Below are 72,089 nucleotides of genomic sequence, written 5' to 3'. Positions count from 1 at the left end.
GTGTGTGTGTGTGTGTGTGTGTGTGTGTGTGTGTGTGTTTGCGTGTGTGTAGGTCGACAAACACTCCTGGCCCACTCTGGCCCTCAGGAAAATGAGTTTACTTCTATGTCAACATGAAGCCATGCAGCTGGTCTTACTGAAAATTTCATTGGTTAATGATGTTTAGATATCAGGGAGAAACAAGCTAAAAGAGATTGATGGGTAGTTCCTCACCCCTGCGTTATCTCAAGGCTATTCAAGGTCCTCGGTGGAGACCAGTGGGAAGCTCCATGCACTCTGTGTAGCCAGAAGGCAGAGTGACTCACTGGCTCTATGTAAATAAAATCAATATGCTTTAGGGTATCTGGACCGGATTGCTCATAGGGTGAGGAAATCTGCTTTCAATGCCTTTTGAAAAAAATCTCTGATTTCAGTTTGGCACTAAATGACTAATACCATTTGATCATCACTGAGGTGTAGCTATAGTGAAATATGGAGGCAGCATCTTTGTGAATGGTTGAGTTTCTCTTAGTAATTTCCACAAAATGAATTAATCAGAGGTACTGGAATGGTCCTCTGGCTGGCAACTGTACTCAATATACTGACTGACCCTTCTGTAGGAATGCTTGTGAGACGTGCTGGTGAAATATTCAGCTCTGGCTCTCCAAGCCCCCCCCTTTTTATTTCCTGTTTGATACCTGTAGTAGTCTTTTTTCCATTACTATAATGAAATACCTGAAGTTGGGAACTTCATAAGGAAAAGAAATAATTTTATTTAGCTCACAGTTTTTTAAATTTAGCATTGTGAGCTAATGCCAACATTGGATTGGGTCTGGCGAGGACATCATGGTGGATGGAATGGCAATAATGGGAGTACATGTGGGAGGCAGAGATGACATCTTGAGACAAGAAGCCACAGCATGGGCAGTAGTTTTTTTTTTTTTAATAATAACTCATTCTTGGGAGAATTAACTCAGGGTCTCCTAAGAACAACCTTTCTCATTTCTGAGGCAGTGACCCAACCAACCTCCACTAGGTTCCACCTCTTGAAGCTCCTGCTATCTTTCATATTGTCACAATGGACACCAAGGCTCCAACACGTGAATCCTTGAGGGACACATTCACATCCAAATTCTATCAATGCCATTAATGGATAGGAGAGAAAAGTCATGATTGAATCTTTCTGGACAACCCTTCATGTCCCACTGAAGATGCTGAGATGCAGAACATAATCCATGTCCTCTTTTAATGTACTCCTTTGTTGGTATCCATCTGTATGCAAAAGCACTTTTGCCATTGATGTTCAAGAGCCTCTCTGTTCTTATTTCGAAGAGGTGGGCATCTAAAACATTTGTTTCTATTAATTTCTAATGGCAAAAACACTACACATGAATAGTGGAAAGAATGGAGATATGTAGGGACACTCAAAGGAAAAAAATAAAACCACTGATTGTTGTGTTCCAGAATTAACATCTGCCAATCTTTTATTATATTTATTTCAAGTTCATTTCAATGCATGGATTTATACTATTTGGGATTTTTCCCTACAGATGATTTCTAAAACTTACTTTTCATTTTATTTAGCATTAGATTTTAATCTTATCCTTGGATATTCTTCTGCATATCTATATTTTTTAAAGTACTCATTCTATAGGTTATAGAAATAATCTAAAATATTTACATAAAATTTTGGATAATACAGAGACCTGAAGTCTATCAGTCCTTATAGAAAAGAGTTTTTACATGACTTAAGCATTTAAGCACTTACAGAAAATAATGGAAAAATTTCCATTGCATTCTATGAAGTTAGCAGAGCATAGCTCAGAAAGACTGGCAAATGTAGACCATAAGAACAGAAAACAATACACAAGTATAATTTAAAAATAAATATTAAAGGAACATCCTGGGAACAATAGTGGCAACAGAATCAATATGATAAAAAGAGTACTACATCTTTAAGAGGTAGGGTTTTTGTTTGTTGCTTAGAAACCCAGGGATGGCTCAGTTTTAGGAAACAGGTTAGTAATAATGACTGCATTAATAATTTGGAGCAAAGGACCATAAGAAATTCTTCATATATGTTAAAATAGTTTTGAAACTCTCATGCAAAATTTAAAAAACTATTAATCAGCAATCACAGGATACTTATTGACCAAGGAAAAGGAGATCTTCAGAAACAAACCACAAATGCCATTGTTCTGGGAAAGACACCAATGACATCTTGCACTAATGTTAACTACCAAACCAAGATGTCAGGTGCCCTCTGGACAGCCAGTCCCACAGAAATATATTAAATTCAACCTCCTTACTGCAAATGTGCAACCACCAATTGAAAATTAAAGTAAAACCAGATATAATTAGCAAAATCAAGAAAATATACAAAATATCTATGAGTACATGAAGGAAACTATAAAGCTTACCTGAGATGCCTAAGCAGGGCCTCAAATAGTTGGATCAATTCCCACCTATTTTCTTATAGCAAAAAACTCAATATTATTAATATGTCAAATGTCCCCTAAACTGACATATTAATTCCATATGGATTTTTTATTAATATGAAAAGAGTATTTTTTTAAAAAAAAGTTATAAATGATTGTTTTGAGCTGCAAATAATATGGGAAAACTATAAATGAACTATTTTTACCAAATTTAAATGGAAATATATATTTTCTCTAGCTTTTGAACATTGCTACAGATTGCACAAGATTATCTATTCCTTAATAAATCAACTTTGTCAGTTTAAATGTTGAAACATGTGGTCAAACCTCACATCTGTACCCATTTCTAAACCTGCTAACAGAAAGAGCATTCCTTTGACCCCATTGTTTGTATTTTTTCCTGATCTAATGGCAAAGAAAATACACAGCCTGGGTTTTCTTTGCATTTCTTTGATTTCCAATAAACTAAATTCAAGGTCTTGTCTGAACTGAAACTTTTTTCCAAATAGTTAACCAAGTTTTTCAATAGCATATCTGAAAGATCTCTGCTAAGGTGAACCGAAGATTTCACATGTATTATTACGCAATGTGCGTGTCTGTGTCACCATGGATATTATATTCTTTGCTCATTTCTATACTGATATCACATTGGTTTTAATTAAGTACATTTGACTTTCTGATACAGTAAATCTTCTTTATTGTTGTTTTAATTTTTTTCTTATTTATTTCCCTCCCATATCTATTATTCTGAGGAACTTCATAATTCTGGTGACACTTCCCACTACTATTTGCCAAAGATTCCCAATAGTAACCACCACCACCACCACCACCACCACAGAAACTTCTTAGATTTTTATTGTCAGTGCATTAACTTTAAGAAGTTTTTTAAAGATGGAAGTATTCACAGAATTTCCTTCATACACAAAGTTATGGTATGCTTGTGTACATTTTGATCTTATGCTACTGAGCTAAATTTTGTAGCTATATGATTTTCTGACTTTGACTTCTTGGCATTTGGGTAGAGCACTTAGATTTTGTACTTTATTCTTTTTGCCAGATTTTTATATCTTCTGCTTCAAAATAATCTAGAAGCAGATATATGACTTGTTTTTCATTTTATTGAAATCTCACTACTATTACATCTAGTCCATGACATTTTGGGGGGATTGTATTAAACAATTAAGATACTTGCATATTTATTTGTTTATTCAGGTTTTCCCTCAGATGAAAGAGTGAATTTGTGTAGCTTATGCTTTTATAGAAATTGAACTTTCAGGGAGTACATATGAGTACATGCTACTGTGTATATGTGTACACATGTGTAAACAGACTATCCTCATGCATATGTTCTATTGATCAATCATCTAGCTTTCATCTGTCCTCCCTTTCCTTAGTGTAATATATTTACTTTTTCATCTTTCTTTTTTAATTTAGATTTTTCTATTTTACTTGTACTATGAAGAAAATATTCTTGGAAAATCATTTGGGCCACTAGATAGAGCCCTGAATCCTTTGTCACGACTGAATAATATTTCCCAACACAACTGAATCATGTTTGCTTTAAGCAATACGCCAACGAGTGACTTCAAGGCTGTTTCCAAGACATTTGTAGAAGATGATCCTGAAATGAATGGTATCTTATCTCTTAAGATTCGTGTTTTTATTTTTAAAGATTAGATCTCCTAATGTGAGATTGTAGAAACAAACATCTATGTAATCAAACTTTTAATGGATTTTAACTAGAATACTTTTCAGAGATATTTTAGTAATTTATACTCATACCGGTATCAATGTATGAGAGAGCCCATTCATGCAAATTTTCTCAGTATGAGATACCATGGCTTATATAATTTATGCCAGTTTTGTTGCTTTATTTATATTTTTTTGACTTATGATTTAAGTTGAGAATTTTTTTTAAAAAAATATACATACCAGTCATTTGTATGTTCCTTTTCTGTGTTTTATTTGTTATAGACTTGGCCTGGTTTTCTATTGACTTGTCTTTCCCTCTTTGATTTATAGGCACTTATCATCTTCCTTTTTGATTTATAAGCAAGTATGATCTTGGGGATTTGAGTTGTCATTTGAGATGCCAATGTTTGAGCAGTCCTGTTAGTTTGATTGAAGATGCATTGTCTAGTCCAATGTCTAAGAGCAGACGTTATTTTTCCTGTGAGTAACCCAAGTGAAGAAACTAGATTCCAAGCATCAATACAAAACCAACAAGCTTCCATTTCATCTTTTGTCTTGCTAGTACCAAGGCAGTATTAATCTAGTTTCTGTCACAAAACACCTGAGGCTGGGTAAGTAACTTCATAAAAAGAAGGTCATGTAGCTCAGAGTCCTGGAGGTCCAGTGAATGGCAAGAGCATCAGTTTGGCTCTGGTGAGGGCCACATGGTGGATAACATCACAATGTCAGGAACAGATCACATGACAAGACGGGAAGCCAAAGAGCCATTCAGGGGTTAGGCTCAGGATAACAATTTGACTGCAAACAGGTCCTGCGAGAACTACCTTAATCCCTTCTGAGGTCTGTGCCCCTAGTGACCCAAAGTCCTCTCACTAAATCCCACCTTTTAAAGGTCCCACCACTCTGTAACATCACTACACTGTGGATCAGGCTTCCAACAAAACAACCCGTGGGGACCAAGCAAATTCCAAACCAAACAAATTCCTAACTCAAAAAGCAGTCAACACGTACAACGTCTTACTGTGCTGGCCGCAGAAAGGGCCTGGGATGTGTTACTGAGGATCTGTATAATCTGAGGAACAAATTTATTCTTAGTAGTCTCACCGGTGATTCTCAGCTGGTACAAACGTCACCAGCAAGAACTTGGTGTGTGTTATGTCGACTCTGCCTGCTCTTGGTACTAGCTTGATGGCCCTCGTTTTTGTGGAATTTTGTGATTTTAAATTGCCTGTGATTCTTTTGAGATTGTTAGACACTCAGAGGTTGGAGTTCCCAGGCCTGTGTACCTACGGATCCTTTGAAATGACTGGTGACATTCCTGTCTTTGATTTCGGGCACAGCATGGACATATAAATTTAAACTATTGCCAATCAAGATGCACCAGACTGTTGAACATGAAAGGCCTACAGACATGGCTACAGTTTGGATTTTAAGTGTCTCTCAAAGGCCCATGTTTTAGAGGGTTGGTCCCCAGCGGGGCACTATTGCTAGGTGGTAGTATCTTTAAGAAATGTGGCCTAGTGGGAAGTCTTTGTGTCATTGAGGGGTATGCCCTTCAAGGGAACAGTAGGATCCAGGTACTTCTTTTTCCCTTTTCAGCCATGAGGTGATCAACTTTGCTCCACCATACATTCCCCACCATGATATGCTACCTCACCGCAGACCCCAAAACAATGGGATCGACTCCCCATGGATTGATATCTCCAAAACTGTGAATTTAAATAAGAAGAATAAAACTTTTTGCTTTATAAGTTGATTTATCAACTTATATTTGTTATAATCATAGAAAGTCGACTAACAAAGTCTTCAACTAATTTGACAATTCAGTGATGGAAGAGAGAAAACCTCACTGTAATTATGGGATATGCCAGGAGGAGGGCCTACAACTCCACAAAGATTTTCCTAGGCACCTTTACTATTATATCCATCATCATTTGCCCTTTGACTTTGTATATAGTGATTTTTGGGTTCATATAGATGGTTAACATTATTGTGACCAAAAATGTCTTCATGGGGTTCTGAATTTCTGTAGCCTTGCTTGAGAAGATCTCTAGCACTGTATTCTCCGGACTTTTCTTCCAGTATTTTTATTTTTATATTTGCAAATTTACTTCCTCTGCAGTTAATTACTGCAGATGGAATGAGTCTGGCTTAATTTTTGTCTGAATAGAGAACAAATCATGCTAACATCATTTGTTAAATATTATAATATCTGAAGAACTCTTAAAAATGAAAAAGAGGTTTATTTTAAAAGTACAAAGGGAGATTTGAATGTATTCCCATCAAATTTGACAAATAAAATTGCAAAATAGAGGTTGATAGTTGCATTATATTTGACTAACAGTCTATAAAATAATATACAATCAAAATTCGTCTCTCCTGGTCACATTTACATACACATGGATACCGACAGAGAGCAGGGTTGTGAGGAGAAAAAATGGGATTCTATTTTACGTCTGTAAAAACATTCACAAAAATTTAATGATGTATTTAACCCAAAGAAAACTTTAATAATTCATCCAACATAGAAAGTTTACAGACCATATTCTTCCATCATAATCTAATAAAACTAGAAATCAACAATGGAAAGTGGACCCCAAATGATTTTTGTATAATTTGGGAAACTCACAAATAACACCTTAATCAAATCATAAGGGAAAGCAAAGTCTAAATGTAATGAAAGAGAAAATATGTCAATTGCTAAAATCTATGGGACAAAACTGAAATCTATAGAAAATCAGATAGTCACTGACTTCAATTTTGAAAAATACTAATCCCAAGTGAACAATGTAAATAACCTCACCCATTAGAAAAAAACAAAGGAAAATAAACTAAAGGGGGAAAAACCCAATAGGTTGGGATACATAGTGATATAAAGCTTAAATTGATTCACTGGAAAGAAAGAGTTGAAAAGATAAATGAAACCAAAAGTTGGTACTTGAAAAGGCAATAAAACAGACATCTCCCTGTTCGTGTTGATGAGATAAAAAGCAAGCAACATCATACCATGTTAGTAACAAAGAAAGAGATATAAATATGGAAGAGATTAAAGGAAATTTTAGAGATTATTATGTGCAACAATATGGCAATGCATTTTAACGTCTTGAAGACACAGAAGATCTCCTATTAAAATACTTACCTCTGAAATGGTCCCAAGAAGGCTTTAAAAAACTGCAACATACACAGAATAGACTGAAATGGTAATTACAGAGCTAGTAGTATTTAGAGAAGGAACTAGGCTCAAATGGTTTTGTAGCTGAGTATATAATAGAACAGAAAATTCTAATATTTATTTGAATGATTCCAGACCCTAGGCAAGATAGAAATTTCCTCATTTATGTATGTGTATTTTATATAGAGATATTATTTTATATTATATATATATATATATATATATATATATATATATATATATAAAATAAAGGGCAACAGAAAAGAGAAAATAATTGTTCAATTTTACAATTGCCTGTACTTTTTTTTTTTCAGTGAAGTAATATCTTATACATCTTTGAGAATATAAAGTTCTTCAAAAAAGGTATCTCCTGGTTTCTGCATTGAGTCTGTTTGGAATGAAATAATTCACTTTGATTACTTATATCTGTCTCCTTCTGGACCATTCATTCTTTTTTTATTTTATTAGTGCATTATACAACAGTGGGGCTCATTTTGACTCATTATGTTAAATGCATATAACATACTTTGCTCCATTTCAATTGCACTCATTCTTCAAGAGGTCGGTCAGCCTTAGTCTTCCCATTACTAAAGTTTACCTGTAGGCCTGGATGTATTTTCTTGAGATCTTTAGGAGCAGACCAATAAGAAAGGAAAATTTCATTTAAAATTATCATTGCTGTTTTAGATTCTGTGGTCCCCCATGGGCGAAAGACAGAGACACTCAGGTTGCAGGAGGCAGCCTGGGGAGGTGGGGTGAGGGAGTGTCATCTTCCTGTTGATCAGCCTTCCATGATACCTGCTTTGGCAGCCAAAGACTGGGGCGGGCAGTGTCTTCTCTCCAATAGCTCCTGTGCACTGAATGCTGTCCTGAGTCACTGACACTTCTTCTCATTGCACATGATGTCAATTTGTTTTTATTAATAAATGCAAAATCCCAACTTTGAATCATGATTCCTATTAAAGAATTTAGCTGTCTATCAAGAGGTCTTGTCAGTTGCAGTTCTCAACTGGAATAGCCTTTCTGGCTCTGCCTCTGCTATTTCCATTTCAGCCCCTATCATCCCTCTATTGGACACACCAAGGACCCCTGACTTTGTTGTGCTTCTCTTGCTCTTCCCCAATAAATCCCTTTACACCCAGCATCTAAGATCATCTTTGAAAAACATTTCTAAGTTTAAAATGCTTCAAAGACCTTCAGGCACATTAAACATAAAATCCAAACTTCTCAAGACCTGCAAACCCTTTCACTATCTTGTGTGAACTCAACTCCCAAACTTATCTCATCCCACTTTCAATCTTGCCGACCTTCTTTCCATTTCCAGAAGACCCTTAGGACTATCCTGTTTCAGGGCCTTTCTGAAAACTGTACCCTTGGTTTGCAACAGTCTTCTTGAAGTTTTCTGGTGTGTCTAGCTTGTTCTCATCTTCAGGTCTCCTTGTTGTAATACCTGTTTACTTCCTTTCTTAGACTTTGTGACCAAACATTGTGTTTTTGTCTTCATTATCCTTTGCCCACTGTGGAAGATTTCTAAGTATGACTCTCAAGGTGGATTTTTGCCTTTGTATGATCTTCTCTTCTTTCAATTTGGGTAGAAGCTGGGAATAGGATGAGCTATTCCTGTGAAAGGGGAAGATACCTCAATGGACTTAATCTAATGACATGCTCCTAACGCAGACGGTTTTCTCTGACTGATCTAGAGAAGGAAGTTAGAGAAAGTCAAAGCCTTAGAAGGACTGTAGGTCCCATTATTGGTTTGAAGATGGAGGGGACTGTGTGAAAAGGAATGTGTGCAGGGGCTGAGAGAGGCCCCCTGGCAGACAGCCATCAAGGGATTGGGGACCTCAGTTCTATAACTACAAGGGGGTACAAACAACCTAAATGGTTGTTTTCTTATTCTGTTTTCTGTGGCTACTACAAAACAACCGAGATGAAATAAGTTAGTCAGCATTGTGTCACTATAATAAATACCTTAGATAAATCAACTAATGGAGAAAAAAATTATTTTGGTTCACAGTTTTGGAGATTTCAGTCTGTGGTTGGTTGGTTCCATTGCTTTGGGTCTATGGCAGTGCATCATGGCTAGAACACATGATAGAACAAATCAATTAACTCATGACTAGGAAAGTGTAAAGAGGAAGAGGAGGGGCTTCAAGGGCATACCCTAGTGCCTAATGACTTCCCACTAGACACCACCTCTTAAAGGTTCTACCACCTCCTAATAGTACCATAAGCTGAGGACCAAACCTTTCACACATATGCCTTTGGAGAACATCCCAGATCCAACTGAAGCTCTGGGTAATTTGCAGAAAATAGAAGTTTACATGGTTTACTGTTCTGGAGGCTGGGAAGTCCCAGGGTAGAGTACTGACTTCTGCTGGGCATCTGGTGAGGTCTTTCTGCAGCATGATAACATGGAGGAAGACATTGCATGACAAAACAGAGCAAGCACATTTGTTGAGGTCTTTTCCTCTTCTTATAAAGCCACTAATGCCATCTTGGGGGCCTCACCCTCATGACCTTGTTAAGCTTAATTATTTCCCAGAGGCCCCCTCCCAATACCATTAAGGTAAATTTGGGGATTAAATTTCTAACGCATGAATTTTGCATGTGGGGGACATAATCAAACTGTAGCAAAGGTCTAAGTGGATTCTTCCCTCCAGATTCCCTAGGTAAGAGCAGAGCCTGACTGACATTTTAATTTCAGCCTTGAGCAGGGACTCCAATTTACCCTTCCAGGAAGACTACTGACCTAGAGAATTGTATGCTATAAATAGGTACTGTTTTCAGCTGCTTAATTAATGGCAATTTGATGCACAGTGACAGAAAACCAACACATCCAGTAGAATGTGTGTTTCACGAAGGCAAAATCTTTTGTGTTGGTTATTACTCATCCAGCTCCTGGGAGAACCTAGTAGATGTCAGACACTCAAAACATGTTGACAGATTGGCCCCGTAGTTGATTGGCAGATGGACAAGAAGCATTAGGTGGAAATCTCCAAAACTGTGAACCAAAATAATTTTTTTCTCCATTAGTTGATTTAACAAAGTGGAGGTTCTACCATGCCTAGATGGTGATTGCTTCCTGGAGTCAGTTACATGACTGGATTGACTTTTTGAAATTTCTATTAGTTCTTCAGCCTTAACCCTTATAATTTTTCAAAATCAATTGGGTAAACTTTCTGAATAGTGTATTCATTGTAATAGAAAAGCAGGACATTTGAAGTCTTTTCCGTTTCTACTGCTTAGTTTGGGTCACCTTGGACAGGTCATATAAGGTCATATAAGTCTTCTTTTTTTTTGGGTCTGAAAAATGGAGATTATGGGGATTCATAAAATAGATATATTTGCTCTTGTAAAATATGTCTTTGGCGTTACAGCATGAAGGCATTATAAGAGCCATTGTTTCTTTTCAAGTACTCATTACTCTTCAAACTCCCATCTCCTGCTCTATGATAGAAATCATATGGGAATCTAATATGCCATTTTACCACAAGAGGGTGTATTTGACCTTTGCAGACAACAAAGCCTAATATTTAAAGCCTTTCTTCATAGACATGGACTTTTCAGGTTTAATATGTATGAGATCAATTCCAAATGTCATCATCAAATTATTTAGAAAAGTTATTCGTGTGTGTGTGTGTGTGTGTGTGTGTGTGTATGCCCGCGTGCATATGTGTGTGTCCAGGAAGTCTATACATCCTTTCCATGTGTTTTCTGATGACTGTGGAATGAGAAACATATTTTGACAACATTTCCTCCATCAAACAGTAAATCTTTGGCATTAAAAGAAGAGATTGTCCCATGAAGAGGACAAGAGTTTTCATTTGGAATCCATTAAAAAAAAAAAAAAAAAAATCCCAGCTCAAAAGTACTGTTGCAAAACACGTTTTGCCTTTGGGAGCAAGTCGAATGGCTCACAGGTGGAAAGTCTAAGTAAGACCCAGAGTGCCAAGTCCAAGGGCACCTTACTGTATAAATTTCCCCATTTGACAGTTCAGGTTGTTTTTTATTTTCTGCTCTTCAAACTTCTTCCTATTGTTGTTTTCTTTATAGTAGAATTCCAGTTTAGATCCTCTTCTGCATGTGAGAAAACTTTTGTGTTCCATCTCCAGTGGCCTTGAGGGCTTAAGCCGATCAAGGGTGATATATGCTTATCTCATTATTTTCTTGCTCGTCTTCTTCTTTTTTTTTCAAAGCTAGAACATTAGAAAGTGCATAAGAGATGAGTCAGACTTTGAACTTCAGCCTTTTCCTGGCCACTTACTAGTTGGATTGTCTTGGATAAATTAAAGCTTCTAGGTTATAATTTATTCATCTGAAAACTAGAGATTGTAGTAATTGAGTCACAAGCTTTTCTGTGAGATTTAAGACATGATATGAGTGTGGCAATATACTTTTTGAGAAATGCAGTTATTTTGGGACTTCATCCAGTTTCCTCTCTTCCTCTCACATCTATTCCCCCAAATAACCTGCTCTTTTAGATTTTTTTTTTTTTTGGTTGGAGGAAAGGATTCCAGTTATAGCGGAAGTTGCCTGCAAGCCACTTCCCTTTCCTAGCTTCTGTTTTACTAGATCCTGAATTTATCAGTGAAAAATCCACTGAGGAGTCCCTTTCGAAAGCTATCAGGAGAGAAGGAGCATGGGTAGGAGAGGAAGACGGTCAGTTTGTTCCTACAGGGTAAAGAGAGGATAGAAGCCAAGCTGGGGTAAGAACACAAGCTGACAGACCTCAGAAGGTTAGAACACAGTAGGGAGTCAGGATGCTGGAACCCAGGTTGTGAGTTCGCCTGTCCCCAGGTGGCATGGCAGCAGAAAAACCTTAATCTCAACATGACTATGGCTTCAGACAGTGAACACTGCTGCAGATCACAATGCATGGGAGACAAGAAGCCCCTGTCTTCATTGCCAGCGATCACATGAGATTTCTTCAATTGGCTGCCTTTCTTGGAGGGCTGAGGGATCCTAAGATGACCAAATTGTCCACCAGCCTACTTAGGAGATCCGGAAGTTATTATTATTATTTTGGACTTAAAGACAAACAAAGAAATGAGTTTTCCTGTATGTCTGAGTTGTGTACTGAGAGTCACTCCTGCTACATTTGTAAGATTCTGAAACAGATATATGGAAACTATATAGAACTAGAAAGTTCATGGTGAAACTATCAGTTTTTAAGAATTTACTTGCAGGGCTGGGGTTGTGGCTCAGCGGTAGAGTGCTCGCCTAGCATGTGCGAGGCCCTGGGTTCAATCCTCAGCACCACATAAAAATAAAAAAAACAAAATAAAGGTATTGTGTACAACTAAAAAATAAATAAATAAATAAATAAATAAAGAAAGAAAGAAAGAAAGAAAGAAAGAAAGAAAGAAAGAAAGAAAGAATTTACTTGCTATTGCTGAGCATAGCATTCCAGCTCTCTCCCCCATGACCGAAGGTGATGGTGTGATCTGCGCCTGCCTGCGATACAACGTTGTTCAGTACCTACTCCACGAGGGAGACTGTAGCAACAGACGGAGCAAAGAGAGTGGAGAGAACTAACTGTGGTCTCTGCTGATGTGGTTATAGGGAAGGAAAGATGGGTGTGGGGGACCAGGCTATGCCATCTGAAGTATGATGGTTTGGTATGGTGATTATTTTAAGTTGAAGAAACTTGGGGATCAGTAGCTGTTGGCAGAGGCTTTTGTCTACCTTGAGACTGTATCCTCCAGAGAGAATTCAATTGTCTTGGATCTCCTTCCCTGGGAGATGGATTTAAATAACAGGACTGAAGAACAAAGGTTACCATCACTGATCAGACACACTTGGCCTAAGTCTTGTTCTTCTGCCCATTCTTACCCCCACATCATATACTCTTCCCTAAATTGTCTATGCCTCCCTCCCCTTTTCCTTAAGAAGAAAGTAGACAAGCTTCCAAATTTCACTGGGTGACTGAGTACTCACTTCTCTTTCTTGTGATGCCCCCTCCGCATGCATATGTCTATCATCAGTTTATTTAATAGACTCAATTTATCAATACTTTAGAGGGTGAAGATTCCTTTCACCCATATATTGCTAAAGTAATCCTACATGCAACATGACAATTGTAATGAGTGCTACGAAAGAGAGAAAACTGCAAATCTGAAGTAGGTTGTTGGGAAACAGTTGGGGCCAGATTATTCTCAGAAGTCCTATGAGGGCTTAAGATGGCTTGTATATGGAGGTCAAAGGAGAGGAAATCAATATAATTCTAGGTGTCTGGTTTGGATGGATGGTGGTCCCATTTCCCAAGTAGGGAATGCTGGAAAAGAACTCTTTGTGCTGGGAAGATCATCATGTTATTATTTGGACTTTTTTTAGTTTTATTTCCTTTCTATGTTGATCTAGGACCCGAGATGGTGAACTTTTATGTTCTACCTAAAAGGTTTCCATATTTTCTGGCTTCTGGTTGACATTTGCCAATGGCTAGAGGTCACAGGGGTCTGAGGTTATGGCCCAGAGGTAGAGCGCTCGCTTAGCATGCGTGAGGCACTGGGTTCGATCCTCAGCACCACATTAAAAATAAAATAAAGATTTTTTTTTTAAAAAAGAGGTAACAGAACAGGAGAAATGATATCATATTTATTTTCCCAACTTATTATTAAGTTTTTTTTTAATCCTGCACACACCTTGTGTTAATAGTCCCTTTATTGATGTTTATGGGGTTAAAGGTCCTTAATTATCTCTATGAGAAGTTGCCGTTTGTTTCTTGCCCAAGCAAGGAGTTTACTTTTACTTGAGTTGAATCTGAGGGGATTTTGAGAAAAACCAAAGGGCAGATCAAACATATATGAAAACATGGGACTAGAATTCAGACAAGAGGTCCAGGTTAGAGTCAGAAATGTGTGAGACTCATCTACTTACAGATGATGACTGCTGATACTGTCTTGGAAGACAGTGTATGGTGAGATGAGAAGACCTAGGACCCATCTTGAGAAGCTACAACATTTGCTGGTGGGCCAAAGGAGCATGGTGCTGCACAGGAGACAGAGAAGAACCAGGATATGTTTGAAAAGTGAGGACAGTGTTTCAAGAAGAAAGGAGTGATTTCCATTCTTTGGAAGGCTGATGAGAAATAAAATGAAAATAATTGAGAAATGTTTATTGTTATTGGGTCAAAGAAGTCCTCAATGACTGTAAGAAGAGCTGTTTCAGGGAGTGATGGGGGTGGAAGCCACTGAATGGGATGGGAAAGTGAGAAGGCAACACTTTTGAGAAGTTAGAATTCAAGAAGAGAGGGGTGTGTCTCAAGCGGTAGCGCGCTCACCTGGCATGCGTGCGGCCCGGGTTCGATCCTCAGCACCACATACAAAGAAAGATGTTGTGTCTGCTGAACACTAAAAAATAAATATTAAAATTCTCTCTTTTAAAAAAAAAAGAATTCAAGAAGAGAGGAGAAAAAGGGTGATACCTACAGAGGAGACAAGTTGAGTGACATATTTTTCCAAGGAGGCATTTGGATTCATAGTATATAAAGCCTACCAACTTGATGGAAAGATAAATCAACTTTAACAATTTCCCAAATAACCGTTCTGCTTTATGTTGGTAACACAGCTGGAGTAGAAAAGTTCCCTCTGCAAAATCTCATCAGTGTATGGAGACATTGTCTTGAAGAATGGACACATCTATGCAATTGGATTAGAAGAAAGGAGAAGTAAGATAAAGATAGGAGAATAGGTTGTCTTCAGAGAGAATGTTGCCTTTTTGGCAACAGGCTCTGTTTCCTCTGTACCTCAACTACAAACTCTTGGGAATGGTGATTTTGGCTTTAAACAATCCACTAGTCAACATGCATGCAATTTTTGAGGGCTTCTAGCAAGTCTCTGATTGTGTAGTCATGAATCCCTTACCCATGAATTTTTTATCTACTGGGTTTCATTTGTATCCTGCAGCGAAAATTACACAATATAAATTTTACCACTGGGATGTCCACTCAAAATCCAGGTCCTTGGTGTCATGAACAAAGAATTGAATGAGGCACACAGAAGTAACAGAGTAGAGAATTATCAAAGTTGAAGATAGCACTCATTAGGTAGAATGGAGTGGGCTGAATGAGACAGAGAGGCTCAAGGTCTCCATGTCTAGAAACGAGGGTCTTATATCCTGAACCGGGGAGGTGTTCTTTTTCCTGTATGAACCTGATTGAAAACCTTACCTTAATTTCTCCCATTGGAGAAATTACTAGATTAGAATATTTTCCAATTTTCTGCCCATTGGTTACTTTAGAAAACCTAATTAGAATACTGCCTTCTTTACTTCCATTAGTGGTCCTAAAATTTGAACCTGTTTTCAAGGTGATAAATCTTCAGTGGTAGGAATTGTCATGGCAATGGGATTTTCTTGTAACCAGGGACAGGACTTGTCTCCTCATCTTGTCCTCCAGTTACTTCTTTCTAATACCCTGTCTCTGCCATTTTGGTGACCCTGAACTCCTTCTTAATATAGGCAGCATACTGCACCCAAAAGAGTGAACATGACTTATTTCCTTTCTTCTTTCTAATGGCCATAGCGCAATAATGAATGATCCAGAGCATCCTTATTTCTCCTGGCTCCAAGGTATTAAAGAAGAGTGCTAAGGGCATCTTAAATATAGGAAATATTTTAATTTCATAAACGCTAATTATCAAGGTGAGGTGTTGAGGAAAGGGGAAGAGTGGATACAGACCAGATCTTCATAACTATTTGCATATTTCTAATTTTAGATTGCTTCCTTTGGATATTTATGTGTGTGTATTTTGAGTTTGGGAATGGGGTCTTCGTTCTGGCTATAGAATTTATACTTTGTTGGGAAGATGTACATGGACTCTCCTCTATGGTGAACTAAGTCCTCAAGAGATACGCAGCGTAGCTGGAGAGATAAATGAGATAGTTTATAAAATGTTCAGGGATCTGGGCTAGGAGACTTTCTAGCAATTGTTTGGAATTTCTGTGTTGATTTTAGCATGATGGCTTTGGTTGTGGGAGTTGCGAAATTTACAGTGTTAACATTGAACTATATGCTATATGACTTTGTTGTGTAGCTGAAGTGGCTTCAGACGGCATCTGACGAGCAGCTCTTTATGGATCTCTCTTTCGGTTTCCACTAAAACATTTTTGAAGACAGTAAGATTAAAACCCAGCCAGATGAACAACTTAATGCCAGAATGTAGAACCAAATAGCTGGGGCCAGAGCTTCCCAAAACACAGGGTTTCCCCTCCTGGTAAGTTCAGTCTCTGCCTCATTCTGAGCATTGTTCTCAGTGAAAATGAGGGAGAGAGTTACTGCATATCTTACCCCATGCTCTGAATCTGGAGAACCATCTATTTTCTGTATAGATCTAGCCCTTGACATTCTTAAATAAGTATCTTCCAGGAAAGCAAACAAACAAATAATAGGAAACAAGGAAATATTATGGTTTGAGTGTGTTCCTCAAAATTTCACGTATAGGAAATTTAATTCCTCAGTGCTACAGTGTAGGAGGTGGGACCTCGTAAAAGTGTGTGTGCCTTCAGGACGACACCTGTCATAAGTGGATCGATACATTTATCCCAGGAAAGGTGAGCTGTTGTGGGAGTCAGGCCCCCTTTTCTGTCTTCCACACATGCCCACTTGTCCTTTGCTTCCTGCCCTGAGAGAAGCCAGGCATCATAAGGCCCTTACTAGAAGCCAGGCACAGGCTTGTACCATGGACTTTCTTCTCTCCGTAACCTTAAACCCAAATCATCCTTTATGCTTTACAATTCCCCTGGGCTCAGGTGTTTTATTATAGCAACAAAAACCAAACTAAGAAGGGATAAATGCTTGGCCCTGGTGGGTGATGATATTCTAAATGTGGCCCTTGGGGCAATACATGCTATACCGTAGAGACTAAGCACTTGATCACTTTGAAGCATCAGTATATCCGTCAGGAGGGAAGAGACAAATACCACCTCAGGACATTACAACTGAATAAAATGAGATCCTGGCCCCTTGGTCCTGGAACTGTGTACAAGGGCCTGCATCCTAGCTCTGGATTTGACGAAGGATGCAGCTGATTCTGAACTAGGCAGTGAACAGGGCCAAGACCAATAAGAAAGTCTTATCTGTTGTAAAATTAATATTTCTTTTTTTTTAAAGAGCCCACAGCTCTATTCTTATTCAAGGATGCATAAAAAGAAAATAAGAATTAAATACAGGAAGCTATTAAAAAATACTGCCAGAATCTACCTAGACTCGTGATTTGAGTAACTAGATTCTGATGACTCCTGTTTTAGTCTTTTGTCTGTTGCTACAACAGAATGCCTGAGACTGGATGATTTATAGAGTCAGAGATTTATTTTGACTCATGATTCTGGAAGTCAGGATCCTGGCTCTTGTATTTGCTTTGGTTCTTTTGAAGGTCTTGTGATGTAACATTAATGATGGAAAAGTGGAAGGACAGGTGGGAATGTGCCAGAGAGAAAACATAGGGAGTAAACTTGCTTGGTAACAACCTTCTCTGACTACGTTGGAAAAGGGAGAACCCCTAAGATCTGGTGTTAATCCATTCAGGAGGACTCTGTCTCCATAACTTGAACACTACTCACTACCATGTACCACTTAACACTGCTGCATCTAGGAATTTAAACTCCTAGATGAGTTTTGGTGGGGACCAACCATTTCCAAACCATAGCAACTCCCAAATATCTCCAATCCAGATCTTTCCCCCGTACTCCAGGCTTATACACCCAGCTGCCTCTTTAGCATCTCCACTTAAATATCTAACAGACATTTCAAATTCATCCCTTGTAAAACGGAACTCCTAATGTCTCCCTTCCCCAAACCTGCCCTGCCATAGCCATTCTTATCTCACTGGACAGAAGGCCTATTCTTCCAGTTGTTCAGAACCCATATCTCATAGCCACATGTGTGTCCTCTCTCATATGTGACATCGAGGTCATCAGGAAGTCTGGTTATCTGTACTCTCAAAGTATGCTCAGAAATTCTTACTACTACTACATCCTTGGCTCACCACCCTGGTGACTGTCAGCAAGTTCATCTCTTGCCTCAATTATTACAGCAGTCTTCTATCTTAACCACAGTGGCAGAATGGTCATTTAAAAAAGAATATGGGATTGAAAAATTTGAGGAATGTGACTCCTCAGCTCAAAGCCTTTGATGACTCCCCTGGGCATTCAGAGTCAAAGTCCAGATCTTTCCAAAGCCTTAAATAACCCCTGCATGATTGCTGCTCAACCCCTCCCCAGCATTCTCTCTCTGAACTTCTAAGTTGTTTTTCATATATAGGCAATAGGAAGACAGTCTTTGAAAGACAAGATAGCAAAATATGTGGTTGTGTGTATGTAAATTATGGACCTTTCTTGAACAAGGTTATTTAAAATCTACTAAAACCACCTAAGAAGAAGCAAAAAGATGCCTTAAAATTGTACGCATTCTAAGTAAAACAACTAGTGGAGGTGATAAACACATATAGCAAATAAGCACCAATTTGAGCTTGAATAAATTTTTAAATCTGGTTTCCAAAAATGTTTGAATGTCAAAAAACAAAAGTCTTAAGAGAGAAGGTATTTTAAGATAAAAACACAATTTATAATGATAGGGGTTCTGAAATCTCAGACTTTATTAAACAATAGCAAACAAGAAGAACCCAGCAATTAAAAAAATATATAAAATTAAAAAATGTTAAATTGTTTATCTAGAACAGGACAGGCTTTAAAAAATTCAGTTTTTACTTTATAGTTGAAACAAAAGGTTAAATGTAATTTTTCCAAGCATAGAGCTAACTACCATTAGAATTAAACAACAGTATATCATGAAAATACGTAGCCAAAGAAAGAAAACAATTAAGATTCCTAAAGCCAGAAATCATATAATAATAGAAATAATTATGGGTAATAATAGTAGTTACCATTTATTGTGTATTTACTATGAGCCAGGACCTGGGGCTTATGAATTTATAAGCATTATCTCTCCAACCTTATTATTATAATTTTATTAGTGAAGAATTTGAGGCTTAATGAGAACCTAGAATGTATAAGGATATAATATGTTATAAAGGTGACATCTTAAAACATTAAAGTATGAATCACTTAATAAGAGTTCATGGGGAAATTTATTTTTTAAAAAGGTTTGTAATAAAAAGTTTTAAAAAAAAATTTTAATTAAAAAAATTCACAATAAAAAACAAACCCTAGAGATCCAACATGGCGGCCGGCGAGGAAGCTGCACTTTCAATATCTCCACATTAACGGGATCAGAAACACCAATTAAAACAGCTACATTCTACCTACTGAGGATCTTCTAGCAAAATTCCATTGAAAGGAGACCTGCCGAGAATTAGTAAGTTTATTAGACGTGACAGTTTGCCCCAGACAAGTGAAACTTGACCGGCAGCGCGGGCTCAGAGTCCAATCCCGCGGCCACCCGCCGCTTCTGCAAGCGGCAGGCGGCCCAGAGCAGCGCGGCAGAAGGGTCCCCGCCCAGCCAGCAGACAGCTCCCGCCATCCCAGCTACCCTGGCGGCCCTGCTTTCGTTCGGCGAACAGCCACCCCACCCGGCTGGTTCTTAGCCACGCGGCTGCAGTCACCCGGCTTTACAAGCGGCCCCCGGCGGCCCTGCTCGGCGAGAAGGGTCCCCGCCCGGCCGGCAGACAGCTCCCGCCATTCCACTCTTGTTCTGCAAACAGCCACCCCGCCCGCTTGGTTCTTAGCCACGCTGCTGCAGCCACCCGGCTTTACAAGCACCCCCGGCGGCCCTGCTCGGCGAGAAGGGTCCCCACCCTGCCGGCAGACAGCTCCCGCCATTCCGCTCTTGTTCTGCAAACAGCCACCCCGCCCGCCTGGTTCTTAGCCACGAGGCTGCAGCCGCCCGGCTTTACAAGCGCCCCCGGCGACCCTGCTCGGCGAGAAGGGTCCCTGCCCGGCCGACAGACAGTTTCCACCATCCCGGCTACCTTGGCGGCCCCGCTCTCGCCCTGCAAACAGCCACCCCGCCCGCCTGGGTCTTAGCCACGTGGCTGCAGCCACCTGGCTTTGCAAGCGCCCCCGGCGGCCCTGCTCGGCGAGAAGGGTCCCCGCCCTGCCGGCAGACAGCTCCCGACATTCCGCTCTTGCTCTGCAAACAGCCACCCCGCCCGCCTGGTTCTTAGCCACGAGGCTGCAGCCGCCCGGCTTTACAAGCGCCCCCGGCGGCCCTGCTCAGTGAGAAGGGTCCCTGCCTGGCCAACAGACAGTTTCCGCCATCCCAGCTACCCTGGCAGTCCCGCTCTTGCCCTGCAAACAGCCACCCCGCCCGCCTGGGTCTTAGCCACGCGGCTGCAACCACCCGGCTTTACAAGCGCCCCCGGCGGCCCTGCTCTGCGAGAAGGGTCCCCGCCCTGCCGGCAGACAGCTCCCGCCATTCCGCTCTTGCTCTGCAAACAGCCACCCCGCCCGCCTGGTTCTTAGCCACGAGGCTATAGCCGCCTGGCTTTACAAGCGCCCCCAGCGGCCCTGCTCGTCGAGAAGGGTACCTGCCTGGCCGGCAGACAGCTCCCACCATCCCGGCACTCCTGGCGGCCTGCCCGCTCTGCGAAGGGTCACCCCGCCCGGCTCTTAGCCACGCGGGCACCATCTGCCTGGCTCTGTGGGCGCCCCTGGCGGCCCAGCGCAGCCAGAAGGGTCCCCGCCTGGCCCGACAGAAGGCACGTGCCCTTCCGGCTCTGCTAACGGCCCTGCCCACCCAGGAAAGGGCTCCCCCCCTTGAGAGGATGGGAAGGAAATCTAACCAAGCCTCTATGAATTAGCGAACTGGGATCTAAAACCAGAGATTGTGTCAGACCAGAGACAAGCCAGTTCCACCTCTCCCTTCGGTCACTCCTGCAAGGAGCCAGGGGCCCGCCATATCAGAGAGGGGAAGTCACCAAAGATCGGCCAAAGAGATTCCTTCCCAGCGGATTCTAAATTAGCAGGAGCGGCGAGGGAGCCGGCCGGAGCTGGCGGGAACCGCGGCAGCGGCACGGGAACCGGCGGGAGCTGAGGCGGCGCTGACGCAGGAGCCGGCGGGAGCCGCGCGGCGCGGGTCTCCCAGCTACAGTTCCCACCAGTGCTGACAACTGAGGTCTCCTGCACCAGATACGGGGGCGTGGCTACCAGAAGGTAAGCAAATTTGCTGGGGGTTCTCAGCCCCAAGCTCTACAAACTTAGGGCCTGAGGGAGGCAAACAAGGAGAGTGTGCCCAGGCACTAATGAAACAGCTGCTCCACGCGTGTGCAAGGTAGGCGGAACCGTGACCACCGACAAAATAGGCCCAGTGGCCCGCCAGATGCATCGCCCCGGTCGGGGGAGGGGCAGAGCCGCCACCAGCGCCTTTTAGGTAGACAGATCTGCAACCGACAGACAGAACAGGCCTAGTGGCCAGCGGAGGGGCAAAGCCGCTGCTCACGCCTGCAAGGTAGGCGGACCTGTGACCACCGAAAGAACAGGCCCATCGAAAGTACAGGTACAGCGGCCTCCTGGCGTGGAAGGCACATTGCCTCAATTGGAGGAGGGGCAGAGCCACCGCCAAAGCCTGCGAGGGAGACTTTGCAGCTATACAAGAGCAATATAAATATATAGGGGGAAAAATCAATAACACAACAGTTTCACCAAGCAGAAAGAAACGCGATCAGTATGAAAAGACAAGGAAAGAAAGGACCACAAGCAATGCAAGTCAACTCAACTTTAGAAGAGGTAATATCTGCAGCAGATGGAATGTCAGATAAAGAATTCAGGATATACATGCTTCAGATGATCTGGAGTCTCAAGGAAGACATTAGACAGCAAAATCAGACAATGAAAGACCACTTCGACCACTTCGACAATAAATTACATAAACAAATCCAAGAAGCAAAAGATCAATTATACAGGGAGATAGAGGTTATAAAAAACAAACAAACAGAAATCCTGGAAATGCAGGAAGCAATAAACCAACTTAAAAACTCAATTGAGAATACTACCAGCAGAGTAGAACACTTAGAAGATAGAACATCAGACAATGAAGACAAAGTATTTCAACTGGAGAAGAACATAGACAGCTCAGCAAAGCTGTTAAGAAACCATGAGCAGAACATTCAAGAAATATGGGATAACATAAAGAGACCCAACTTAAGGGTCATGGGGATACAGGAAGGTATTGAGGTCCAAACCAAAGGAATGAGCAATCTATTCAACAAAATAATACGAGAAAACTTCCCAGACTTGAAGAATGAGACAGAATCCCAAATCCTAGAAGCCTACAGGACGCCGAATGTGCAAAATCATAAGAGATCCACACCTAGACACATTATAATGAAGATGCCCAACATACAGAATAAGGAGAGAATTTTAAAAGCTACAAGAGAAAGGAAGCAGATTACATTTAGGGGTAAACCAATCAGGATAACAGCTGATCTTTCAACACAGACTCTGAAAGCTAGAAGATCCTGGAATAACATATTTCAAACACTGAAAGAAAAGGGGTTCCAACCAAGAATTGTGTATCCCGCGAAATTAAGCTTCAGGATGGAAGATGAAATTAAAACCTTCCATGATAAACAAAAGTTAAAAGAATTTGCAGCTAGAAAACCAGCTCTTCAAAACATCCTCCGCAAAATATTACAGGAAGAGGAAATGGAAAATATCAATGAAAACCAACAGCGGGAGGTAGTACAGTAAAGGTGGGGGGGAATAATCAAAGAGGAAAACAAACCATGTTTAGTAACATAAATAAATAAATATGGCTGGAAGAACAACCCATATCTCAATAATAACTCTAAATGTTAATGGCTTAAACTCACCAATTAAGAGACACAGGCTAGCAGAATGGATCACTAAACAAGACCCAACAATATGCTGCCTTCAGGAGACGCATTTGATAGGAAAAGACATACATAGACTGAAGGTGAAAGGTTGGGAAAAATCATATCACTCATATGGACTTCGGAAACAAGCAGGAGTGTCCATACTCATTTCAAATAAAATAGATTTCAAGCCAAAGTTAATCAAAAGGGATGAAGAGGGACACTACATACTTCTCAAGGGAACCATACACCAACAAGACATAACAATCATAAATATATATGCCCCAAACAATGGTGCAGCTATGTTCATCAAACAAACTCTTCTCAAGTTCAAGAGTCTAATAGACCACCATACAATAATCATGGGAGACTTCAACACACCTCTCTCACCACTGGACAGATCTTCCAAACAAAAGTTGAATAAGGAAACTATAGAGCTCAATAACACAATTAATAACCTAGACTTAATTGACATATATAGAATATACCACCCAACATCAAGCAGTTACACTTTTTTCTCAGCAGCACATGGATCCTTCTCAAAAATAGATCATATATTATGTCACAGGGCAACTATTAGACAATATAAAGGAGTAGAGATAATACCATGCATATTATCTGATCATAATGGAATGAAATTGAAAATCAACGATAAAAGAAGTAAGGAAAAATCATGCATCCCTTGGAGAATGAACAATAGGTTACTGAATGATCAATGGGTTATAGAAGACATCAAGGAGGAAATTAAAAAATTCTTAGAGATAAATGAAAACACAGACACAACATATTGGAATCTATGGGACACATTGAAAGCAGTTCTAAGAGGAAAATTTATTGCTTGGAGTTCATTCCTTAAAAAAAGAAAAAACCAACAAATAAATGATCTAATACTTCAACTCAAAATCCTAGAAAAAGAAGAGCAAAACAACAGCAAAAGAAGTAGAAGACAAGAAATAATTAAAATCAGAGCTGAAATTAATGAAATCGAAATGAAAGAAACAATTGAAAAAATTGACAAAACTAAAAGTTGGTTCTTTGAAAAAATAAATAAAATCGACAGACCCTTAGCCACGCTAACAAAGAGAAGAAGAGAGAGAACTCAAATTACCAGCATACGGGATGAAAAAGGCAATATCACAACAGACACTTCAGAAATACAGAAGATTATCAGAAATTATTTTGAATCCTTATACTCCAATAAAATAGAAGATAGTGAAGGCATCGATAAATTTCTTAAGTCATATGATTTGCCCAGATTGAGTCAGGAGGATATTGACAACCTAAACAGACCAATATCAATTGAGGAAATAGAAGATACCATCAAAAGACTACCAACTAAGAAAAGCCCAGGACCGGATGGGTATACAGCAGAGTTTTTCAAAACCTTTAAAGAGGAATTAACACCAATACTTTTCAAGCTATTTCAGGAAATAGAAAAAGAGGGAGAACTTCCAAATGCATTCTATGAGGCCAACATCACCCTGATTCCTAAACCAGACAAAGACACTTCAAAGAAAGAAAACTACAGACCAATATCTCTAATGAACCTAGATGCAAAAATCCTCAATAAACTTCTGGCGAACCGGATACAAAAACATATCAAAAAAATTGTGCACCATGATCAGGTAGGATTTATCCCTGGGATGCAAGGTTGGTTCAATATACGGAAATCAATAAATGTTATTCACCACATCAACAGGCTTAAAAATAAGAACCATATGGTCATCTCGATAGATGCGGAAAAAGCATTCGACAAAGTACAGCATCCCTTTATGTTCAAAACTCTAGAAAAACTAGGGATAACAGGAACATACCTCAACATTGTAAAAGCAATCTATGCTAAGCCTCAGGCTAGCATCATTCTGAATGGAGAAAAACTGAAGGCATTCCCTCTAAAATCTGGAACAAGACAGGGATGCCCTCTCTCACCACTTCTGTTCAACATAGTTCTCGAATCACTGGCCAGAGCAATTAGACAGACGAAAGAAATTAAAGGCATAAAAATAGGAAAAGAAGAACTCAAATTATCACTATTTGCAGATGACATGATTCTATACCTAGCAGAACCAAAAGGGTCTACAAAGAAACTATTAGAGCTAATAAATGAATTCAGCAAAGTGGCAGGCTATAAAATCAACACGCATAAATCAAAGGCATTCCTGTATATCAGCGACAAATCCTCTGAAATGGAAATGAGGACAACCACCCCATTCACAATATCCTCAAAGAAAATAAAATACTTGGGAATCAACCTAACAAAAGAGGTGAAAGACTTATACAATGAAAACTACAGAACCCTAAAGAGAGAAATAGAAGAAGATCTTAGAAGGTGGAAAAATATACCCTGTTCATGGATAGGTAGAAGTAACATCATCAAAATGGCGATATTACCAAAAGTTCTCTATAGGTTTAATGCAATGCCAATCAAAATCCCAATGGCATTTCTTGTAGAAATAGAGAAAGCAATCATGAAATTCATATGGAAAAATAAAAGACCCAGAATAGCAAAAACAATGCTAAGCAGGAAGTGTGAATCAGGTGGTATAGCGATACCAAACTTCAAACTATACTACAGAGCAATAGTAACAAAAACAGCATGGTACTGGTACCAAAACAGGCAGGTGGACCAATGGTACAGAATAGAGGACACAGAAACCAATCCACAAAACTACAACTATCTTATATTTGATAAAGGGGCTAAAAGCATGAAATGGAAGAAGGATAGCATCTTCAACAAATGGTGTTGGGAAAACTGGAAATCCATATGCAACAAAATGAAACTGAATCCCTTTCTCTCGCCATGCACAAAAGTTAACTCAAAGTGGATCAAGGAACTTGATATCAAATCAGAGACATGGCGTCTGATAGAAGAAAAAGTTGGCCATGATCTACATACTGTGGGGTCGGGCTCCAAATTCCTCAATAGGACACCCATAGCACAACAGTTAATAACTAGAATCAACAAATGGGACTTACTCAAACTAAAAACTTTTTTCTCAGCAAAAGAAACAATAAGAGAGGTAAATAGGGAGCCTACTTCCTGGGAACAAATCTTTACTCCTCACACTTCAGACAGAGCCCTAATATCCAGAATATACAAAGAACTAAAAAAATTAGACAATGAGATAACGAATAACCCAATCAACAAATGGGCCAAGGACCTGAACAGAAATTTCTCAGAGGAGGACATACAATCAATCAACAAGTACATGAAAAAATGCTCACCATCTCTAGCAGTCAGAGAAATGCAAATCAAAACCACCCTAAGATACCATCTCACTCCAGTAAGATTGGCAGCCATTAGGAAGTCAAACAGCAACAAGTGCTGGCGAGGATGTGGGGAAAAGGGTACTCTTGTACATTGCTGGTGGGACTGCAAATTGGTGCGGCCAATTTGGAAAGCAGTATGGAGATTTCTTGGAAAGCTCGGAATGGAACCACCATTTGATCCAGCTATTCCACTACTCGGTCTATTCCCTAAAGACCTAAAAAGAGCACACTATAGGGACACTGCTACATCCATGTTCATAGCAGCACAATTCACAATAGCAAGACTGTGGAACCAACCTAGATGCCCTTCAATAGACGAATGGATAAAAAAAATGTGGCATTTATACACAATGGAGTATTACTCGGCATTAAGAAATGACAAAATCATAGAATTTGGAGGGAAATGGATGGCATTAGAGCAGATTATGCTAAGTGAAGCTAGCCAATCCCTTAAAAACAAATGCCAAATGTCTTCTTTGATATAAGGAGAGTAACTAAGAACAGAGTAGGGAAGAAGAGCATGAGAAGAAGATTAACATTAAACAGGGATGAGAGGTGGGAGGGAAAGGGAGAGAGAAGGGAAATTGCATGTAAATGGAAGGAGACCCTCAGGGGTATACAAAATTACATACAAGAGGAAGTGAGGGGAAAGGAGGGAAAATATAAGGGGGAGAAATGAATTACAGTAGAGGGGGTAGAGAGAGAAGAGGGGAGGGGAGGGGGGAGGGGGGATAGTAGAGAATAGGAAAGGCAGCAGAATACAACAGACTCCAGAATGGCAATATGTAAATCAATGGTTGTGCAACTGAAGTGATTCTGCAATCTGTATATGGGGTAAAAATGGGAGTTCATATCCCACTTGAATCAAAGTGTGAAATATGATATATCAAGAACTATGTAATGTTTTGAACAACCTACAATAAAAATTAATTAAAAAAAAAAAAAACCCTAGATGGATTTGGATTAAACAACACACACATACACTCTCGCATGTACACACACACACACACATATACACACACACAGAACTAAAAGAAAATATAAGAGAACTGGTTGGGTGGTTTTTATCTGTTAGTCACAAGATACCTTAGTCACAGTGGCTTAGCAAATAAAGGCTTTTACTTATGTCCTATCATAAGAATTGTTCATAAAGGGAATCTTCCTTTTTTTTATTTCAATTGATTTTATTTTTAAAATACATGACAGCAGAATGCATTACAATTCTTATTACACATATAGAGCACAATTTTTCATATCTTTGTTTATAAAGTATGTTTACATCAATTCATGTCTTTATACATGTACTTTTTTGCATTACAATTTTTTTTCAGATTTTTTTTTAAAATTTTTATTGTTGGTTGTTCAAAACATTACATAGTTCTTGATATATCATATTTCACACTTTGATTCAAGTGGGTTATGAACTCCCATTTTTACCCCGTATACAGATTGCAGAATCACATCGGTTACACATCCATTGATTTACATATTGCCATACTAGTGTCTGTTGTATTCTGCTGCCTTTCCTATCCTCTACTATCCCCCTCCCCCCTCCCCTCCCCTCTTCTCTCTCTACCCCCTCTATTGTAATTCATTTCTCCTCCTTGTATTTTTTTCCCTTTCCCCTCACTTACTCTTGTATGTAATTTTGTATACCCCTGAGGGTCTCCTTCCATTTCCATGCAATTTCCCTTCTCTCTCCCTTTCCCTCCCACCTCTCATCCCTGTTTAATATTAATCTTCTTCTCATGCTCTTCGTCCCTACTCTGTTCTTAGTTACTCTCCTTATATCAAAGAAGACATTTGGCATTTGTTTTTAAGGGATTGGCTAGCTTCACTTAGCATAATCTGCTCTAATGCCATCTATTTCCCTGCAAATTCTATGATTTTGTCATTTTTTAATGCAGAGTAATACTCCATTGTGTATAAATGCCACATTTTTTTTATTCATTCGTCTATTGAAGGGCATCTAGGTTGGTTCCACAGTCTTGCTATTGTGAATTGTGATGCTATGAACATCGAGGTAGCAGTGTCCCTGTAGTATGCTCTTTTTAGGTCTTTAGGGAATAGACCGAGTAGGGGAATAGCTGGTTCAAATGGTGGTTCCATTCCCAGCTTTCCAAGAAATCTCCATACTGCTTTCCAAATTGGCCGCACCAATTTGCAGTCCCACCAGCAATGTACAAGTGTACCCTTTTCCCCACATCCTCGCCAGCACTTGTTGTTGTTTGACTTCCTAATAGCTGCCAATCTTCCTGGAGTGAGATGGTATCTTAGGGTGGTTTTGATTTGCATTTCTCTGACTGCTAGAGATGGTGAGCATTTTTTCATGTACTTGTTGATTGATTGTATGTCCTCCTCTGAGAAGTGTCTGTTCAGGTCCTTGGCCCATTTGTTGATTGGGTTATTTGTTATCTTATTGTCTAATTTTTTGAGTTCTTTGTATACTCTGGATATTAGGGCTCTGTCTGAAGTGTGAGGAGTAAAGATTTGTTCCCAGGATGTAGGCTCCCTATTTACCTCTCTTATTGTTTCTTTTGCTGAGAAAAAACTTTTTAGTTTGAGTAAGTCCCATTTGTTGATTCTAGTTATTAACTCTTGTGCTATGGGTGTCCTATTGAGGAATTTGGAGCCCGACTCCATAGTATGTAGATCGTAGCCAACTTTTTCTTCTATCAGACGCCATGTCTCTGATTTGATATCAAGCTCCTTGATCCATTTTGAGTTAACTTTTGTGCATGGCAAGAGAAAAGGATTCAGTTTTATTTTGTTGCATATGGATTTCCAGTTTTCCCAGCACCATTTGTTGAAGATGCTATCCTTCTAACATTGCATGCTTTTAGCCCCTTTATCAAATATAAGATAGTTGTAATTTTGTGGATTGGTTTCTGTGTCCTCTATTCTGTACCATTGGTCCACCCCCCTGTTTTGGTACCAGTACCATGCTGTTTTTGTTACTATTGCTCTGTAGTATAGTTTGAAGTTTGGTATCGCTATACCACCTGATTCACACTTCCTGCTTAGCATTGTTTTTGCTATTCTGGGTCTTTTATTTTTCCATATGAATTTCATGATTGCTTTCTCTATTTCTACAAGAAATGCCGTTGGGATTTTGATTGGCATTGCATTAAACCTATAGAGAACTTTTGGTAATATCGCCATTTTGATGATGTTAGTTCTGCCTATCCATGAACAGGGTATATTTTTCCATCTTCTAAGATCTTCTTCTATTTCTCTCTTTAGGGTTCTGTAGTTTTCATTGTATAAGTCTTTCACCTCTTTTGTTAGGTTGATTCCCAAGTATTTTAGTTTTTTTGAGGATATTGTGAATGGAGTGGTTGTCCTCGTTTCCATTTCAGAGGATTTGTCCCTGATATATAGGAATGCCTTTGATTTATGCATGTTGATTTTATATCCTGCCACTTTGCTGAATTCATTTATTAGCTCTAATAGTTTCTTTGTAGACCCTTTTGGTTCTGCTAGGTATAGAATCATGTCATCTGCAAATAGTGATAATTTGAGTTCTTCTTTTCCTATTTTTATGCCTTTAATTTCTTTCGTCTGTCTAATTGCTCTGGCCAGTGTTTCGAGAACTATGTTGAACAGAAGTGGTGAGAGAGGGCATCCCTGTCTTGTTCCAGATTTTAGAGGGAATGCCTTCAATTTTTCTCCATTCAGAATGATGCTAGCCTGAGGCTTAGAATAGATTGCTTTAACAATATTGAGGTATGTTCCTGTTATCCCTAGTTTTTCTAGAATTTTGAACATAAAGGGATGCTGTACTTTGTCGAATGCTTTTTCTGCATCTATCGAGATGATCATATGGTTCTTATTTTTAAGCCTATTGACGTGGTGAATAACATTAATTGATTTCCGTATATTGAACCAGCCTTGCATCCCAGGGATAAATCCTACCTGATCATGGTGCACAATTTTTTTGATATGTTTTTGTATCCGGTTCGCCAGAAGTTTATTGAGGATTTTTGCATCTAGGTTCATTAGAGATATTGGTCTGTAGTTTTCTTTCTTTGAAGTGTCTTTGTCTGGTTTAGGAATCAGGGTGATGTTGGCCTCGTAGAATGAATTTGGAAGTTCTCCCTCTTTTTCTATTTCCTGAAATAGCTTGAAAAGTATTGGTATTAGTTCCTCTTTAAAGGTTTTGTAAAACTCTGCTGTATACCCATCCGGTCCTGGGCTTTTCTTAGTTGGTAGTCTTTTGATGGTTTCTTCTATTTCCTCAATTGATATTGGTCTGTTTAGGTTGTCAATATCCTCCTGACTCTATCTGGGCAGATCATATGACTTAAGAAATTTATCGATGCCTTCACTATCTTCTATTTTATTGGAGTATAAGGATTCAAAATAATTTCTGATTATCTTCTGTATTTCTGAAGTGTCTGTTGTGATATTGCCTTTTTCATCCCGTATGCTAGTAATTTGAGTTCTCTCTCTTCTTCTCTTCATTAGCATGGCTAAGGGTCTGTTGATTTTATTTATTTTTTCAAAGAACCAACTTTTAGTTTTGTCAATTTTTTCAATTGTTTCTTTTGTTTCGATTTCATTAATTTCAGCTCTGATTTTAATTATTTCTTGCCTTCTACTTCTTTTGCTGTTGTTTTGTTCTTCTTTTTATTTTTTATTTTTTAATGTTTTTTATTTTTTTAATTTTTTAATTTTTATTTTTTTTGCTCTTCTTTTTCTAGGATTTTGAGATGAAGTATTAGATCATTTATTTGTTGGTTTTTTCTTTTTTTAAGGAATGAACTCCAAGGAATGAATTTTCCTCTTAGAACTGCTTTCAATGTGTCCCATAGATTCTGATATGTTGTGTCTGTGTTTTCATTTATCTCTAAGAATTTTTTAATTTCCTCCTTGATGTCTTCTATAACCCATTGATCATTCAGTAACCTATTGTTCATTCTCCAACTGATGCATGATTTTTCCTTACTTCTTTTATCATTGATTTTCAGTTTCATTCCATTATGATCAGATAAGATGCATGCTATTATCTCTACTCCTTTATATTGTCTAAGAGTTGCCCTGTGACATAATATATGATCTATTTTTGAGAAGGATCCATGTGCTGCTGAGAAAAAAGTGTAACTGCTTGATGTTGGGTGGTATATTCTATATATGTCAATTAAGTCTAGGTTATTAATTGTGTTATTGAGTTCTATAGTTTCCTTATTCAACTTTTGTTTGGAAGATCTGTCCAGTGGTGAGAGATGTGTGTTGAAGTCTCCCATGATTATTGTATGGTGGTCTATTAGACTCTTGAACTTGAGAAGAGTTTGTTTGATGAACATAGCTGCACCATTGTTTGGGGCATATATATTTATGATTGTTATGTCTTGTTGGTGTATGGTTCCCTTGAGCAGTATGTAGTGTCCCTCTTTATCCCTTTTGATTACCTTTGGCTTGAAATCTGTTTTATTTGATATGAGTATGGACACTCCTGCTTGTTTCCAAAGTCCATATGAGTGATATGATTTTTCCCAACCTTTCACCTTCAGTCTATGTATGTCTTTTCCTATCAAATGCATCTCCTGAAGGCAGCATATTGTTGGGTCTTGTTTTGTGATCCATTCTACTAGCCTGTGTCTCTTAATTGGTGAGTTTAAGCCCTTAACATTTAGGGTTATTATTGAGATATGGGTTGTTCTTCCAGCCATATTTGTTTATTTATGTTACTTAACATGGTTTGTTTTCCTCTTTGATTACTTTTCCCCCCTTTACTGTACTACCTCCCACTGTTGGTTTTTATTGATATTTTCCATTTCCTCTTCCTGTAATATTTTGCCGAGGATGTTTTGAAGAGATGGTTTTCTAGCTGCAAATTCTTTTAACTTTTGTTTATCATGGAAGGTTTTAATTTCATCTTCCATCCTGAAGCTTAATTTCGCTGGATACACAATTCTTGGTTGGAACCCATTTTCTTTCAGTGTTTGAAATATGTTATTCCAGGATCTTCTAGCTTTCAGAGTCTGTGTTGAAAGATCAGCTTTTATCCTGATTGGTTTACCCCTAAATGTAATTTGCTTCCTTTCTCTTGTAGCTTTTAAAATTCTCTCCTTATTCTGTCTATTGGGCAATTTCATTATAATGTGTCTAGGTGTGGATCTCTTATGATTTTGCACATTCGGCGTCCTGTAGGCTTCTAGGATTTGGGATTCTGTCTCATTCTTCAAGTCTGGGAAGTTTTCTCATATTATTTCATTGAATAGATTGCTCATTCCTTTGGTTTGGACCTCTATACCTTCCTGTATCCCAATGACTCTTAAGTTTAGTCTCTTTATGTTATCCCATATTTCTTGGATGTTCTGCTCATGGTTTCTTAACAGTCTTGCTGAGCTGTCTATGTTCTTTTCAAGTTGAAATACTTTGTCTTTATTGTCTGATGTTCTATCTTCTAAGTGTTCTACTCTGCTGGTAGTATTCTCAATTGAGTTTTTAAGTTGGTTTATTGCTTCCTGCATTTCTAGGATTTCTGTTTGTTTATTTTTTATAACCTCTATCTCCCTGTATAGTTGATCTTTTGCTTCTTGGATTTGTTTATGTAATTCATTGTTGAAGTGATCTTTCATTGTCTGATTTTGCTGTCTAATGTCTTCCTTGAGACTCCAGATCATCTGAAGCATGTATATCCTGAATTCTTTATCTGACATTCCATCTGCTGCAGCTATTACCTCTTCTAAAGTTGAGTTGACCTGCATTGCTTGTGGTCCTTTCTTTCCTTGTCTTTTCATACTGCTCACGTTTCTTTCTGCTTTGTGAAACTGTTGTGTTATTGAATTTTCCACCTATATATTTATATTGCTCTTGTATAGTTGCAAAGTCTCCCTTGCAGGGGCGGGCGGCGGCTGTGCTCCTCCTCCAATTGGGGTGATCTGTCTACCACGCTAATGGGCTTCTGGGCCCGTTCTGCTGGTCGGTTGCAGGTCTGCCTACCTTGCAGGCGTGGGCGGCCGCTCTGCTCTGCCCTTACTCCAATTGGGGTGACGTGTCTACCATGCCAGCAGGTCCCTGGGCCTGTTCCAGGCACCGGCGGCGGCTTTGCTCTGTCCCTACTCCAATTGGGGTGACGTGTCCACCATGCCGGCAGGCCGCTGGGCCTGTTCCACTCGGTTGCAGGTCTGCCTACCTCGTGGGCACGGGCGGCGGCTCTGCTCTGCCCCTACTCCATTTGGGGTGATGTGACTACCACGCCGCCGGACCTGTTCCAGGTGCGGGAGGCGGCTCTGCTCTGCCCCTACTCCAATTGGGGTGATATGTCTACCATGCCGGCAGGCCGCTGGGCCTGTTCCTGGGAATCTTACTTTGATTCAGGGGTCCAAGAGACTTTCCATCCTTTGACCCTACTGTCCTGATTAGTTGACTTTTTGTCCTCAGTCACATCCTCTCATGGAAACAATGTGGCTGCCATAGCTCAAAGTATCCTCTTTACATGGGAATTAACTCCAAAAACAGACAGGAAGGAAGTAGCCAGGATTGTAGGACGGCACTCCTCTCTAGGTCTCTCACTTTATAAGAGAGGGAAATATTTCCCCATAGCCCCCCAAATTAGTCTCTCTTCTCTCATTGGCCAGTACTGTCTCACATGATCACTTCAGCTTCCAGGGAAGAAGGAAAAGTAATAATCTAGCACTTTAAGCTTCTGAAAAGAGGGATGACTTAGAGATTAAATGAGAGGGAAGTGGTGAATTCAAAAATTCAATAGCACAATGATTGTTTTTAAGTAGAAAGTCTTATTAAACATACAATGTTTGTTACATAAAAAAAGACCCAACTTCAAAAATATTAAACACTCTATTGTCTTATAAAAAACTATGAAGGGGATTTTGGTTTTTATCAAAAAAGAAACAACAAAAAATCAACATCATATAAATTAAATAACACATTGATAAAATACATTTGAAACATATGACACCAAAATCAATTAGAATCCATTGAGATGGCTGAAAATTTTAATCTCTTTGTATTTCTCGCCCTTCTTTTCTTATGACTTATTTTAATGAATCGTTTATTTTAACATAACCCTTTGAAGTTGTATGGAGGGAATACATAGAGAAAGAAACAACAAATGTTCATCTTTTTCTGTTTTTATTATTATTATTGTTATTTTTTTAAACAAATCCAAAGGGGAGGCCTGAGGGAAACCTAGAATAACGTTTAACAACAGATCAAAAAATACTCTGGAGGAACCAGTCTGCCTTGGCATGCTCAAAGTCGGTCTTGTGTGGAGAGGGAGCAGAATGGGGGACATGGGCCTTGGCCTTCATGGACCTTGGGGGAGTTTGGGAACAGAGTCCTAGCTGGGGTTACCATGGCTGAGGAGCATGGTCAGCCTCTGTGGGCAGCACCTGTGAGTCTTGGGGGAGGCAAGCTGTCTCTCGTAGACCATTCCTCACCCTCCCAATGAACACAGCACTGAGGAGCTTCCAGTTTGGGGGCGGGGCTGACATGCTTCTTGTTGCTGTGAGCTGAGGGCTTCCTTCTACAGTTGCCTGTACATGAACTACTCATTTCCAGCCCAAGAAGCTAGCCCAGGCCTCCTGACTTAGTCCACCCATCCAAATTGCCCTACATGCCCAACTCTCAGTCTGCTACCCTTTTGAACACCCCCCAGATACTTATTCAATCTCCTGAAACTGGCAGGAGGAGTCATTGGCACCTGGCAGAGCAGAGATGGTTTAGAAAGCAGTGCCCCAACACCTGAGCTTGGGTGGAAATGGACAGTGGTGAGAGTTGTGAAATATTCCCCGAACAGCTGGAATGTTAGGTCAAACCTTGTCAACATCAAGAAGAAAAATCAATTTCCTGATAGTGTTTATTTAGTCGTTTCACTTGATGTAGTTATTTCTCAACCTTTTGAAACCCATGTCCACATTTGATAAATACAATGCTTTTTTCCAACCCCACTTCTCAGGTTAGGATAAATCCCCGTGTCTTAAAATCAATCAGAGGCAGCTGATCGTCTTCGCTGCTGTATTAAAGAATAATATTTGGTTGAGTTTCACTTTCTGTAGTTTGTAAGACGGAGTCCGTTGCATTTTTCAGCTCTGAATCATTTTCAAAGCATAAATGTACACTCACCTCTCAAGAATAAATCAACGCTGGAGCACGTGTGTGTACTCGGAAAGACACACACACACACACACACACACACATATTCACACATTTTCACATTTGAGATAGAAGCTGAGATGAGAAAATTCGTGTTTTAGTATTATGTTGAGGATAATTAATTGTTAATAGCACTCACACAGACATTTTATAAAAGGCCAGCAATAGGACTAAGTGGCTACTTATTGATCACTTTAATATTTTTGAGAACCAAATCTCTAAGCTCCTGGACAAGTAGGCACTTTAGTTCAAATGGGAAAGTAAAAATACTGCTGTTTGGAAACCCAGTGGCTGTCACGGACAAGGGTCTTGATGATGGGAAGGGAAACCCCATGCAATTAATATGCTGAAGGCCACACAGAGAAAGTGTCGGATCTGCGCCCTCTGAGCCTGGAACTCTGACCCACAGTGGGCAGCATGCATTATGTTGGCAGGGAAGGTGATGCCTAGAGGCTGAAAGAAGCAAACTTATCATGCCACTGTCTTCATAGCCTGCTGATGAAGAAGGACAGGCTCAGGCCTTCCAGAAGGCAAGAGAGCTGGATCCTTCTCTCCAAAATCTGAGGTAATGAAAGCACAAGGTCAGCAGAGTGGCTGAGCAATGAGTCTGCTAGGCCAACAGCCCTGGCACTGTCCAGAGAAGGCTGGATGGTGAAATCCAGGTTTGTCTGGAATGTTATTCTTTCTCTGATGCCTGAGTAGAAACATGTCTCGAAGACAAAAAAAAAAAAAAAAAAAGCTGAGGTCATTTGCAGACAGAGCTGACAGATTTGTAGCCATCTGACAAAAAGCCATCATTTGGTTGCTTCAGGGGATGAAACCTGGTGCCCAGAGAGTATGAGCAAATTGCCCAAGGCCACAAGACCAGTAAGGGAGAAACTTCCAAACCAGGTTCTTCTCAGTTGAAGACGGTCAATAAGATGGTTTACCAAGACTTATCAGCCTGGACAAGTGCAATGGGAAAGACTTCTTCCCCCGTTCCTTCCAGGGAAGAGAATTTTTCATAGGATAACCACCTTCTGTGGATGCTTGGCTCCCTTGCCTTTGGAGAGATAAGGTGACTTCACATGATTGGCAAGTTTGAAAATATTACCAGGGCACTGTCTACAGATAGCCAGAGTTCTTTATCACTAAGTCTTACTGATCATGAACCCTGGCCATCTTGCAGGTTGAGGGAGAGATCAACCTCGTCTACCACTAGGCAGCTTAATTCTGAGATTTATTCTGAGCTCTCATACTAAGAAATATCCTCTAATTTAGCCTCCAGTGATAATAACAGTGGTTTTTTTGGTCCTTCTATTTAACCTTTATTATATTTCTCAACTGGTTTAGTACCAAGGTAGAAGGAGGGGACCATATATATTGGGGCCCCCTTTGGAGATGCCAAAGATACACTGTCTTGGTGACACCACTTTGATTGTAGGCTGAATTCAAATATAGTAGCACCTTCCTCTCTCTCTCTCTCTCTCTCTCTCTCTCTCTCTCTCTCTGTTTTAGTGATTTCAACTACCAATAGTCAACTGCAGCCTAAACATATTGTATAGAATATTCCATATTGTATAGAAGATTGTATAGAATATTCACGTTTTAAATTGCATGCTGTTCTAAATTGCATTATAAAACCTCAAGTTATACCCAAGCTGTGAATTTTCTTTCTTTAGTGTGTCCATACTGTATACACTACCTGCTCAATAGTCACTTAGAAGCCATTTTGGTTATCAAATCAATTGCTGCTGTATCTCAGTGCTTATATATAGGGTTAAGTACTATCTGTGGTTTCAGTCATCCACTGAGGATCTTGGCTGTCCCCTGTGGAGAAGAACCTGGAAAGAACAATTTTAGGGGAAGAAAAGTTTATTTAGGGGCTTATGGTTTCAGAGATCGCAATTCACAGTGGAGAAGGGTTGGGACTAATGTAACGGAAATGCATGTTCTTATTGGGACATTTTACCACAAAAGAATATGGCCATGTACACTATGGCCTAGATCATTAAAGAAGATGGAAATGAGCGATGTGATGGGTAACATTGGAAATGGAGCCTCCTGTTCTCCTGCAGACAAAGCAACATGGTATCAAATGCACATCAGTGTTACCCACAATCTTTCTGTTATTTCTCCAGGGTAGGGTGACTGTTAGGGCAGTGTGGCCACTGTTTCTAGCAAAGAACAGTTTCTGGTTATGATGGCCCTCTCTGTCAAGAAATTCTGACCTTATTATCAAAAACATCTATTTTGGCTGAACTGGATACTGGGATGCATGTGCTCTGGGTGGAGTCCTCTGTCACTCCTTCCCCATTGTTTCCATTTTTCTTTAAATCTTAGAAAAGACATTGTCCAGTCAATCTTTGCCTCCATCAATTTATATGTAAGCAGAAGAATCGCCTTCCATAAAGGAACATCATCCCTATTGTGCTTAGGTTATAAAAATGCACCAGATGTATCTGGGGTTATGATATTCACAGTCCAGTTACATGAAGGAACAATGGTCCTAGGGAGGTAATTTACACACTGGTCAGTGAAGCCAGGCTTAGTGACACAATGTGTCGGGGTTCAAAACTCGTTCCCAGCACAGTACTGGTACCGAAGGACCATGTCGTTTCCATCCCATGAATGGGGACATGTTTTAGACAGCTTTTTTTTTTTCACTATTATGGCTAAAGAACCTGGAAAGAACAATTTTAGGGGAAGAAAAGTTTATTGAGGGGCTTATGGTTTCAGAGGTCGCAGTTCATAGATAGCCGGCTCCATTCCTTGGGGCTTGAGGTGAGGCAGAACATCATGGTGGAAGATGGCAGAGGGAAGCCACTCATATGATGATCAGGAAGCAGAGAGACACTCCACTGGCCAAATACGAAATATATACCCCAAAGCCACACCCCAATGCCCACCTCTTCCAGCCATCCTCTACCTACCTTCAGTTATCACTCAGCTAACCCCATCAAGAGGTTCGTTTACTAATTTGGGTTAAGGCTCTCATAATCCAAACATTTCGCCTCTAAACCTTCTTGCATTGTCTCACACGTGAGCTTTATGGGGACGTCTCACATCCGAGCCTTAATAGGACACCAGAACTCTCGATTCACCAATGGCTGGACTGCAAAAGAATCTGATGCAAAGAGGTCAGGGAGAGTGATTGGAGTGGGTGTAGGAGATGCAGCGTTGGAGGATTGAGAGCCTCAGGTAGCAGCAATGTGAGTGATTAGTCATTCATTCATTCAATTCACTCATTTCACAAATAGTTATTGGGGACCAGAGCAGTGTTCATAGGCCTGGAACAGTAGACAAGAGGACATCCTTTCATAGAATTTACAATCTAATGGGAGGATTCAGACTTCGGATAAGGATATATGCATCAAAGACATAGACATAGGTGTGAGAGTGGTTCTTAATACTGATACCTCTAGGGAAGCTTTCAACTGTGAAGAGTTGGGAATTCCTGCTGGTACAGAGTGTGGTCCCCAGGGCCCATTGTAATTTGACCTAAATATTGATGGGCGTTCCCTGGCACTTAGGGGCTTGGGGAGTTCCCCATCTGCAGGGTCCCTTAGCCTCTCACTGTGTGTTTCTTAGTTCTGATCAATCATTTTGTAAAAGTGCACTCATGGGTTTAATCGCCTGCATTTGTTTTGCTTTACATTTTGTTTTTCTTTCTTGCTTTAACTCTTCTGTCTCCCTCTCCCCTCCTTCTTAGCCTATTTATAACTTTTGGGTGTCAGTTTTGCACTTAAATCTGGAACACTGGAGGTGGAACGTCACTGTGTTCTGACACCCAGGTGATAAGAGGTGCCCAGCCTTGCGCCCTTTTGTTATTTTCACCAGTTAAGCATCTGCCTGTCCCTCAGAGAGGTGAGCTCAGGTTTCACGAAGATGTGGCTCCCTTGTGGGTCTTTGGCTTGCTACTTGCTACAGGCCCATGCCTACTCTGTTCCATTTCCTTCCTCACAGTTCTCAGGATGCTTGAAGTTTGGGAAGTGATTGTTTCTACATAGGAAATCTCTGGAGGCTCAGCCACTGTCTTAGGTAGCCATGCATTTAACTGGTGTTCTTGAGGGCATTTGATTATGCCCCCTAGTATTTGAAAAGGAACGGTGCTTAATGCTCAAAGTTTTAAACACATTAAATTTAACAGAATTTAATTGAGTAAAGAGTGATTTCATAAATCAGGAAACCCTTAGACCCAATTCATAAAACTTCACTTTGCAAACGGGCAGGAAGTATTTATGAACAGAAAGCCTAAGTGAGGTAGAGAGATAGCTTGATCTTGATCAATTATAGCTGGGTTTGCCTTATTGGGCGTGGTCTACTCAGTTGGCCACTAGTTATTGGCTTAAACTCAACTGCTGTGATCGCCTGACACTTAGCCAGTTGTTACAAAACAATCTTAGAGTTTTCCCTCTGCACCCATGGGTTCTGTATGCATGATCTCAATCAACCACAGATGCAAAATATTGTAAAATATTGCACCTGGGTTGGGGCCGTAGCTCAGTGGCAAAGCACTTGTCTAGCATGAGTGAGGCACTGGGCTCGATCCTCAGCACCACATAAAAAATGACAAAATAAAATAAAGGCATTCTGTCCATCCATAACTACAAAAAGTTTTTTAAAAAATATTGCACCTGTACTGAATACAAATGGAATTTTTTTTCTTGTCATTCTTCCCTAAACAACGTAGTACAACAACTATTTAAGAGTATTTGCATCATGTTAGGTATTACACACAATCTAGAGTTGATTTAAAGTTACAGTCATTCTTCAGTATTCATGAGGGACTGGTTCCAGGATAATACTAGGATCCCAAAGTCCCAGGATGCTCAAGTACTTTTTATATAATATATATATATATATATATATATATATATATATATATATATATATATATACATATATATATGCTATGTGTGTATAGCATTCACATACAACCTACATAAAATTGCCCTGTATACTTTGAATCATCTTTAGATTACTTATAATATAATGTCAATGCTGTGTAAATAGTTGTTACACTATATTCTTTAGACAGTAATGACAAGAAAAACAGGTTTGTACATGTTGACTGCTGTTACAGGGTTTTAAAATATCTTTTCCATCTGTGGTTGGTTGAATTTGTGGATGCAGAATCCATGGATTGAAAGGGTTAACTGTGCATGACAGGCTGCATATAGGTTATATGCAAATACTACAGTTTTATATAAAGGACTTGAGCATCCATGGATTTCAGCATTTGAGAAGATTCTGGAACTAATACCCTATGGATACCAAGGACTGGCTGACTGTACTCCTAAGTTAAGTCTCTAATTTGTTTATGTACTAAATTGGGTTGTAGTTCATTAAATAGGGACTCAAGGTACCCAGGCAGCCTCAGACCACATGCAGTTTAACAGTAAGCTGAAGCTTGGCTACTTTCTAAGTAGCCCAGTGTCTGCTCTGTTGTCTCACTCTAACCTTGTCCTTGCTCCTGAGGGTCTCTGAGTTTGCTTGAGGGATGGGAAGTGATTGTTTCCACATAGGAAATCTCTGAAGGCTCAGCCACTGTCTTAGGTAGCCATGCATTTTATTTGGAGTTGCAGAGACTCACCCAAAATTCCACCATGACAGTTAATGATTGAGGTGAGAGGAGAGTTTGCTTTTTCCTCTGTGCTTTTCCTACCATTTCCCCCACTTCTTGAAGCTTTGGCAAGTAAGGCCTCACACAAAATGTAGGAGCCTCTGCCAGAGCCCATTGTGAAGAGCAGTGGAGATCTGGTTGCTGTTCTGGCCCACGCAAGCACATTGTGGGTCCTTGGTCAAGTTCTTTGTTCCAAGACTCTCTTCCATACTGCCCAGTGACCCTGTTAAAAGCCCCTTCCTATGATAGCTGCTATCAGTCCATGGGTGATTCACCAATGATTGTGCATAATGATCTCCTAAGTTAAACCCTTGTGCTGTGGCTGTGGATGGAGATACAGGTTCCGAAAATTTGCTACTCAAAGTTATGGAGCCAGTAACAGAAGATATTTTAAGCAGTGTTTGCCATCTAAGAAACAAGACACTGGCCCTCTTTTGAGCAATTTCAGCATTGGCTTACTTCTTTTTTTGTTTTTAAATATTTATTTTTTAGTTGAAGTCAGACACAATATATTTATTTATATGCGGTGCTGAGGATCGAACCCAGGGTCTTGCACGTGCTAGACAAGTGCACTACTGCTGAGCCACAGCCCATTTAGCTTACTTCTTAGACCAGTTATCAGTTGCTACTGATAATTGGAGCAAACAAGGGGTAAAACCTGGACTTGGTGTTTCCCAGAACAACCAGTTCAGAAAGTTCTAGTAAATACATGACTGCAACTTATCTATATGACCTAGTAGTTCCCTTTTGAAAAGAGATGCATTGTGGAAATTCATGGAATGCACTTTTTATTGTCTCATCTTTCTATATCAGGTAACTACCAAATGGTTGCCATAAAGTTAATTCTGCCTCCTCCCCCTTCCTATGGAGTGGGCAAATATTGGTACATTGAGGGAGGAGAGATCTGTGAGTGGCTGAGACTCCCGCCCCCACACCCCACCTCACTAACTCAGTGTGTTTCATCCCTTGGATCACAATTTCCTCATCCATAGAACGTGGGAATTGGGTTCTTTCAATCCCTACAACTTTCTAAGTGATGTTACTGCTTTATCCCAGCTCAATGGAATCAATTAACATTTGCTCTTGCAAAATGAGCCCTCTACTCTCTGTGATCCCTCACACGGGAAGTTTAAATATTCCTGCTAAGATAACAAAGTCCAAAAAGAAGCTACTCCTTGTAACAATCAAGAACAGGATTCAGAGCACTGGCCTGCCCCCAGTCTCTTTAACAAGGCACAGGAATGAGCAGAGAGAAGGCAAAGCCCAAATTTGGCTACATTTCTTTGGCAGACATTATGAGGTAAACAGTTCTCTAATTTATAGCAGCCCATTACTCAACACCTTGGATTCATTGTAACAAACTGCTTGGATGGAAATACAATGCCCAGCTCTCTCTCCCCCACCCCCACTGACTTCCTCCATCTGCTTATAATATTCACTTCTAAGCACATAAAACCCATTAATGTCTTCAGGAGTTGGCTTGTTTTTTAATCAAGATAAATATGGACAACTTCAGAACAATTAAAAAGGTACTGGGTAAAAATGACTTCAACACACAAAATTCATTAATAGTATATTCTAAGCAGAGCCGATCTATATTGCTATCATATTCTTCAATGACCCACTCTATAAATGCTGGCTTTAGTGTTTTTCTAATGTTGTTAATTTATCTATGGCTGTCACTCTGGGGCTGTTAACTTTGAACAAATGACTGGTATTAATCACTAAGGGCCATTAGATGCCAAGGCCTGGTGTTAAATCAGTCCAGGAGTGGCACATGTAAGCATCTCAAAGTAAATTTTAAAATCTGCTCCAGCAATTGAAGTTTGTCATTGCAACTGGGATTTGACCCTCTGGGTGTTGTAAATGTAGAGGATCCTGGGACAGGCTTGGTAGATCAATGTTGATATGAGCAAGAGTTTTGAAAAAGGATAGAACTGGGAAAATTGTCTTATGCCTGGTGCTTGGTATATTGGCTCTCATGCTACTCAATGTAATGCTGGGCTGAATTCTGCAGTGAAATTTCCCATGAAGAATGCAGGAAGCTCAGAGGCATGCGGCAGACCAGGTAGGTAATGGAAAGGAGTGCGTTAGACCAGGTGTACCGCTGAGTGAACTGGGAGTGGTAGGGGTGAGTCCTAGTAAACAGGTAATCCAGGTAAGGGGCCAAGCAAGCTGCTTCCATGAGGGAGTGTGAGCTGTAGTGTAAGTTGGAGCCCCAAACCTCTATTTTCATATAAAAATTCTTAATTTTGGTAGTACTGGCTGGCTTCAACTGAGACTAAAGGAAACCATATGGGCTTTTTAGGGACAATGACATTTGACATTGCTTATGGAGGGCCCAAGAATACATGGAGATTCAGTACTATCTTTTTTTTTTTCTTTTTTCCAGACTACTACTCAGAGATGTTGTGAAGATCTGGACAAAAACCAAAGGGCTGTCTTAGGTAGGGATGTGTGGTGTGGTAGATATTTTTTTTAAGCATCTGTTCAGATGAATGAATGTGTGCACCAAATTTGTACCTCTGATTTCCATGGTTTGGAGGTTGAATGTTCCCCAAAGGAACTTGATTTTGATTTTTCATAAACAAAGCAGAGCAACTAACCACATTCAAGGGAGAACGGGCAGCGGTTCTTAGTCACGGCCACACATTAGCATCACCTGGAGAGTTTCAGTTCCTAGTGTCTTAGCCATTTCCTATTGCAATGAAATCAGAATCTCTGAGTTCAATCCTTGGCTACCCCCCCCCCCCACACAATGTGTCTGACATTTATTTTTATTTATTTTATTTTTAACTTATTTTAATTACAAATAATTTTATATTTTAATAGGGTACAGTGTGATGTTTTGATACATGTATGTTATAGAAAGGTTCAAGCACACTAGTTGACATACTCATCACCTCACCCATATATCCATTTGGGGGGTAAGAATGTTCAAAATTTATATTAGCAATATATAATACGTAATTATATATTATATATACTGACCAGACATCAGTATTTCTTACAGCCCTTCTGGTGATTCCATTGTCCATCCAGTTTTGGGAACCACTGGATTAGAACACATGTTAAAAAAGAAATATTATCAAGCAGAAGGGTGGTTACCTGAACCTGGGGCAGGAGAGTGAGAAAAGGGGAGATATTGATCACAGGATATAAAATTTCTATTAGATTACAGAATGTTTTAGTGATCTATTGCACTACATGGTGACAGGAGTTCATAATAATGTGTTGTATATTTTAACACATTCATAATGTGTGCAATGCATTTATATTTGCAAAAGTAAATTCTAATAAGATAATAAGTACCTATAAATATATAGAGATTATATAATATGTTGTATATATATTTAAATAAATATAGATGTTTATATTTTCATAAACAAATTCCAAGGAGATAATAAACTATAGACACATAGAAATGTGCAACATCTTGTATATTTAAATAGTGTATTATATATTGCTAATATAAATTTTGAACATTCTTACCCCCCAAATGGATATATGGGTGAGGTGATGAGTATGTCAATTAATGTGCTTGAACCTTTCTAAAACATATACATGTATCAAAACATTACACTGTACCCCATTAAAATTATTTGTCATTAAAATAAGTTAAAAATAAAATAAACTAAAATAAATGTCAAACATGTTTTTCTGGGGGTACCAGGGATTGAATTCAGGGGCACTTGGTCACTGAACCACATCCCTAGCCCTATTTTGTATTTTATTAGAGACAGGGTCTCACTGAGTTACTTAGCGTCTTGTTAAATTTCTGAGGCTGGCTTTGAACTCGAAATCCTCCTGCCTCTGCCTCCTGAGCTGCTGGGATTACAGGCATGTGCCACCGTGCCCCACTTCAGACACTTTTTAAAAAGTTCTTATCAATAATAGTTTAACATAACCTTGTTTTTTCTTAGCAGGATTAAATAGAAAGCACAGTGAAGCTCTTGTGGGAGACAGACACGATTTATGGAAAATAGCAGTGATCATTCTTAGTTCAGAAGACTTCGGCTTCCATAGTCCCCAAAGTGGTCAGCCTTTGTGCCTCATTTTAATTGTTGGTAACATGCTGATCTGAAAAGTGGATTCTGATCCATAATGGGGGAGGTGGGGAGGAATGGAGGAACTTTGGATAGGGCAAAGGGGAGAGAGGAGAATGGAGGAGGCATGGGGGTGGGAAAGATGGTGGAATGAGATGGACATCATCACCCCAGGTACATATATGAAGATATAAATGGTGTAACTTTACTTTGTGTACAACCAGAGACATGAAAAATTGTGTTCCATTGTGTATTATGAATCGAAATGCATGCTGCTGTCATGTATAACTAATTAGAACAAATTAAAACAAAATTCCATGCTGAATTTCAAGTCTCCATCTGCTCCCTTGAATATAGAGGAAGTTAGTTTTCTATTCTTTTTACTATTGGATGCTTTAAGGTCACTAAACAGGTATGCTGACCATTTATTCCTGATTAATAGGGTTTAACTCTTGATAATCATAAAGATAATCCAAAGAACTTGTAAATGCATGTTCCCTTTGGAACCTTTTAGAATTCTGATCCAGTAGTTCTGGCTTGGAGCTCAGGGATATAAATGTTTAATAATTCCATCAGGTGAATTTGAGGAAGGTTGGTTCAAGGACCAAATCTGATTATCAGGAGGCAGCAGTGTGCTGGAGCTGGTTCACACTGGCTTTTGAGAGCCGGTTATTGTACATTCAGGAGTTCTGAGCACCAGTCTTTATCCTGGTGGTACCCTGAGATTAGCCACTCATCAATTAGTGGGAGTTTTTTTGCTGTGTTTTCCTTGGAGAGCTGGTTTACAGATACTGAGAACCCTTAGATCACATTGTCATGGGTTTTGGCTTAATTGCTTTTAGATTTAGCTTTTTTGGGGGGTAACTTTTAATTTTGAAATAAATATAATAGAGTCACAGGGAGTTGCACGAATGTCACAGGGAGTCAACTAGGAGCCTATCACCTAGGTTTCCTCAATGGTGACCTATTTTATGACCATGATATAACATCAAAACCAGGAAATTAAGGTTTGGTAAAATGTTGTTAACTAAACTGACCATATTGTTCAATTTTTGCCAGTTTTACATAGATGTGTGAGTATGTGTGTGTGTGTGTGTGTGTGTGTGTGTGTTACTTTTCCATCACTACAAAGGACTGCCTCATGCTATTTCTTTATTGTCACACCCAAGACTCTACCCGTGTCCCTTGGGAACCACAAATCTGTTCTCCATTAATAGCTTTGTCCATTTGAGGATGTTAATCTATAACAAGGAATCATATAGGATGTGGTTTTGTAGAGATTGACTTTTTTCACTAAGCATGAGGCCCTTCAAATGTACTCAAGTTTGTGTGTGTTGATACTTCCTTCCTTCCTTCCTTCCTTTCTTTTTTCTTTTTTTGGCTTAGTATTACATTGTACAAATATACTTTAATTTACTTAAGCTATTTACCCAGTGAAGAATATTTGGATGATTTCTTCACTTTAAGTATTATGAATAAAGCTGTCATGAGCATTTGTGTACCAGTTCTTGTGTGAATGTAAGTTTTCATTTCTCTGGGAAGAATGCCCAGCTATGTAAGTGCTGGGTTGTATGTAGCTGCATGTTTGCTTTTATAAAAAATTTTTAAACTGTTTCCCATGGCGGCTGTGCCATTTTTACATTCCCACAAACAATGTGTGTGAGATAGATTTTTCTCCACATCCTCCCCAGCATTTGGTGTAATCACTATTTTTTTTTTTATGTTAGCAGTTCTAATAGGTATGTGGTGATGTATCATCATGGTTTTAATTTGAACTTTTCTTAATGCTTTACAAGTTTGAAGACTTTTTTTCCTCTGTTTTATTTTTTATTTTATTTTATTTTATTTTGGTACCAGGGATTGAGCCCACTGAGACACATCCCAACCCTCTTCACTTTTCACTTGATAAGTTGCTTAGGGCCTTGCTAAGTGGCTGAAGCTGGCTTTTGAACTTGCTATCTTCCTGTCTTGGCCTCCTAAACTGCTGGGATTACAGGTGTGTGCCAATGCACCTGGTGAGTTTGAACATTTGGGGGGCTTATTTCCTGTCTGTTTTCTCACCATTGGGTGAATGCCCATTGGTATCTTTTGCTTCTTTTCTAATTGACTTAGTTTTTTTTTCACATCTGAGTTTTAAGGACTCTTTATCTATTTTATATACTAGTCTTTTCACACTACATTGTTTGCAAATATTTTCTCCCAGACTGTACCTTTTCTTTCATCTTCTTAGCAGTGTCTTTCACTGAGTAGAAATTTTAAATTTTGATGAAATCCAACATATCCAAAATTTTCTTTTACGAATTATGTCATATGTCTAAGAACTCTTTGCCTTATATTGATTTTATTATTATACTCTTTGTCATTTCAAAAATTGCTGTAGAAAACAGACATATTCAATCACTTGGCACATTTGTTGTAAAACAAACAAACAAACAAACAAACAAAAAACAAACCCCACTGTGGTTAGATTACCTCTTTTATTTTATTTTTTTTGGTGGGGAGGGTACCAGGGATTGAACTCGGAGGCACTCAACTTCTGAGCCACATCCCCAGCCCAATTTTATATTTTATTTAGAGACAGGGTCTCACTGAGTTGCTTAGTGCCTCACTGTTGCTGAGGCTGACTTTGAACTCCTGATCCTTCTGGCTCAGGCTCCCGAGCTGCTGGGATCACAGGCATGCTCTGGCTAGACTACCTCTTTTATTACTCAAGATGTCTTGTATAAAATTCCAGGTGAAGGATGACTTTTAGCATCATTCTTTTCAAAGTTTAACAGGCATCTGAGTTGCCTGGGCTCTTTGTAAAATGCAAATTCTTATTCAGTAGGTCTGCAGTTGACTTGAATTTTTCCTATCTAACTACCTTAATGCTAAGGCCAATGTTCCAAGGACTACCCTTTGATCAATCAAGGTTTTAGAATTCATTGTCTCCCTGATACCATACCATGAGGACTGCATAACAGATTATGCTTTTATTTTTACCAGGCAAAAGAAGACCTAAATTCGAAGCAGAACTGTAAGACAGGGTTGACTTATGTTTAGAACTTCTGTGTTCTTATTGTCCTTGTTTCTAGTTTTCTCTTGCTTATTTCTAGTTTTATTTGCATAAGCGTATATATTCTTATCAATTTCGAAAAACTTTCTAGAACAAGGTAGGCTCTAAACAAAAATAAGTGCTTGAGTTGGAGAGGGAAGTTCCTTTGGCCCTGTGCTGGGTGTGCATGTTTCCATGGTGGATTTCCACTCAGGAAGTGGTTTTCCCCGACTTATGCTTTCTGTTATGTTTCTCTGTAAATTTGTTTTTAAGCCTTTTTGTACATCTGTGAATATTTTGCTTCTCCAAACTAGATGATACGTTTTCTAGGAGGGGGGCCGTGTCTTTTTATTTCTTTTACAATCTCCCACTGATCCTGGAACACTTGTCCACACATGGGTGGCGCTGGTGATGGTGGGAAGTGGGGGAGCAGGACGATTGGACGTGGCTCTCTAGGAAACATGTGGTGCTGATGAACAGCACATGTCCCTTGTAGCTATAGGACTTACTTGACTTTGACCAGCTGTTCTACAGTTTCCCCAACGCTTCTTACTTGGGATGGTTCAGAGTGCTGGCTTCAAAGACCAGTCCTTAAGGGGTATGTGGGCACCAGGGCAGGGGATTAAATTCTGAGTCCTGGAAGGGTACATCTCCAGCTCCCTAGAGGTTCTCAGCACATATCATGGTCGGAAGGACCGAATGGCTGATGCTTTCCTACATTGTAGGGAACCCAACACCATAGCCATTATTGTGACCAGACATCTCAAGGAAACAGGGCTACAGCATCTCATAGGAATGGGTTCTTGGGAAAGGAACTAATCTGAGTTAGAGCTTTCAACCCTGAGGCCAGTACTCCCATGTGGGTTTCCCTAGCCCCACTGAGCCTATTCCCAGGTAAGCATGAGCTCCATTCCTAAGCTTAGTGCAGAAGATCCCAGGATTCACACTCATTCTCTCTTTCCCTCTCTTAATCACTGCTCTACCTTTTTGGAGAGACAAATACCCCTCTTTCTGCTCCCCTTGTCTCCAGTGTTATCTCCTTCCAGTGCAGTTTCTGAACTGTTGGTGGAGTGATGGACCCCAAGGGCTAATCTGGCCATGTCAAAGCCTTTCAGTTCTTAAAGACCCTGTGGTGAGATCCAAATTCCTTTGTCTGACTGACAAGACACTCTGACTTTCAGCCCTGGCCTGTATACCTGCCTCTGTTTACCTCTAACCTTTACACTTACCCTACTCTCCAAACACATATATTTTTCTCTCCTCTTTGTCATTCCACAGGCTCTGCCCTTGGTCTAGAATATTCTCCCCTCCTTGATTTCCTAGGTGACTTACTATTTTGAAGACAAAACTTTAAAAAGGCTTCCCTGGTTATTTATTGGATGGTATTATTCTTGTATCTGTCCAATAAATAATCAGGGAAGTATTTATTGGACAGGCTGAGTGCACACCTCAGTGTTTCCTCAGCATCCCATGTCAACCTTGACCGTGGCACCCACCCATTTTACAATTGTCTGAGAACTTCTGGGTCTGCACCAGTGACCTGAGTTCAAGACCATGTTGTCCACATGCAATCTAACTGCTGCAGAGAGTTTGGACGCTGAGATGCCTCCAAACAATCGCAAAATAAATCATCGCCATCCTCATCAATGATCGGGTGTGCAACGATTCAGGTGCTCTACTACAAAAAGAGGGGTGTTGCAGAGAAGTTAAAGACAGATCCTAAGAATCATCTTCATCAGTCTCATGAGTATCACTAAGGGATTAGAGTGGCAGCCTCTCCAGCAAGCTTTACTCTGAAGATAACTGTCCATCAGTTTATTAAAGGAAAGTGTTACTTTGGGGGTATGTGGCACCAGGGCAGGGGATTAAATTCTAAGTCCTGAAAGGTTACATCTCCAGTACCCTAGTAGTTGAGTTGGCTGAGTCTCTGCCATTCCTAAAGAGTAGCTAATCCATGGGACAGAGCTGCTACTTCAAACTCCTTCTCTCAAGAGCAGCCACCAACCATAGGGACGTAGAAAATAGGGGAGTCTGAAGTGAGAGGGAAGTGGGGGAACTTCTCATGTCTTCTATCCCAATGTTCCTCTTCCTCAGAGAAAGGAGGAATGCTTTTCATGGTCTGGGTGTTTCTCCAAGCCCTTCCCTGGGATTCCACACAGCAAGAGTTCCAAGTCTATTAGGAATGATAAGATTCGCATGTGCAGCTTCTTGGCAAGGCTATCGATTTAGCCCGGGACTATAAATTACCTACAGAGGTTTGAGACTGTGCCAATCAGTTAGGCTTCTGGAAAAACTGGCTTTGAAAACCTTCAGGGTCATACTTCAAACAGTAATGTTTTACATGTTTTTTTCCCCCGCCCCTCTCACCATATTTTAATCACCAAGTTGGAGGGGCCAAGATAAAAGGTGGATTTGGGTTTCAGGACTTTGTAACATGGTTCCTTTTTCCCCCCTTCTTGAAAGAGGGAACCCCCAATGGATTGTTTAGTCATATACGTATTCCTCGTCCCCCATTGGTCTAAAATCAAGTCACTGGTACAGACTCAGAAGTTATAAGACAGTGGGACCCGTGCCAAGATCAAGGTTTATGGAGGGTGCTGATGAAGCACAGAGGTGTACATTTAGTCTGGGATAATCAGGGAAATCTATTTACAGTTTCCCTTTTACCTAGTTGGACAGGCTTATTAGAGCTTAATGTTAATGGGATTGAGGTGGCTGGCTTACTCCCCAGATGGCTCACATGGATGAAAACTATTTTGTGACCATTGCCTGAACTCTTAATCCCAATCAAGAGCTTTGCAGCCTAATCTTAGACACACACACTCACTCCTGCACCCTTAACCATGCAGGGTGCTCCAGCTGCAAATCCACTGGGGGAGAGCAAGTGCGTGATTCTCTATAATCTATATCCTCTGCTGGTGAAACTCAAAGAATACTCCTTGCTGGTGATGTGCGTGAAGTTTAGCATAGCAGGAAATTCGGATTCGGTTGACTGGGGGACTCTGGGTCGCAGATATTGCATAAAAACAGTCACGCCAAAATGTAAAAATCATGTGCCTTAAAAAGTCTTGCCAGTTAATGTGCACACCATCTTGCATCTGTATCTCCCATTCCATGACCTTGGGGATGATGACTGAGGAATGGCGTGAGTTTCAAAGATGGACTCAGGGTGATAGGAGATGTGTGGTTAGGACGAGCTGAGAAAGTCTGTTTTGTACATAAAAGATGTTTTGTTTTTAGGATTTATCAAACTCAGGGTTAAAACAGCCACATCAAAGAGATGGCTTTGGCTTGGATCTGAGAACAACAACAACAAAAGACCATGAGTAAAACAACTGGTAAAATCCAAAACTGTGTTTAGTTAAAAGTAATCAACCAATGTTAACTTCTTGGGTTTGACAAATATAACTTGTTTATATAGGGTTGCTAACATTAGAAAAAGCGGAATAAAGGGTGTGGAGGACCGATTAGCAATAAATAATAGAAGATTCTGAAAAGCCCTGTAATAGGAATAAAACCTAACTTGGGTTTGAACTCTGTTTCTCAAGCTGATCTGATCACAGTACTTTTTCCCCCTCAAATTAATATTGACTTCCAAAGCAGCAGATTTTCATGGAGGCTGGAATCGGGGTCGTGAATTGTGAGGTTTTGCCTGAGCTGGGTGAAGGAGAGGTTTCAACCTCCTGAAGGCACGGTTCCTACTCTCTGCTCAATGTGTCTTGTTCCTGTACATTTGCTTATGCTCTTCCTTCCCCCTTGTGGATAAATCTGTTGTATTTCTTGATGTTGCATCTTGGGTTCACTTTGTTGTAGCACATGTTGGCTGTGTGTAAGGATTAGCGAAGCCCTTTGAAAGGTTGCTGAATCATTCATTCAGCGAAGACCAGTAGGGGATTAATTGTGTGCAGCTGAGGTACCCTGGGAGTTGCATGCTTTTATTACAACCAGGAAGTCACTGAGAGGCACTTGAAAGTTCTTAGAACCAGGAAGAGCCTCCAAGTAGGAGGTTTGGGGCAGTGCATTATAACTAAAAGGAGGAATCCGTCTAGGGCAATTAAAAGTGATGCACAGTCTATTCTTCATTAGAAAGAACACATTAATACAGAATTAAAGGGCTTCTGTTTAAAGTAGTACTAGTTATAATTAGTGAAGCAAGAGAATGGATGATGATCAGAAAATGATCCCAAGATCGGGACATGTGGCTCTTGACTGTAATCCCATCAGTTTGGGAGGCTGAGGCAGGAGGATTGCAAGTTCACAGCAACTTAGTGAGAGCTTGTCTCAAAATAAAAAAAATAAAAAAGGGCTGGGAAATGTGGGAATGTGACTCGGTGGTTAAGCATCCCTGGGTTTAATCCCCAGCACCCCTCTCAAAAATTAAAAAAAAAAAAAAATCCCAAGTCAATTAGGAATTAAAATATACTCCTTGTACTTTGTTCTGCTTTTCTTCTTTGTTTTACATAGATTTTTATTTATATTAAGGGCAATGCAACATTTTACTTTGTTTTAAGAAGTGTCATGCACATTTCTATTATTTCCACAAATATACGTTTCACTAAGTTTTTATTAACTGCCAGAAGGCAAACCTTGGAAATGATTTATCACCAGGAGAAAATGTATATAACCCCCTGTGACAGAGGTGAAGAAAATGGGTATTTGGAATATAAAGTGTCCCCCAAAAGCACATGTATTGGAAACATGATATCTGCATTCAGAGGTGAAATCATTAGGTTATGAGAACTGTCACATAATCACTTGATGAGTTAGTAATTTGAATGAACTACTGGCTGATAACTATAGGGTGGGGGTATGGCTAGGAGATGTAGGACATTGGGGGCATGTTCTTGGGGATAACATTTTTTCCTTGACTCCTTGAATGGCTCTCTCTCTGCTTCCCAGCTCCATGAGCTGAGTAGCCTTCCTCCACCAAGCCCTTCCACCATGATGTTCTGTCTAGTCTAGAGTAATGGAGTCTACCAACCATGGACTGAGCCTCTGAAACCATGGATCCCAAATAAACTTTTCCTCCTCTAAGTTGTTAAATACCAGTCAATGGGGGACATATTTTGAACTAGTTGTCCACCTGTAGCATACAAGCTAGTAGGCTGTGACGTCCGTGGAAGGGGAGCTGGGGCTTATATTTTAGTCAGGTATTTTAGTCACAACCATGAAAAAGCTAATAATAGGAGTCCATTTACCTTCTTGTTTTGATTGCACCATTTTGTTTTCAAATTAACTTTTCTCTGAGAATCTTGTCGGAGACATACTCTTACTGTTTTCCTCTGAGTTTGTCTTTGCTCAGCTCCTCCCACATCAGTAGCAATGGAAGATGCTTTGCCTGTTCACCTCCCTCCTTTCCCTCCATCTTTCCAAGTCTTAACCCATTTCTCAAAGCCCCCATCCAGCCCTGACCTTTGCAGGCAGGTCTCAGGGACAACCCCCAGCTCCTCCTCCAGTGACCTCACAGCCTATTAGCTTGTATAATACAGGTGGACAACTAGTTCAAAATATGTCCCCCATTGACTTGAAGTTTCCCAAAGGGGAGAATTTTTCTTTTCATTTCTTTAAAACTGCACAAATAGAGCAGTGTAATTTTTCTTTTCACCTCCCTCCCTTTCCTCAAACAGTTTTAGATATTTAGCATCCATGGGATCATGCTGTCTGTATTGTTCTTTAATTTGTGTCTCTACCATGTACAACATCTTAAAGATACTTCCAAATGCAATTGACTCAATTGTTATGTGCATGTATGAATATGTAACAACTGATCTCATCATTATATATAATTACAATGCACCAATAAAAAATATATAACAGCCACTTGGTTGTGTGTCAGGCCCTATTCTAAGCACTTTACAAGTATTAATTTATTTAATCTTCATAATACCTCTAAGAGATAGCTACAATTATCATTTTTATCTACTGCCTTATGCCAATCTTGATCTCCTTGCTTATCCGAAAGGTTCAAAGATTTAGAAAGAAGATAGGATATAAGTTAGAAGGCAAATTAAAGAATCTAAGGTTTTGTGCAGCTGCTACGAACTTTCTGTTTCATGAAGATAGATGATTTGTGCATTTTAACAACCACAGTATTTCATCATTTAATGAGGATGTACATTTAAATTTCTCTGCTATGACATCCTAACATGCAAGGATTATACTAATGCTATAAACCCCTGTATATCTCTTTCAAAGTAAAAAAAAATTCTGATAACTTCTCTTACTATGTATAGAAGTTATTTTTATGAATTGTGGGAGCTGAAGTTCTCAAAGTGTGATCAGTGGACCCCTGGGGCTCCCTAAGATCCTTTCAAGAAATCCATGAAGCTGTGACTATTTTCACAATGATACAAAATTTTTATTTGGATTTTTCCTCTCATTCTTTCATAAATATGCAATGGAATTTTCCAGAAGCTTTCTGATCTACCTGGCAAATGATATGGCAACCAGTTAAATATAGAAGCAAATCTGAGAATCCAGATGACTTGTATGATGCTGAACATTCAACAGATTTACAAAAATGTGAAACAGTGCCACTCTTCTCAAATTATTGTTGTTTTGGGAAAATCGTTATTTTCATGAAATACATTGTGTTAACTTATTAACATATAATGGATTTAGTTTTGTAATTTTAAGATGAGTTCTCTCTTTTCTATCAGTACATAGATTTCATTGTATGGGTGTCCCATTCATCTTTTATAAAACAACTTTTGTGTTGAATGGCATTTTTGCTTTGTTTTTTATGGGTGCAGTGTGATTTTTTTGGTTCCATATTTGTGCTTGCACACAGGAGATCAACATAATTTGGTACTTCTACTTTGCTTCTTTTGTATGTCCCCCAGAGGTGGTACTTTCCACGATACTGACACATAATGTCTGGGATGCTCCCCATAAAGTCTTTGTGTATGTCTGTGGGGTACTACGATAACCCTCCAAGCTGGTTAACAATGGCAATGACAGTGAATTAATCAGCCTGATAGGTTATACGGTAACCATGACGATGACTATGACTACAATAATGATGGGGATGACGATAACGATGATGTAATGATTCCTTGAGCAGTTTTCCTTTTATGACTTTCTGTATTAGGAAGAGTAAATCATGCAGAACTCCAGAAGCGCTTTCAGGATATCTGCTTTGGGTAACACCTTAGAGAAGAAGTGAATTGAAGCAGGGAACCTGGGGCGGGGGGGAGTCCCACTCTTTTGGGCTAAACCAGACATGGACACAATGCACATGAAAGCAGAACAGAGAGTTCACTTATTCAAAAGATACAGGGCAACACCACCCTGAAACTCCAGCTGTGCTAGAGCAAGGGCTACCAATGAGCGTGAATGGCCTGTGGGGACCCAGTGGCTATATGGTCACCACCCTGGTCTCCTCTGCTTTCCGTGTGGCTGTATAGGAGCTGCAATCTCATCTATGAGTTGGACAGAGCAAGCTGGAATATTTCTCAAAAAAGGAGTCTGCATTGTGTGGGGGGCAGAGAGGCACTTGGTGCACTAAGGTTCTCTAACAAACTGGGGAAAGAGAAGGCAGGAGGAAGCAGGCTGATGATGCTCATTAGTCCATTCAAGGGCATCCTCGAGTAGAGATGGATACCAGAAAAAAGTTACCAAGTGTAGGACATGTAACTTGACATGCTGAAGAGTTGAAGGAGAGCCAGACAGAACAGAAAAGAGATTGAGTGCCTTTAAAATAATGTACTTTGTTGATATTTGGTCTCTTTTAAAATTTCCAGCCAAGGAGTCATTTGCAGCTATAAGACTTCTTGTGCAGATTTAAAAAATCCAGAGGTATTATGAACAATGGATACTTTTGAAATGAAGAGTTTCAGAATCATGGATTGGCCAGTGACAATGTACTTTGTGAGCTGGCTCTTCCCAAAGCACAAATTCATCTCTCTTTCCCTCCCTCCCTCTCCATCTCTCTCTCTCTCTCTCTCTCTCTCTCTCTCTCACACACACACACACACACACACACACACACACACACACACCCCACACACGGTCATGACTTGTGCAACATGTGAGTTTTAAACTAGCTCCCATAATAACACCATAATAACATCCTTTAAGCTCTGCTAAGCTGGTGTCCTTTTTGGCTGGCAGGAAGCACACCAAAATTATTTCCTACTATTCTCCACTTCCTTCCTATTTACTCTTAAATTCTCCGTGCACAGCCTAGAGTTAAAACAGAAATACAATGAAAATATTTCAAATAATGGGATTTTCATGTGTAGGCTTCTGGGATAATGGTCCCCAATATGCCCCTGGGATCAAATTAACTGTAAAGGTTTGCATCACTGACTTGGATTTCCTGCTGAATTTGCTTTGAAAGAGCAAATACGCGTGTGGAATGAAAGTGCTTTGTAGATTTTTCTCTTTACACAAAGTCCTCCCTCTGCCTTAATCACCTGGATTGACTCCATAAAAACACAAATGGATGTAGTTCACTGAAGAGCATTTCCGAAACAGGTGCCTTTTCCTGTGATAATGTATAATGAATCACCTCTGGGCAAGACAAACAAGTCAAGGTGGCTTTTAAAGACTCTGTCAGTCTTTCTTCCTGGATCTGCTGCTGTCTTCTGATTTTCTCTGTTGCAGGTGACCACACAAGCTCATTGGAGACTCCTTTGAAACAAAACACCGCTCTCTCCCCCTGGGTGCCAAGGCCAAGTCCATAGAACAACAACAAAAACACATGGATCAGAATCAACACAAACAAATCTCAGCAACTCCCAGTATACTTTCAATTCCCTCGTCCTCCTCCTCCTTCTGGCTGTCACCAGTCTTGGGGTCCATTATACAACTGCCTTTCAGTTGCCTTGCGTCTGCCTGTGGTAACACCTCTGTCGGGAAATGCTGCACTCTTCAGCCTGTGTACCACAGCAAGGATGCTCAGGGACCATCTGCACTGGAAACTCTCTTTCTTATGAGACCCAGAAAGTTTCTGTCCCCTGATAAAAGAACTTAAACCATTAATGATTAGATTAGAAAGGGTTAGAAGCAGGGATGGTGGTGATCTTTTCTTTGTTCATTCATAAAGAATTATCTGGGATTAGAGTTCGAGAAATAAAGATACTTCTCTAGGTAGAAGCTGTGGATGGAATTGTGACCTTCAAAAACGTGTTGAAGTCCTAACAAAACATCATGTTGTACTTTGGAAATATGCACAAACTGTGCTAGTCAGTTATCCTAAAACAAAAAGATGGAGCTGGTACGTAGCCCAGCGGCTCAGCACTTGCCTAGACTAGCATGCCCAAGTCCCTGGGTGCCATCCCCAGCACTGAAAAAATAAAGAGTGCTCATTAGGGCAAACCCTAATTTAATACTCCCTGTGTCCTTATATAAAGGGTAAATCTGGACACAGAGATGGACAGGTTCATAGGGAAAATGCTATTTGAAGATGAAGATAGAGTTGGGGTGATGTTATCTACAACCAAGAACAACAGAGCTCTTCAATGAACCACCAGGACCTGGGAGAGAGACATGGAACAGATTCTCCCTTATGGCCCTTGGCAAGGGCCTTGATATACCTTGGTCTTGGCCTTTTGGCCCCCAGAACTGTGAGACATTACATTTTTATTTTTCTAAATGACCTAGTGTATAATTTTTTATGGCAGCTCGAAGAAACTAACATGATAATTTTCCGGGAAGGGTTGAAGGATTGACCCAGTGCATTAGTCTGCTAGGGCCTCCATAACAAAATACCACAGACTCGGGGGGCTTACACAATAGAAATTTATTTTCTCACTAAAGCGGGAAGTCCAAGATCAAGGTGCAGTAGGGTTGGTGTCTCATGAGACCTTTCTCCCTGGCATGCAGATGGTTCTTTGTATGGTCTTTTCCTTTTATGTGTGGCGGTACAAGGGATTGAACTCAGGGCCACTGAGCCACATCCCCAGCCCTATTTTGAATTTATTTAGAGACAGGGTGTCACTGAGTTGCTTAGCTTTTGTTGAGGCTGGCTTTCAACTGGCGATCCTCCTGCCTCAGCCTCCCAAGCTGCTGGGATTGCAGGCATGTGTCACCGCACCGGGCTCATATGGTCTCTCTGTGCACATGTATCCCTGATATCTCTTCCTCTTTTTATAAGCACACCCATAATTGGATTGACCTTATTTTAATAAAATCACCTCTTGAAAGACCTTATCTACCAACATGATTGCATTTGTACCCTCTGAGGGTCCCTGTTTGTCTGATTGTAGCCTCATAAGATCAGGGAAGCTGAAGACTCCCCCAAACTTCAAATTGTTCTGGAAGCCACCATGGGCAGGCCATGTGTAAAGGCTCAGGCTGCCTATTTCTACTTTTCAGAGTTGCTCCAAGTCCTAGAATTCCTGTGCTGTGGTTCCTGCCATGTTTATTCTAAAGGGTCAGAATTGTTACCTAGGCAAAGTGCTTAGTGCATTCCTTTGGACCTAGTGCCAACTCCCTTGCCAAAGGGAGCCTATGATCCTAATGGGGGCCAGGGAGAAAGATGGAGAGAGGGAAAGCCAGTGAGCTGAGAGCGGGGAGGGCTCTTGTCCAACAAGAACCAGCCTTGCTGCTCCTTGAACAGGGTCACCTGCACATGTTTCTTCTTGACAATTTTAAAGAACAAAGTCGGGCACATATTAAACAGTTAACTAGGATTCTGAGGCTGAGACTGATGTTCAAGGGGAGTTAAGAGAACCGTGTTTGGGAATTGCTGTCTCAAGTGGAGGAAATTAAATATTGGCTGCTAGACCAGATGTGAAGGAATCTGTGCAAACAGAACAGCCCCTACCTCCCCACCCTCCTCACCTCTCCTCTGCGTCTCTGTTTGATTTGGGACTTATAATAGGATAATGGAAACTAAAAGCATTTTTTTTTCCTGGTAAGATCTAAACAGTAGCAACCATAATATATTAGGCCAGAGTACAAATGCCATGTTAAGATAAAGGGGGAAATGATGTATTTTTAAAGAGCTCTTATTTGGTTCTAACTTGAAAGCAACTGTGTAAATTTCTTTCAAGTAATGTTTCCTTAATTATTCATTTTCCTTGGCACTAGTTAAAGAGCCAAGTAATGACTTCTGTCTCTTTATATTTAGTCTATTATTGTTTGAAAAAGGCCAGAGGAAGGCCAGAACGGTGCAAAAAAAATGATATTTGCTTTTTTTTTTTTTATTACCAACAGCCAATGTAAAGGGTAATATAATCACCGGCAGCTGAGAGACAATGACATTTTTATAGACCTTCTGGCAACACTGGAGTGTGAAAGAGTCTGACAGGTATTTGGCTTTTCAGTCTGTTCTTTCAACTGCGTTTCTCATCAGACTCACTGCTGGGCGAGCAGGCCCGAGGCAGCCCCACATCTCTCTCCACACAGCATTTTAAGAACTTGAACAGCAGCTGTCTGTTTAGATTGGGCAATTTTATAGATGGGAACCAAAGAGAAATGCTTGCAGGACCTGGTTTGCACAGCCCTGTGGGTCCTTCCCTGTGGCTTCATGGAATCACCTCTTGGATTCTCATAATTCCTTGAAAATATCAAAGACTGGGAGAATACTACTATTGCATTGGGACACTTTAGGATGATTTCCATTTGGAACCATTTCTTTTTGATTGTGATCTTTCTGTGGAATCATCTAAATACCAAAGTTTATGCACAGGAATCCATTGTTGTTCTCTCTTTACTAAGGAACATAGTTCTAAAGAATGTAGGCCATTCTCTCTCTAACCCATGGTTCGGTTCGAGTAAGCTCTGGTGTATGGAAACTTACTAGGCAATGCAATTAGAGATCTCAGAGGACAGTCTTGGAATTTAGAACTCAGCCAGGACAGAAAAACAAGGATCGGATTTCTACTTTGCAATGGTGCAGTTCAGATGCAGGACAATTGAGATGGTTATTCATTTCTTTTATTCTTTTAAGCTGTGCAAAGTACACAGGTTCTCACACTCATAACTGGTTCTACTTACTATTTTTTTTTTTTTTTGCCTTTGTGATGTTGTGAAACTGATATGAATTCAACAGAAACCACTTTTGAATTCAACTTTTGAATTTTGGTCTTGTCTTGGGCTGATGATATTGGTCCCATCCTCTCTTTGATGCTGGGCAGTGTCAGTGAGCTGCAGCTTCCCCTTCCTCCCAGGGGAAATGACAGGCTTACTGTGTTCTGTGTTGCTAAACCATGGTGTGTGGTAGGTTAGATGGATTAAATGCATTTTCCACTTATTATATTCCCAGTTTTTAATGGGGTTATCAGGAAGGAACCTCATGGTAAGTGGAGGGGCATCTGTGCTAGGATGCTTCTTCCAGGTTCTGAGGGACCTGCTCCTGGAGGGGTTCAGATTAAAGTCTTACATTCTTGTGCAAATGATATAGAATGCTTGCTTTGTACTTGGTGACCATGGAACAGGAAGAATCACAATCCAATGGATGAAGTTGGTAGATAAAAACATGCAACAGTAATAAATGAGCTAAAACTAAGAATACAGACTTTCCTGAGGATGGACCATGTGCTGCAAGGATTTTTCCCATTTCATTCTCTTTTTCCTTTAACCATTGACTGGGTCCTCTGAGGTTTTGAAATTAGGGATATTTGATTTGATGAAATAAATCCCTTTTTGAACTTATTCGGAGTGTAGGAAAACATACCTCTTTTATTTAAATTTTGTTGTTATGGTGGTTGCTTTTGGTACTTTCTGGAGTTGGAAGCCAGGGCATTGCCCATGCTTGCTCTTACCATTGAGCTATATCCCAAGCCCTTTTCATTTTGAGACAGGGTCTCCCTAAGTTGCCAAGAATGATCTAGAACTTTCTCTCTTCTTGCCTCAGCCTTTCCAGTCACTGGGATTACAGGTGTGAGCCACTACAAGTGGGCTGAAAACTTGTTTCTTTATCTTGTTGTAGTATTCAGGAAGGATCCCCTTTCTATCAATTTTCTTGTAATAGTGGTGACTCCTTTTTAAGCCAGAAGAAAAAACCTCAGCTGAGGGTAATGTGAGAAATTGATGTAACTAATTTTTGAAAAACCAGCCTCTACCTCAGAGCAAAGCCTATCCAAGGAAGGGGGCGTGACCCTTGTCCTTGGAAAAACCCCCAGACCACTCCTAGGCAGATAGCCACCCTGCTGAGTTATTTGTGCACAAATAACAGGAGAGATCTGCAGCGCCAGATGTCCCTGACTCAGTTAGGCTAGGTGAGGACCCATAGCAACCCCCTAGCAACCACCAATCAGCATGAGACAGGGAAAATACCTGGGATGATAGATGACCCCCCCCCCCCAGTAGTTTATGGTGGTTGATAACATGTTGTGAAACCATGTAGTTCAGCACGTACACCCCTCGTGGCCTAAACCAATCAATTCAAAGGAATCCCCCTCTTGTACTAACCAATCACCCCTACCCAACTTGTTCCCGCCAGTGAATGTGCTAATCAATGTTAAGAGTTGTCTGATTTTTCCCGCTGCGTCGGAATGGTTGTGAGTCTAGGCTGGAGCTTGCAATAAAGACTCTTGTGTGATTGCATGGGATTCGGCTCCTGAAGGTCTATTGGGGTCCCACGAATCTGGCATTACAAATGAAGCAAGCCATCTTTGTTAATGCAGTTGGATATGATTTCTATTTATTCTTCTTATTAGTCCCATGGGATTATTGGTGTGTGTGTGTGTGTGTGTGTGTTGTGTGTTGTATGTTGTGTGTGTGTGCATATATAATATATATATTTCAAAACTACATGGAATTCAGACTCTAAAGTCACAAAAAAGCTCAAAAATAATCTTATTATAGAGAAGAAAAAACAACGGGCCTGGAGAGGTTAAGTGACTTGCACAGTGAGATGGAGGTATAGTATCCATAGGGGATTAGTCCCAGAACTGCCCCACACATACCAAAATTCATGGATGCAGAAGTCTTTTCTATAACCTACAATCACTCTCTGATATACTTCCATTTTTTTGTTTTCATTTTTTTTTTTTTAGTTGTCAATGGACCTTTATTTATTTATATGTGGTGGTAAGAATTTGAACCCAGTGCCTCACACATGCTAGGCAAGTGCTCTACCACTGATCCACAACCCCAGTTCCTCTGATATACTTTGAATCAACACTAGATCACTTATAATACCTAATGCAGTCTAAATGACATGTAAATAGTTGCCATATTGTATTGTTTAGGGAGTAATGATGAGGGAGAGTCTGTGCATGTTTACATAGATGTAAATTAAAAAAAACATTTTCCATCTGTGGTTGGTTGAATCTCCAATGTGGAACCTGCAAGAGAGGGCATCATGAGATGAGGAAGAACTGAGGATAAAATCACTGCCTGCTCAGATCTTTCCCCAAACTTTCCCACCCTATGCCCCACCCACTGACCTTAGTTAAAGTTTCTATAGATTATTTCAATCTTAATCACCTCCTCTTCCTCTTCACTATCTTTAATGTACAGCTTGATCTTGGAGACAGCAACAAGATTAGAAATGATGAAGGAATTTAGTTATAATTATCACTATTTAAAAAAAAAGAAATGTCAAAAATACTTGATTCTTTCAACTCTGGTCACAAATTAAATCTGGCATGGTGTTTGATTTTATCTTCTGGCAAAAAAAAAAAAAAATGTGGCTGGGGGAATGACTTGTTTTTCTCTTGAGATAGTTCCCAGGTGCAAAACAAGAAGCCTTACCTGTTCAAGAGACAATTTGTCACCCTCCTCCATTATAATAACTTCTTCAGCTTCCTGTGAACTGAACACCTCCACATTCAGAGGAAGGCATCTTCCTGTGGACGTGTAGACATATCCTTATAAAACTTGGGCACTGATGCTATTGTAGAAGTGTTTGGAGGCAGTCATTTTTTAAAGACTTGCCTTCTATGAAACCGGTTTTAAATGTTAGCCATGACCTCATGACGGGGAGGGGAGGGATCGCACTTCTCTGCCACTCCAGTTCCCATCAGGATCTCTCGTCCATTGGTTCAGCCATTGTGAGGAGCCAGCAGGAGAGGGGAGGACGAAAGGAAAGCGAGTTCTGCTCTTTCTGCCTTGCTCTTTGCTGCTGTGGACTCCTTTCTGGCCTGTGTGTCTTGGTGACCGGGTTCCTGTCCGGCTGCCCCTCCTCCTCAGCTCCAACCACACTGCACTGCCTTTAAGTAAGTGGGGCTGTTGGATGAAGTATAAAACTGTTAAATTTAAATTTCAGATAAGCGACTAATAATTGTTTGGTACAAGTACGTGCAATGCAGTTGGCCCTCCACATCTGCAGGTTCTGCCTGTGCAGACTGAACTAATTATCACAGATCAAAAATACTTTTAAAAATGAATCTGTACTGTACACATACAGACCCAGACATTTTTTTTTCTAGTTATTACTCCCTAAACGCTATCATAGGACAAAGCATCTACATAGTTTTAGTTACTATAAGTAATCTAAGATGATTTAAACTATACAAGTGTATATACATGGGTAAATATAAAAACTATGCCATCTAATAGGAGGTACTTGAGCATTCATGAATTTTGGTATCTGTGGAAGGTCTTAGAATCAATAGTCCTTGAATACTGAGGGCTGACTGTATCTTGGACTAAAAAAAAATAAAAATTATTCATTGATTATCCCAAATTCAAGCTTAACCGGATGTCTTATATTTTATTTGCATCTGCTGAGCCTTGGCTTGAGGGTCATAGGGTATCACATTAGTGTCTGGATGCCTCACCATCCTTCATCCCCACCATCGTTCACATCCTGAGATGTGTCCACAGCTCTGCTCCAAGTCCCTCCTTTAGGATAATGACCACCTGAGTTAGATCCTGTTTTCTTCTGGGATGATGACTGACATGTTTCTATACAGCACAGACCAAGGTTAATACCAGGTAAGTGTTACTTCTGGGACAACAGTTCCCAAGATGAACAAATTCCCAGGTGCCCTTTGCTAGGTATGTCAACCTTTTGGAATTATGATGAGGCTGAGGGCAGGGAGTAGGTTAGGCAGAGAGAAAGCACATAGGGCTTTGAGCTCTGCTCACTTTAGAGAGTCATTCCATTTTGTCCTTTGTGCCAGAGTCAGCTTTGAAGCTAAGCTGTTCTATTATGAAGCAGCTATAAAAGCTTTAGCTTGTATTTTCTTAATTCACTTAACAAACCTAGATAAAACCTTGATATGGTCCCAGTTCTGGACAAGATGTTATTTTTTTCCATTCTTCTAAATCTGTTCCTACTTTTATACTTACAACTTTTGACAGCTTTTCATAGGCTAGTTCAGATTATAGATGCTCCTTGACTAATAATGGGGTTACATTCAGATAAACCTGTCATCATTTGGAAAATTGAAAACGCCTTCAATCCACCTACCTTCCCGAGCATTGCACCTTAGCAATATAGTAGCATGTCAGTTTTTCTCCCTTGTGGTTGTAGGGTTGACCAGCAGCTGCAGCTCATGGATACTGCCCAGCACTCTGGAGAGGGATAGTACTTCCAATTCCCTGGGAAAGATCCAACTTCAAGTTTCCTAGTTCCACTGAAGGTGAATTGTTTTCACACCATTGCAAAGTGGAAAAATTGTAAGTCAGAGACCATTTGAATTTAGTGTTGGGACAATTTTTCTTGAGCAACTCTGGGAAATTGCAGCCTGTCTTCAATGCTCTGTCTCCTCTCATGCCCAACAGGTGATTCCAAGGCTACTACATTCTGACAGCTTGTGACAAATCCTGTTTATTTCTCCAAGATTGAGAGGAAATTCTACTCTGTTCCCTTGGATTTTTCCTTGTTGGAGGTGTGATGACGATTCCCATTTAAAATGATGTTAGAGAAAGAGGGGTTTATTCCAAATTCAGGAAATAGTCAAGGTCAAACCCAAGAGCAGAAGTGAGGAATAAGTAGACTCTGTGGCAGAGATTCTGGTCTTTAATCCACCAAATGCCTTTTTCCAATGGTATTGAGCTTTGAAGGAAGAGTAATGTGTCCTTTAACCACTGAACTTGTTCTCAAGACTCAATACAGTGGCTGATACTACATATGAATCTTGAGTTAATGCAAGTAACCCCTTGTCGATACAGAACTAGGCTATTGGGCATATTATTGGGTTACAAACTAGTTGCCTCTTGTAAATGCCAAATTTGATCCTGAACTTTCTTTTCACTTTTTAAATCAATTACATGACAGAATAACTTTCACATATAGTTAGTGTGGAGTTTGGTGAATTGCCAAATGCATACATCTTTATAACAACACCCTAATTAAGACATAGACCAAATGAGGAATAAAAAAATAATTTTTTTTATTGTCACCCAGATTCTTTTGTGCTCCTTTGCAGCCAAGTATCCCCAACTGACCACTTTTGATGGGGAATCGTCAAACGTATTGTGTTAGACAGGTTTGCTTTGCCATAACCAAAATATGGCATAAGAACAACTCTGAGAGGGAAAGTTTATCTTGGCTCAGGGTTCCAGAGGTTGTAGTCCATGGTAGGTTGAGTTTATTACTCTGGACCCAAGGTGAGACAGAACAGTGTGACCCAAAACTGCAGCAGAAGAAAGCTGCTCACCTTGTGGCATCCTGAAAATTCCTTGGGGATGCAAGAAAGATGAACTTTCCCAGAGAAAACCCCAGTGACTTACCTCCTGCAGAGATACCTCACCTCCCTACAGCTACCTCCCAGTCGATCCATTCAAACTAGGGTGGACTGATTAGGTTCCAACTCTCAAACTTCAATCATTTTACCTCTGAACATTCCTGCAGAAACATAGGGGCTTTTAGGTGACTCCTCATGTCTAAACTATAACACACATATTTCCTCCACTTCATTCCTCATGGATTCTGAACGTAAGTGCTTTTGGTATTGACTACTGGAAGTGCATAATGAGTATCAATTATTGTGGTATTTTCAGAAGTGGGTAAAGGGATTACACTATTTTACTTCTTCACTACACAAACCTGAATTGTTTGCTTGTGAGTTTCTTGTTTGCTTTTGAAAAAAAATTCATTATTTTTTTCTCTAACACATACCTGTCACTTTTTAAAATGCATCATTTTGTTTAAAATCAGTATTTCCTCTTTTAAAAGTATCCTTGCCTTTTCAAAAGTATCCTTTTGAGATATGATATGTTGAGAGCTTTGTAATGTTTTGAACAACTAATAATAAAGAAAGAAAGAAAGAAAAAAAAAGTATCCTTGCCCCATTTTCTTACTTGCCTCTTCCAATCTATAGGTTTAAAAACCATATAATCAATCTTCTTATTATAACTGTTTAAATTAAAAGTAAATAGGGCACTCCTGTGAATAAAGGAGCCCTGATTTCATGCATGGACTTGGTAGCATGTCTTTGCTCCACTGTTTTTAGATCTTTCTAACTCTCAATTTTGGGTAACTCAAGCCTGACTATACCCAGTACTCAGCTTCCCTCTGTCTTGCAAGAGAAAACCAAGACTGTGTCTTTGGTTGTTGCAGTAGGGCTGAGGGGCTGTGCTGGAAAATCATTTTCTACCCTTTTTCCAAAGCTAAATGATAGTGATTTCACTCCAGCCACGTTTATAATTTTCAACTGCTGAACATGGAAGTTTTCTGTTCAATTCTAGCAGTGTTGCTGGGTGTGGTGGCTGCACACCTATAATCCCAGCTGAGGCAGGAAGATGGCTAATTTAAAGCCAGCCTCAGCAAATTAGCGAGGCTCTAAGCAACTCAGTGAGACCCTGTATCTAAATAAAACACAAAAAAGGGCTGGGGATGTGGCTCAGTGGTTAAGGGCTTCAGAGTTCAATCCCTGGTGCCAATAAATAAATAAATAAATAAATGCACAAACAAATAAATTCATTCTAGCACTGTTTTCTTTAAGGATTTTGGAATAATTGTTTTACAGCAATGGTTCTAGTTCAACCATCTGAATGCTTTCTATGCAGTAATTTCTACAGTATCCTATGGTGTCTCATTAAGAGCGTTTTCAAGAGCGTTCAATAGTTTTCTTGGCTTCTTACTCAATCCCGCCTCCTTTGTCCTCCAAGGCACCACTGAGAGCTGTTGTGTAAATGCAGACAGTGTGGCTCTGGGCCACAGTAGATGAACTACCAAAGGGGACTCCTAGGACTCTCCGCCTTCTACTTGGAAACAGTCAAGAAGACCTGGGAAGAAGATGAAGTTTGATCTGGTCATTTCCAAAGGACAAGGGTAAACACGTTGTGGATTCTTATTTTATGTTGTCAAATATTTGGCTTTAATAAAAAAATTCATGTATAACTAATTAGAATAAAAAAAGTTTAAAAAAATTAAAAACATTCAACAGAGGTGCACATTTGGGAATTTTGTAAGTGACTCCTATCCAACTTGGTGAAAAGGGATTACTGAGTCCTGACCTCTGAATTCCAGGCTGGCCTGCCTGACCTGCGCCATTCCATGAAGAACAGTACTCATCACTCCATACAAGGGCATGGCCAGTGGTCTCTGTGGCCACAGCAACATATACTGATTGTGTAGTCTGTTACACGTTACAGGGTGTTTAGGGTGGTTCAGAAAGTAGAAGGCAGAAGAGAAGAGGGAAACCCCAGAATAATTAGGAAAGAGGACATGTTATATAAATCCTGAAATCAGTTGGAAAACCATTTTTTAAAGATATTTCTAATTGATAAATTGATCTACTTTTAGAAAATTCTATATGTAGTATTAATAAGATTTATACTAAATTTTTGTCTCAAATACAAGATAAAGATGAATTTTTTCCAATGTTTAGTGTAAGTTTTTTATGCAAAAAAAAAATGAGGAAAGATACCACAACTCTTTTGTAATGGATAATTTCTGAATAGTCTTATTCAGGGGTCAAGAGCTACCTGCTTGGACTGAATTTATATTTTGAAATCCTAACACCCAATATAATGGTATTAGGAGGTAGAGTCTTGGTAGGTAATTAGGTCACGAGGGTGGGACCCTCATGAATAAGATTAAAAAGAGGTCCCAGAGAGCTCTCTTGTTCTCTTTCTGCTATGTGAGGATACAAGGAGAAGTCAGCTGTCTGAAAACCAGATAGAGAACCCTCACCAGAATTGAACCACGCTGCACCCTGACCTCAGACTTCCAGGCTCTAGAACTGTGGGGACAAATTTCTATCATTTATTTGCCACTCAGTCTATGGTACTTTGTTATAGTGGCCCAAGTGGACCAAGGCACTATGAGTTTGCTCATGCCCTACAACTCTGGGCCTCTGTGTATGCCTTATCCTGCTTCAGTGTTCTTCTGCATGGTATGAGTCACCCACCCATGATGTCCTGACTTTACATTCTGTACTTATTTGCTGACTTGTTTTAGCACCTGTCTCTCTCACTAGGACTATAATATCCCTGAGGGGTTTCATTTTGTCTGTCCTGTTCATTTATATATTCTTAGTGCCAAAGAAATGCCTGGCGTATTAAAAAACAAACAAACACTCAATGTACATTTGTTAAATGATGGAACATTTTAATGTTAAGTGAACATCAGTGGCAGTTTCTCTTTGTTTGATTTTGAAATTAATTCATAGCATTTTAAAAAATATCTGGCGATAAAAGCTATGATTTTCATGGGAGATATTTAGAAAATATGGAAAGCAAAAGAAAAATGAACTCCAATTTCACCAGATGGACCCAACACACTTATTTTAACATCTATACATTCAGGAGTTTTCCATTCATTCACTCATGTGTTGGGGACTGGGTGACACTGCACATTAATGTTGATCAAGAGATGCTTCCAGTTCCACACTGGCCCAGGGAAAATGCAGACAATCTCCTCACAGAAGATGCCTGTGACTTTCCTCAACACCCGAATGGCTTTCTATGGTTGGGTCCCAAGGCTGAGTTTGGGTATAGTGCCTTCCGGAACGTAGCACTGGGAACTGAGTCACTGAAGGCTTGACTCAGGGCTTGGATTCTTCTCTCAGGGCAGAACAAGTTTGAAAGAACTAGTTTTGTTGGCAGCAATAAGAACAACAGAAAACTCAGGCTGGGTCCTCTTAGGGAACTGGTCATACTTTCTTATTTTCTCTGGGCCTGAGGATTTGGGACAATACATGAGAGGGTTAGGAAGAGGAGCTCAAGAAGGAGAATCCTGGTTTTCCTGCTTACGTGAGCTTTGGGATCTCAAAGCTTTTATTTTTAATTAATTGGTAGTCATTAGTTTGCCTCCTAGAAAGATTAAATGGGCTACATTTATAGTCAGATACTTTAAAAAAACCCACAAAGTTTACTTTTGTTTTTATTTATCTCATTATTTTTAACATTTCTGAAGACTTCTGAAAATAAAAACCTTCCCTGGACAAATATATATTTTTCTAACTTTCACATATTTTCAAAAGAAGAAAAATTACAAATAAAGAAGACATGAAGGACTATAGTCTTAGGGTTGAATCCCTCAGCAGGAGATTTTATGATAAGGACTCAGGTGCAAGAAGTTTTTATTTTGGAGGTGATCCCAGGAACCACATGGAGGGGTTGGGGAAGTGAGGAGGGGAAGGAAAACAATACAGGTGCCAGGTGTGCTCATGAGCAGGGTGCTTCTGTGGATACTGGTGCTCTGTGCTCTTTCCTAGGCACCTCTGTGAGGGTGTAGTCACAGCACATACCTGATGGCTGAGGAACCTGCTGTGGCATTTTGTGTTAATAATGCCTATTCATGGCATTATTTATGGGGGCTGCTTCCATGAGGGTCACTTCCTGGCTCTTCTAATCTTCCCTGTGCAAAGGCTGATGTTCCTCCTGCAGCCAGAGAAAACCAGATTTGGATATTATGGGAATTTGCAGAAGGAAGCCATCCAGGTGAGGTCAGGTAAATGCCTGCCCTCAGAGGGGCTATGGGTGCACCCCAGAAGCATCTGCTGCAGCTGAGATGTAGTTTTCTGACCTTGGTTCCACCAGGCACCTCTAAATGGAAGGTTATTAAGTCTGCGTATCTATTAGTAAAGTGCTGTTTTGATTTTCCTTTGGTTGTGTTTCCTTGCTTATAGGCTCCTTGAATGGAAAACATGACTGCCAGTTCGGTACCTGGGTTGAACTTGCTCAGAGGCAAGATTCTCTTCAAGGATGTGGGTGTAGAATGAGGTATCTACCCATAATTGCCATAGTTTAGGAGAGCTCCGCTCTGGAGGTGGAAATCTTTGGTTTAATAATTTCCTGGGTGGCAGTTCTTTTTTTTCCCCCTCCAACTCTAAATATCCTCGGGTCTGTTGTGGAGGTCTGGAATGATCTTAGATGGCTGTAAGCATCTCTCTGAGTGACCCACTCCCCTGTCTCTAGCAAACTTCCCCACCTGAGGTCCATTTTCTGCATTTATCTTGGAAATTATAATCTAGCAGCTCATACTGGGCTCAGGGCTCCCTAATAGGTAAGGAGAAGCCTGAAATGGAAGAAGAAGACAATTATAGCTTTAAAAAATGTACTTTGAAAATGAAATATCCCAGTGCTGTCAAGGGATCATTTCTATTGTTATATTTGTTGTGTTATGAAAGTGTGAGGTTCTTTGGATTTCCCCATCAGTTTTTATCCCCCCCCCGACTTTTTAAAAAATTTACTAGGGATTATTTGTATTGTCTATTCTGCTATACTTTCTTGTTTTTTTTTAGAGATTTAGGCAGCATGATTTAAATGATCTATTTAGATATAGACATACAAATACATATAACTAATTCAAATCTATATATGTGTGCATGCACGCACACACACAAATATATTTCTGATGGTATATTTGAAAGGGAATGTATACATGTGAATTTGTTCAGTCTATCTTTTGAACTAAACTCTTATTGTATTGCTTGATGATATACCACATAATTTTTTATAAAGTAATCAAGAAAGCTGTCTATGAACTGACATGAATGATAACCATGTATTTTCTAACCATATAAAAATTAGTTACAGAATTTTTTTTGTAAGAAATTTTTTTTCTAAGAAAGAATAACAATCTCTCTACTTCTCTCTCTTTCTCTCTCTCTCTCTCCCCTTTTCCATCTCTCTCTCTTTCTCTCACCCTCTCTCAGAGAAAGGTCTGGAAGACAACACGTCACATATCGAAGGGTGTTTTGATGTGAAGAGGAGATACTGGGGTAAGAGATGGTCTTGTTTTACTTTTTACCCTTCTCTCTTTTTTAATCAGCAGGCTTGTAATTGGAACTATAAAAAGAAGCATCTTTCCAGAGTTGCACATGGTGACAAAGGGCTAGAAGAGGAGGCATAGGTCTCTGTCTTCTGAGAATGACCAGGCATTGTTCTGCAGCAGGGGAGACTGGGGTTGATAAGTATCACGTTGAGCAAGGGCAGAAGTGGGCAGACATGGTTTCTTGGCTTGGGAAACAAAGCATCATGGGAGAACCGGAGCCCAAAGATCAGGCAAAGTGCCAAGAAGCACATGTACTGTATGGTCAGACACTTAAAATGACACACCCACAGAAGGGTGGGTGGGTGAATGGGTAGAACGGCCCCCTCTTCTTGTGTCACATTGTCTTTGCTCAGTCACACTCTGACTGCCCCCAACTTTGCTCATTTGACTGCTCAGAGTCTGTGGCAATTATTGAGACACATTGCCTAGTGCACAGAGGTAAATCCCATTAAAAAGTCTTACCTGGGAGTGTTATTTTCTGCCACTCTCTGTGTCTCCTCTGAATGGTAGTATTTCTTGTCCCAGTGGCTCGATCATGGGCTGTGTGAAAAAAGAGGACCTAGAGGAATTCGGGGCCTTTGAGGGATGGACAGATTCCCACCCTGCATTACTGGAGCATAAACCTAAGAGTGTCCTAATACCTCTCTCCTGGACTTCCTCCTCCATGCAGAGTCTAGGTTCAACTGGAGAAGAGTGGAAATCCCTCTTAGACCTTGAACTTTTCTAAGCATATTGTCAATCTGGGTTTTACCAGATGGCCTTAAATAAGGAGTTTCTGGGTTGGATGAATCAATAACACAATTACTCACATTATTAGGAGTAGAATGCCTTCCCTGAGCACTGCATGGTGAGGAAGGTAAGCAGAATTTGGACATTTATGGTACCTCGC

The sequence above is a fragment of the Callospermophilus lateralis genome, chromosome 11 (assembly GCF_048772815.1).
Source record: "Callospermophilus lateralis isolate mCalLat2 chromosome 11, mCalLat2.hap1, whole genome shotgun sequence".
Taxonomy (NCBI): Eukaryota; Metazoa; Chordata; class Mammalia; order Rodentia; family Sciuridae; genus Callospermophilus; species Callospermophilus lateralis.
Note: the sequence above shows the minus strand (reverse complement) of the source record.